Raw genomic sequence first — 70,977 nt, 5'->3', positions numbered from 1 at the left:
TGGCAGGGGGAGCCTGGGGCGAGCAGTCCCGCACTTTGGAGTTGCTGCCTCATCTTGGTGCTGGGTTCAGAGAGTAGGGGATGGAGCCAACTGGAGGCCAAACCGATGGGTCCCAGGCAGGTGGCAGTGGTGGCAGAGTGGGGACTCGGAGGGCAAAGGGCCTTAGCTCATGCCTCTGCTGCTGACCAGCTGTGTGACCTTGGGCAAGTCACTCCCATTCTCTGGGCTTGAGTATCCACATTTGTGCAATGAGGTAATTGCTCCCAGGTTCCTTCCCGCTCACACACGGTCCGAAGTCCTGGCTAAGTCTATGGTATCAGATGCTACCGAAGACTGAAACACTATGGGAAACTCTGCCACCAGGCCTGCCTCCCAGCTCGTCCTGGGAAACCAGCAGGCCCACGGCCCTGTGGACAGAAGGAGTAAGCATGAGGTGTCTGGATAAGGGACTTGGAAAAAGCCCAGAGTAGAAGGGGCATCAGAGAGCTTCTTCCATTCCGGTGGGCCCGTCTGCTCCAGGGAGCCCAGCGCCAGCCGGAGACGGAATTCTGGTTCTCCGCTCTGCGCAGGCCTGGATCTGCAGGCGAGGACAGGAGACGTGTCCACCTGGGGGGCCTGCGATCGTGGGGAGAAAAGGGATAATAAGCGTTTCTGGCCTTCCTGATTCACAGGGTTATCCCAGCACCGCTGCAAGCCCGTTGCAAAGCCAACATGCCTGTTTCTGCCCAGGCACAGTCCCGGCGGGCAGTGGGTGCAGCCTGTCCTTACATGGGCTGCAGGGGCCCAGCCACCCAGTGACTCACTCGCTCACCCCGCTGGCTGAACCCAGCTTCCGCCCCTCCTTCTCCTGCCGCCCACGGAGCCCCTTAGAGAGCTCTTGACTCTGGTCACCTTGAGAAGAAGGTAGAGAAGGGCATTTCCAAAGGTTCAGGGATGACAATACGGAAATAAACAGATGGCCATGTGATCCCTCCATTACCCAACTCTGGAACCACCTACATCTGGGCTTCCTGGTGTGTGATTTCATTAACCCCTCGTTTTTTAAGTTGCTTGGATTCAGCATTTTATTCTTTCAGGATTCTTGCAGCCCAAAGCACAGGAACCTGACATGCTACTCTTCCCTCAGACAGTCTGCCAGGAGGCCCCTGAGGGTCTGTGAGGACCAGGGGAAGTGTGATTGGAATGAATGCGCTACCCTGATGACGGTGGTGACGTTTAGGACTACAGGACGGGTGTAGGGAGATGCTCATCAGGAACTTTGGGGCCAGCTTCCAGCTTTTAGGGGTTGAAGGCCCCACACAGTGAAGAATCGAGGGCCCCAGAGCAGGGCTCTTTCCAGTTGTGAGACATGAAATCAATGTAGTGGACTGCACCCAGATTTATTTATTTATTTTTTTAAGGAACAGAATGGAAATTAAGTGTAAGTTACAGCTGGCAAAAAAGAATGATACCTTTGTAAAATGTGTGTTTTCATACATGTAAACAATCATCTGAGTACTGGGCTGAGATAAATGTATTTCTTACTGCGGGTCATGGTTTTAAAGTTTGAAAACCACTGCTCTGGGAAACAACAGAGTGAAGCCCTTTGTGTATAAACAGGACAGGGGTCTCTGTCCTAACATGTTTTTATTTACTTATTTATTTATTTATTTTGTTAATCCCCATCCAAGAATATTTTTTTCCATTGATTTTTAGAGAGGGAGGGAGAGAGAGAAACATAATGTGAGAGAGACACATGGATTTGTTGCCTCCCACACTTGCCCCAACCAGGGCTGGGAATTGAACCTACAACCCAGCTACATGCCCTTGACCTGGAATCAAACCCATGACCCTTTGGTGCGTGGAACAGTGCTCTAACCACTTAGCAACACCAGCCAGGGCTGTCCTAACATTTGATTCCACTGTCTAAAGGCGGTGGAGGGGAGAGCTAGGGGGCACCCTCACTTTCCTAAGCACAGAATGAGCCAATCCAGTGAGGCCACGATGTGCTCCAACCCCTTTGCTGCTTCCTTTAGCTTTCACCCGGATGCCCCATCCCCAGGATGCTGGGGCCGTAGCTGAAGATTTTCCATGCAAGGTCATATCTGAGGCTTTTCCACGTGTCGGTCTCCACTGTCCCCATCCCCAAGCCTAAGAACGCGCGGAGAGCAAAGGCCAGCCGAGGAAGACAGGAAGGTAGGCCTGGCCTCTGGAGAAGCCTTTTCTCAGAGGCCTTCCCCGGCCATTTCCATTCTCTGGCAGCATCTTGACTGCCGTGGGGGCGGGACAGAGAAAAAACTAGAAAGCTCCAGTTCTGCCACCGGGGCCGGAAGCCCCACCGTGGCCCCAGCCCGTGGTTAGCCAGTTTGTCATTTTGCAAATCTGGTCTACCCACCTCCGGTGAAAACTCCCAGCATCACCCCAGGGGGCGATGACTCATTACAAAACACATTTTCTCTCTCTTTTCACTCGCCCCCACCTCTCCTATCCGCACCCCCGCGCTAGACGGCCTCACTAGACCGGCTTGAATGAACTCTTGGCCCGGCCCCTCCTCCCCACGCTGCACCCTCAGGGTTCTTTCCTCCCCGCGCTTTACTTTCACTTTCTAGTCACTCTCACTTCTCTCAGCCTCTCCGCCTGGAGCTCAGAGCCCCGGCCCTTTCTCAAGGTTGGGGCCCTCGGTGAAGCCTGTCTGCCTGATCTTGAGTCAACAGGAATTGACAAATATTTGCGCGAGGCCTTCTGTTTCAGGCCCGCAAGGAGAGCACGGGGCAGGGTTCCTGCACACGCAGTTCTAGAAGCCTGACTGACACAGAGATGGACTAGAGTGGTTGGAAACAGGGGGCCCCGGCTCTGCAGCTACGGGCGTTCGGACGAGGTGCAGGGGGAGGGCACGTGAAATAGATGTCTGCACAGCTGGCCTGGGACGATGTTCCTGATGGAACATCGAAATGGGCAAGGGCGAGACTGTAGAAGAGACTGTGGGCTACTGGGTTTCCGGGACAAGCCACTCCCTCCCTCTCCTGTAAAGCTACAGGGAACACTCTCCCTTGCCTTGGATGGTAAGAATTGAGGATGGTCCCTGCCTGGCAATGTGCTGGCACAGAAACCGCTTCATGCCCCCTCCTGTCACTGCACCCCCTCCCAGGACCATCTCAGGGGTGGCAGCCCCAGGCTGCATCTTCCTCCCATGTTGCCATGTTGTTGATGGAATCCCCACCCTTTTCCCTTCACACTGTCCAACCTGCATTTTTTTAAAATATATTTTATTGATTTTTCACAGAGAGGAAAGGAGAGGGAATAGAGAGTTAGAAACATCGATGAGAGAGAAACATCGATCAGCTGTCTCCTGCACACCCCCTACTTGGGATGTGTCCGAAACCAAGGTACATGCCCTTGACCAGAATTGAACCCGGGACCCTTCAGTCCTCAGGCTGACGCTCTATCCACTGAGCCAAACCGGTTAGGGCTTCACCGCATTTTTAATCTCACCTGGGAAAGAGGGAACTGGAGGCTGCGGAGGCCCCACACACTGCATTTCCTTTAAGCTCTGTTTACCTGCCCCATTTACATTGGGGCACAGGGGACCGGACCTAGCAAAGGATTCCTGATACTGAGTGTGATGAGGTTATGAGGAAGAGGGTGGCACTGGTGGGACTGCAACACTTTTTTTGGAGGGAGGGGGCTGGATAAATCTATCCCATTTAGGAGTGCACATACTCTTAGAACTACTTATTCCACTTTTAGGAAAGGATCCTAAGTATAATACATGAGCGAGGATGCTGACGGCGGCCTTCTCAGGATTCTGACAGGCGACGGGATCTCTGGCAGCTGTCAGAGGAATAACAGCCCTGACTTACCAACAGGCACAGATGTGTCTGTTTAAAAAGCAGGTTTCAAAATAGTACGTGGAGTAAATTCAAGATTTTTTAAAATATTAAAAACAACATTTTATAAGGATATTTTAGTTTTATAATTAAACTGGTTTTTTGTCATTGGAGAGGAGGGAGAGGGAGAGAGAGAGAAACATAGATTAGTTGCTTCCTATTCTGGCAACTAGGTATGTTCCCTGATCAGGAACCCTTCGGTGTAAGGGACAACGCTCCAATCAATTGAGCCACAGGCTCAGGGCTGTAATTAAACTTTAAAAAAAAATTAGTAATTAATAAATGAAGTTCTCATGGCTCAAGCATCAGCTTGCCAATTGCCCCTCTCCGCCCGCACCCCCTCCCTTCCACACCATCTTGTCTGCTCCTTCTACCATTTGCTGTCTTTGGACCTCAGACTCCTGAGCTGTCTGTATGTCTCCAGAGCCCCTCTGAACAACGCTCACCAATCCCTCCCTAATCCTGGCTCCCCAGCAGCTCAGACCAGCAGCTGTCTGCTCCTACGGGAGGTGAACAGGAGTCCCCTTGGTTTATACCCATCGTAAAAAGAGAAGCAGCTGTGGCTCCGTGGATGCTCAGAGCTCCAGGACGTGTCTGCCTCTAAAGGGGGGGGGGGGGGGGGGGCTGGCCTCTCCCGAGAAAGCGTGGCTCTTCCTCTCCTTCCTGGACACATCCTTTGCACTCAGAGCGTTTCCAAAGAATTGGGTGGGACCCCACAGAGGGTGTGTCCATTGGTCTCCTTTGCAGGTGAGAACAATGCATCCAGGCCAAGCCTTTCCACCTGCTTCTTTGCAAGTGCGGTCTCAGCAACAGCAAAAGCTGAGCGCTCCTCTGTGAACTGTGCGATGAAGAAATCCCATTTTGCAAGCTGAGGCCTCTATCAGTGTTTCTCCGAGTGAGGGCCGTTTGGAGTCACCTGCGGAAACTTGCAAACTACTGACATCTGGGTCCTACCCCAGACATTCTTTTCCATTCTTTTTTATTTTTTTTTTTAGTATCAATTTATTTATTTTTATTTTTTAAAGTATATTTTTATTGATTTCAGAGAGGAAGAGAGAGATAGAAACATCAATGATGAGTGAGAATCATTGATTGGCTGCCTCCTGCACGCCCCCTACTGGGGATTGAGACTGCAACCCCAGGCATGTGCCCTTGGCCAGAATTGAACCTGGGACCCTTTGGTCCACAGGCTGACACTATCCACTGAGCCAAACCAGCTAGGGCCCAGACATTCTTTTTCATTTTAACTGGGGAGGGGGCATCCTGAGCACTGGGATTTTGTATTCCCTACCTCTTCCCGAGATATACCCCTGGTTAAGAACCACTAGATGTGATATGATGGAATGTGTGTGTAGACATGCTCTGTGCATATGTAACCCATGCATGGAAGCCTATGCGAGCACGTGCCCGTGCACGCGCGCGCGCACACACACACACACACACACACACACAACATGCAAAGCTGGATTTCTCAATAGACAAAGTAACACTCACTGCTAAGGTCACCAGCAAGCCAGACACACACAAAAAAAAGTGAGAAAACCATTTTTTTAGAATGTGATATTTAAAAAATGAAAAGGTTATCAAGGGGAAGATCAGAATCTTTATTGGGCTGCCCTACTTATTTTTGTGTTTTTGTGTGTTTTTTCTCATATTGCATGTGGGGAGAAGAAGCTCTACAAACCTTTAAGGCTGGGCCCTAATCTGGCCCTGACATCCGTAAAGAGAGCTTTTCGCCCTGACTCATGCTATAGGTTTCCTGGATGAAGCATCTAGTCCCTTGGGATGGGACGAATTGTCACCTGGTTCCCCTGGCTGAAAGCCCTCAGCAGTGAGAGTCCTGGCACTGGGCTGGGGGTAACAGGGGCCCAAGTCATCCAGGAGCTCCAAGCCCTGCCACTCCCTGCACCCCCATTCCGTAAGAATGCTGTGACCAAAGGAACTGTGCTCCTTTATCTGCAGGCGGCTCAAACAGTTGGGGCTCTGTCCCCTGGGCAAGGTAAGCCCAGGTATGAGATGTACATGTGGGCTTGCCTGAAGTAGAGGAGATTTGGCCAATTTCAAGGTCGTTTCTAAATCTAAGTTTGATAATTCGAGTAGACAAAGTGAAACCAAAGGAAATCCTTATGGAAATCTGTGGGACTGATTGGTCGGTTTTCATCTGGGCAATCGTGAAAGGCTTCCTGGAGGGGGTATCATTTAAACTGTGCCTTGAAAGATGAGCAGAATTTACGAAGGAAAAGAGAGAAAGTATAGAGAGCTGCCCGGTTTTTTTACTCTTCCGCATTCTCATCCTTGACCTCAGCAAACTTGGCTCTGTCCCAGGAAGGAGCCTTCTGGAGCCTTCCGGGTTGTGCCTCTTACTGCCCTCCCAGAGTGAATATCAGCCCCACATCTGAAGGCCCACCTCTGGATCTGCTGGGCTCAGTCCTGTGTTGGCTGACCTGGCTTTGAGGTGCCCAGTCTTCTTCAGAGCCTCTAGGCCCACTGCTCAGTGCTTCACAGCTCCAAGTGAAAAGGGGGGGATGTGAGGAGGGTGCCCTTAGGCCTTCCCGGTTGGACAGTGGAGCCAAGATCTTAACCTGGAATTGCCTCAGAAAGCCCTGGGCAGCTTTAAACTATCCAGAGGCCAGTACCTCTCCACCATACCTTCAGCATCTGACTATCCCAGCTGGGAGGTCCAGCCAGGACGGAGACCAGGGCCAGTGGGGGAGAGAGAAAGGAAGACAAGACAGAGAGAAGGGGGCTCCTGGAGACAGCTGCCCAGAAAAAAAAGCCCAGAGTTCAACTATCCCAGAGGAGGCCCTGGAACAGGTGGAGGACAAGGCCCAGCCTCAAAGGGGCTCCACAGAGAACAAATGTTCACGGAGCAGCATTAAACCCCGTCTCTGTTCCCCCGGCTCCTGGGGTGGGGCCAGGGACAACTGTTCACCATCAACGGAGGGAGAAAGACACAGAGGCCCCCAAGGAGGGCCTCCTGCTTTCCATAGTCAGTGCCTCCCTGAGCTCAAAGTCTTAGTCTCATTTGTTCACTGCCGTCTCCCCGGCGCCTGGCACATAGTAGGTGCTCAATAAAATACCTGTTGAGTGAACTTTGTTAGGCCTTTTCCTCCATCAGGACTGAATTTCTGAGCCTGTGGGATTCTTGTACATAGGGGTTAACGTGGCTGTGCCAAGAAGAACTTTGGGAAAGGAGGGGAGAAGGATGTTTAGCTTGGGTTCCCTCCCTGTTCTCCACTGACAACATTTCCTCGGGATTTCGGAATTGGATGTAAGAGAAGGGGTGCAGTTAGCTGTACACAGCTCTCCTTCCAAATCAGGAGGTTGGAGGAGGGAGGAGAAGAGGAAGAGGAGGAGGGAGTGGGGTGGCAGGCAAACCAGCAGAGAAGAGAGGAGTGTGCTGGGGACACAAAGCGGGTGCCAGTCCCAGCTGACAGGAAGGTGCTGGGTCTGTCCAGAGAGAAAGGGGCGAGGCTGGTGAAAGCCCCCACGTGCTCACCGAGCTCCCCAGGGGTCAGATTCCCGCAGCCACACTCCCTACCCAGTGACTTTCCGAATGGGGTGAGGTATGGGTGGAGAGGAAGCGGGGAAGGAAAGGAAAGCCTCACTCTCCATTTGAATAGCAAGCATCAGGCAATTTCCCTTCCCCGTGGTAGGGTCTCCTCTGCTTTAGAAAGCTGGGCGGGCGTGGGGCTCCTCTCTGTGCATGAGTGTGCATGCCAGGCAGATGTGAGCCTGGCTTGGGTGTGCTTCCAGAGCTGACACAGCCTCTGGAGAACGCGTGGTACCTGCAGGCACCGGCCCGGAAGCAGATATCTTGGGCCGCAGGTGAGTGTGTGTGTCAGCTCTGTGTAAGCTGTATTTGTGTGTCCTAAGCCGGGAGCACAACGTGCCGGCCCCCTGGTCAGGAGTCCATTTTAAAGCCACCTTCAATGGGGCACATTTGCCTCTCCATTCAGATTAAGCCCCTGACCTAGACGTTGGTGTGGCCCTCCCAGGAGGGGACAGGAAGTCCAGGCCTGACCCAATGGGGATATGGCAAAGGAAGAGAGGAGTGTGTGTGGCCCCTGGAGGCCAGTTCTGCAGCAGTGGCCCCTGTCGTGTGCCCTCTCTTGAATCATATTTGTGCTGCCCTAATTTCTAAGAATTTAGACATGCCTTCTGGGACCAAGCTCCTCATGGGAATAAAAGTCAATTCAATTCTCCACTAAAACCATTTGCCCATTGAAACACTTGGCACAGGTGTTGAATTCTAACAAATCCAGGTTTGAATCTCCATTTCACCACCTACTGGGAGAACAACATTGAACAAACCTTGGAACCTCAGCTTCTCCATCTGTAAAGTAGGGAGAGTCATCTCTGCTTTGCAGCCTGTTGGAAAGACTAAATTAACTCAACCATCCTTTCCACGAGCTTTTACTGAGCACCTACGACGTGCCAGGCAGTGATGACACAGCTATGAATGCCAGAGCGGCAGCTATGAATATGCTAGCGGGGGCCTTCGGACAGATATTAACCAACAGTGACTCCAATGTCTGCTGTTGAGTGTTATGTGTTATGTGTTGAGTGTTATGTAGGAAAAAGGCTCATGAGGAGGTCCTGTGAGCTGTGTTTTGAAGGATAACTTGGTGTGATCTGTTCCAGTGACTCTAAAACACTATTGATTGCCAACACTATTGTTTTAGGTCACACCTGAGAAAGAAAAACTCCCCCAAGACTCAGAGCCTTCTTACCCTTGGAGGTGTTACTTTGTGCTCACTGAAAGAGCTCTTTTAAACATTCCTTCCACCCCAGAGGAGTTTCCTATCTCCTGCCCAATTTAAAACAAAGAAAGGTCTGTAACGGCAGAGATTGGAATAGGGTGAAACCCAAGAGAAATCCACCTTACCCTGCAGCAAGCTTGCCTGGTGTGAAACCCTGGGCGGGTAGCAGATAGTCTCCAGGCTCTGGCTCCGTGGAAAGGGGAGACAGGACAAGTAGGTCATGTGGACAGGGCAGAGAGGAGGGCAAGAATGGTGAAGAAGGGGTCCTGGCCAAGTGCCCAGTGGGGGGCTCTGATTCTGGTTGAATGGAAGAGTGGCCAGGAGGAAAAGAGTCAGACACCAAACGAGGGAGCTGTTTGACACCATAGTGTGTACAGTGCATCCTGTAGACAAAGATGTCAAAGACGGGTCTTACCCAGAAGCACAGAGCACCCTCATTTCTAGATCTTGGTTTTTAAATACCATTCTTCGCTAAAAGGAACCTGGGCACTTTGGGAAAATGGTCCATGCCAGGGCTGCCTCAGGAAAGTACAAATGAGCCCGGAACAGTTTATTGTGCCAGAAAGTGACAATGGGCTAAAAAAAATATATAAATAAATAACAGGGAGTTGTCAATAGGGATGAGAGCCAGATTCAACGGGTTTCTACTACTGGGCAATTTTGCATAACTTGAGCCCTGAAATAATGAGAGTCATAGATTATAACCCAAAGGATAAAAGAATGATCTATGAGTCCATCTGACAGAAATAAAAACACAAATAATCAAATGAAAGGGGGAAAAAGAACACTCGTCCTTAAGGAAGGAATGCTAAGGAAAAATGTAGGAACAAAGGATGGAATTGGAAACCCATCATCTGCCAATCACTGCACTATCGTTTTAGGAATCATAAGTAGGTGCTACGAGTGGGTGATAAGAAACAAGATACTTACATAGGACACTGAGCAGAAAATTCTTTTGCTACTAAAAGGCATTTCTAGTAGAACAACTGGAGATGGCTCCAGTACCTGGTACACCGGTACCAAAGTAGACATAGTAAAAGGCTAACATTTGGAAAACCTGAGTGACGCGAGTATGGGAATTACTGGTGCTGTTGTTTACAACATCTATGTAGTCTGAGATTATTCCAGAGTAAAAAGTTGGTTTTTTAAAATGTGTATCTTAAAACTGATAAAATACAATAAGTGATCTTGGGGAAAATGTACATGAGCCTACTAGGTAGAAACACCTGTGCAGGCGAAAGCCCTGAGGCTGGCCAATCATGTGTTTTTTTGTGTTTTTTTTGAAAACCAAAACCATAGAAAGCCTGAGTGCTGGGGGCAGAGTGGCTGGGAGCACTGTGAGTCAGCTGAGAGGTGGGCAGGGGCCAGGCCAGGCCGTACTGAGGGTTTGGGTCCTGTGATGACAGCAGGGAGGAGCCATCAGCAGGCTTTAAGCAGCGGGTGTGGGGAACGCAGCCTTATTTGTGTTTATCACTCTGGCCCCTGGCTGACCCTCAATAAACAGTGGCCATTAATAATGCCTTGTCTGCTGACCCTCCGCTGTCACCTCCCCTAGGGACCTTTTTGCTCAATGGAGTTGACAGCGGGTGGCCTCAGACCCACAGGCTGCCAGGTTGACCTCTAGCCCATCCAAGCCCGGTCCCATCTTCTCCTCACCCTGCTGAGCCTGGATCTCTGTGCACACCTTCTCCACCAGCTTCCTCCTGTCTGGCTTGGTTTCTATTCTGGGAGCCCCAGAGCTCAAAGGAGGCTGGAGAGGTTTGAGTACAAGGCGAACAAATGGGCTGTTTGAGGGATCTCCCGGGGCAACTCCAGGCTCGGTACAGTTTGAGTGGCTGCGGGCTTCCTTTTTTCCAGATGAATCACTGTTCTGTGTGTGTGTGTGACCGTGTGTGCCCTCCCCCTGACGCGCTTGGGGCCCTGCGGTGAGAGAGGACTGGCTGTGTGCGCCAAGCAACTCCTCCTGTAACCAGCACTCCCTGCCTCACACTCTGAGCCAAGTACCTGCTGGTGTTGCTGCGATTCCTCAGCCAACCCTTACAACAACCCCGCGGGGGGATCACACCACTGTCCATTTTGCAGAAGAGCAAACTGAGGCTTGAAAGGTTTGCTGGTGAGTTCAAACTCACCCAACCGGCCCAAAGATTCAACCCAGGCCCTCCGACCCCGGAAGCTTACACGTCTGCCCCCAGAGCCACCCTGCCACTTCTGATGGCCCATGGACATCGGCGTCATGGGAATCCAGAACACGTGGCTGGGTGAGCCAAGTGTAACCGGGGACCCAGGAAGGGGTTAATTGGGGTGCCCTTAGCAAGCTCTGGTTTGGGGAGGCTGGTTGCCATGGCAACAACAGGGTTTGAGGAGAGGGAGGCCAGTGCAACAGGATCTTCTGAATCACTGGACATGTAGCCCATATGTTTATTCTGCAGCGAACTCCTTCCAGCATCCTCAGGGACTGCGCATGGCCACCGGGAGTGACTGTGCAGGACAAGGGTGAGGGCAAGGGTTCCCTGTGTGCATGCGTGCGCGCCATGTCAGGAGGTCCTGGCCCTGCTGCAAAGCCTGACCGGGCGCTCTTCCTGGCACTGCCCTGGGAGCCCTGCCCACCAGGCACACCCAGAGGCTCTCCTTTCAGCTCCCAGATCCCCAGGCTAGGTAGAAACCAGGAAAGAACCAGAAATTCATCAATCATTTATTTATTCATTCTTTACTAGATATGTATTGCTTGCCCATGTTGCACCAGTCACTGCGCTAGGTGCTGTGTCCTGGGGTTATAGCCGGAAGCCAGCAGGCTCTGCACTCATGCAGCTGCCCTTCCAGTGGCAGGAAGTCCCCACCAAGCGCTTTCTGTGTCACCACGGGCAAGTCCCTTTGCCTCTCTGAGCTCATCTGCAGAATGGGGCCCATAAAGCCCACGTTGCTGGGATGCTGTGTGGATGAGATGATATACTTGAAGCATATACTGTATGCACAGCACATCGTAGGGCTAAATGTACAGTTGACATAAATGCCTGTAGGCTGCTCACCTTTCCCTCCAACTTTGGAAGGAGTCAGGTGATGATAATAGTCACAAATGAGGAGTCCTGGGCTCTGGGTCCTGGGGGCACTGTGAGGCACAATCTCAATGCTGACCCAGTTAGAGAGACAGGCTCCTCCATCACCAGCCAATGACCTTGGCTTCAGTTTGCCCATTTATAATGGGGGGTCGGAGCAATCCTCCAATACGTAGAGGAGGGAATGTACCCGAGCTGAGGAGCAGCACCACAGTGGACACTTGACCATTCCATTCTACTGCCTGACCCACCCCTAGGACAGAAGAGCCCAGGACTACTTCCCCAGGCAGAATAAGACTCCAGCCTAACCAGTTTTTTGCCTAAACATGGACCACAGCAGCTACCTGTTGATTTGACTCGTTTGATTTAGTTAAGTGGGGCTACCTTAGCCAGGGAAAATGCCCCCTCCCAGTGCCTAGCTAAGACTTGGCCCTCTTAGCTTCCTACTTATCCCCCGTCAGCCCCAAGCTAGTATACTTGGGCAGTACAAAGCAAGAACCTGACTGTGTGACCCTCCCCACCAAGGAAGAACCCCTGAGGCCCTCAAGGTCGGCCCTGGGACCAACCTCTGTAGCCTCAGCACGGGGCAGTCCTGGCCAGCACCGCAGCTGAGCTGGGCTGCGTACAGATGAAAGCAACATGCAGATCCAACCCACACTTAGGGAACCAGCAGAGGAGGAGGGAAAAAATGTGAGAATTTCATAGCTGATATTTCAAAAAATACAAAACTTCAAAGTAGTCACCCTGGGGTGGGGGGGATGGGAAATATACTGAAGGACTTCCTCACTTTTACTTTGTGAATTAGTATTGATCTTATTGTACAGCTCACGGGGGTGGAGACGGCCTCACCTTTTCAGAGCTCAGTGCCTCTAAAAGTCTTAATCAAGGCCTGGGAAATGGAAGTGGGTTGCACACGCTGTGGGCTCCCCTCACGCCCGTCCCTGGAGGATAGAGAGGGGAGGTGTTTTCCTCTAGCTTCAGTCTGACACCAAAGGAGGCCAGCTTGAGCTTGGTTGGAGGTGGTGCTAATGAGTTTTCCAGGATTCTCTTCTCCTCTATCCGATCTCGAATTGCCTTCGCCTCGGCTGGCTGTCAGGGTACATATTTATACCAGGACACGGCTTACAGAGCAGATCCTGGCTGTCAGCTGTTGCTGACATTCTTTGTAGAAGGTCAGTGAGCTGGGAGGAGGCTGGGGTGGGGGCCTGCGAGTTCGGCTGAGAGGAAGACGCTCCCAGCCAGGCTGGCCCCTGAGCTGGAAAACCTTTAACAAAGGATCCAGCAAAAGGACAGGCAGACGGACATGCTTCGCAAACACATCCCCCTGTGAGGAAGCAGAAGACACCTGGATGGCAGAAGGAAAGCGTGCAGATGGGAAGAGAAGAGGAAGAAGCCGAATGAGAATGACGATCTCTTTTCTTTCTTGGTTTCCTTTTTAATAGGCGTCACTTTTTTAGGTCGTTTTCAGGGTCACAGCAAAACTGAACAGGAAATGCACAGGTTTCCTACATACTGCTTCCCCCACCCACGCACAGCCTCCCCCACCGTCAATAGCCCCACCAGGGTGCTGCGTTTGTAACACTGACACATCATTATCACCCAAAGTCTATAGTTTACCTTACAGTTCACTCTTAGTGTTGTATATTCACTGTATTTGAACAAATGTACAATGACATATAGCCACCACTGTCATATCACAGAATAGTTTTGCCTTTTCTACAATGCCATATAGTTAGACTTTTATAGCATGTAGCCTTTTCAGATTGGCTTCTTTCACCTAGTAATATGCATTTAAGATGCATATTATGGCTTGATAGCTCATTTGTTTTTGTTTTATATATTTTTATTTATTTCAGAGAGGAAGGGAGAGGGAGAGAGATAGAAACATCAATGATAAGAGAGAATCTTTGACCAGCTACTTCCTGCATGTCCCCACTGGGGATCGAACCCATAACTGAGGCACGTGCCCTTTATCAGAATCAAACCCAGGTCCCTTCAGTCCGCAGGCCGATGCTCTATCCACTGAGCAAAACCAGCTAGGGCAGCAGCTCATCTCTTTTTAGTGCTGCATGGTATTCAATTGTCTGGACATATCAAAGTTTGTTTATCCATTCACCTACTGAAAGACAGCTTTCAAGTTCTGGCAATTATGAATAAAGCTCTTATGAACATCCGCATGCAGGTTTTTGTGTGGCCATAAGTTTCAGCTCCTTTGGGTAAAGACCAAGGAGTGTGATGGCTGGATCTTTGGGAAGGATGTGTCTGTATCATTTTGCATCCCCACTAACAATGAATAAGAGTTCGTTGCTTCATATCCTCATCAGCATTTGGTGTTGTCTGTTCCCAAATCTGGCCCTTCTAATGGGTATACAGTAGTATCTCATTTTTATTTTAATTTGCAATTCCCTGATGACATATGATCTGGAGAATCTTTTCATATGCTTGCTTGCCATCTGTGAATCTTCTTTGGTGAGGTGTCTCTTCAGGTCTTTTGCCCATTACTTTTAACTAGCGGCCTGGTGCACAAAATTTGTGCAATGTGGGGGGGAGGGGGAACTGATCCCTCAGCCTGGCCTGTGCCTTCTCGCAGTCCTGGAGTCCTGCAATTGATAGCCTCACAGAGGCCCTGCCCACCAACTGCAGCACCACCACCAAGTAGCCTGGACCACCCTCTTTGGGGTGACTGATCACAGGGCTCTGTGATCAGTATCCCCAAAGAGGCAGACCCCACCCATCCTCCACAGACCACCAGTCAGTGCCCTGGCTCTCCCTCCTTGGGGAGATTGCAGAGCACCCCTAATTGATCACTCTGCTGTCAGTGGCCTGGATCTCCCTCTTGGGGTGATCATTGGGTGATGGTACACTGCCCACACCTCTCCATCCCCCTTCCTCCCTCACCAATCACATCACACCCACCGTGGCTGTCCTGGTCTCAGTGGGTGTGATGTGATGTGATAGCATGTTCGTCTGGACAGTCGTTCCGCTGTTCGACAGTTTCGCCTATTTGCATGTTTTATTTTATTATTATAGACTGGGTTGCCCATTTTCTTATTGTTGAGTTTTGAGAGCTTTTTTATGTTTTGGATAACAGTCCTTTATCAGATGTACCTTTTGCAAATATTTTCTATCAGTCCGTGGCTTGTTTTCTTATTCTCCTGAACCTCAGCTCTTAAGTTGATGATTCCAGCCCTTGGTGGAGCTAGATGTGGTACAGGGTCCAGCCATTTCCACCCAATTGAGAACTCCTGTGATGGGCAGTCTTTGCTCCGGGCACCCCAACGGAATGGCAGAGAACTTATGAGATCTGCCCTGTGGTTTGATGGCCCCACCCGCCCCACCCAACCCACATACTCCATTTTTCTTCTCAAGGGCTGCTCCCTGCTAACCCCAGTGCACACCTAATTCTGTCTCAGTATCTGCTTCTGATCTAATTGATCTAGCACTGAGGACAGGGGGATGGGGGATGCCAATTAAAAATGCGAGGTCAGAGAAGACTTTACTGATAATACATGTTGGGCTGAAACCTGGGGCCAGGACAGCACTGAGTTTCAAAGGGGTCCAGGAGAGGAAACATTGGGTGCAAAGGCTCTAGCCTATGTAGCTAAGGCAGGGGGTGCCCGAGGAGCGGGAGGAAATAAGACCACACGCTTCAAAGACTAGAGTGGGGACACATTGTGTAGGCCATAGTCAGAAAGTTGGATTTATTCCATTTGCAGTGGGAAGCCACTGGAGGGTTTTCAGTTTAAAAGTGACGTGATTTGATTTGCATTTTTAGAAGCTCAAACTGGCTGCGAGGTGGAGAATGGATTACAAGAGCACAAGAAGGGAAAGCAGGGAGACAGCTCAGCATTTCATTGCGTGGTTAATACAAATTCTCAGCTCAACAACTTCTCTCCTGCAAAGACAATCATGGTGGCCAGGTGCATAGAACCCATGCATACTGCAAACACACCTCACAGTCCCCTACTCTCTTAACTACCCACAGACTCTTCTGGACACTGGTTTACATGCATGCATCCATGTTCCCCAACATAAACAGAGGCATATAGTCTCATGCACATATCCTCCCATACATGGCACCAGCAAAGATGTTTTCATGCATATGCAAGCACACACTCCCATTTATTCACTTCCTCACACATTTATGAGATATGTTCATGCACAGGCACACACCTATAGCTACACATATTTCTACAGAGCTACACAGGCGCACCATTTCCCATTTTCCAAAAAGACGCAGGTCTGAGCAGGGGAGGTGGCTGGAAAAAAAGTTGTTAGGGGCATTATAAGAGGAGACAATTGCAAGTCTACTTAATCACTGGAGAAAGAAAATGCCCAAGCGAATGCCTGATTGTTCCACCATGCCTCTCTTTACCATAAATTGCACCTGATGGTTGGGTTGGCCAGTTATCAGCGAGGCTGAGTTAAAGCCTTCATTCATCAGGCTTCTCTCCCCACCAATCCCACTCCGCAGCTCCTGTCCACCCACCTCTAGCATTAACCAGCTCTCACTACACTCCAATGACTCACAGGGCATAGGGGCAAGGGTTGTGTGCACTTTGGGCAAATCTGGACTCCTTAGCAAATCTGGCTCCTCTGCAGCACTTCCTCCCTTCCAGCTGAGCCCCAGCCACAGTGACCTGCCAGCAACAGGCAGCTCTTCACACCACACACACCTTCAGGGTTTTGCATCTGATGCTTCCACTGCCATCTGGGAGAGCTTTCTTATCCTTCCCGCCCCTGCTTAGGAAAGTCTTCCCTGATTGTCCCACCATGCCTCTCCAATTAGAGTCCCTGCTGTGCTCATCTCTATCTCAGCACGACTGCACTGCCCAGCACCCACTCGGTTATGCTTATCTGTCTCCCCCTCAAGGCAGAGAACATATCTGTTTTGTGTGCTGCTGCCTGGCACATAGTAGGTGCTCAATGAATATTTGTTGTAATCAAACAAATGAAGGTTGTTCCTATGTACCAATGAAACTAGAGATTGTTTTTGAAAGGGATTCCTTGTTCCCTCTACCTTCTTGTTACTCCAGAGATGACTTGGTGATAACTGAGGCTCCAGCTTGCATCATAGGATGCCTGTGGCCAGTATGCCTCTGATACCTTTCCTATCTTTAACCAGGTCTGGTATGCGATGCTGGGATAATGTTGTGGCCCTAAGTTGGGGCAGGAGATAATGGGGAAGATTTGGAAAATGGAGAGCCAGGGACAGGGGTGGAGAAATTCAAGTCAACATATATTACTTCCATAACTTCCTAGGGGAAAAAGATGGTGAACATGGGAAAGAGAGAGAGAATTGTATCTGTTGGCAGGGAGGATCAGGTCGGGCATTTGAGGATTGAAAAGAGCAAGAGGCGGTCCCAGGAGAAAGACCTTGAACATCCTAGACGGGGCAAAGCTGTTTGCTGATTAAAGAAAAGAGGCCGCAGTGCTGACATGTCTGCGGTGTGCCAGGAGAGGTGGTGCAATGACTCAGGCCGTGGACAGAGCTGCTGGGAATGGACACGGTCAAACAGGATCCGGGCCTTTCTGATCCCAGCAGAATTCTACTTCCCTTCCTAAGGAGCAAAAAGTAGGAAAACTAATAAGTACCATTAAGTGAGTGCTACTATGGAGAAGGCAAGGACAACCTACTACCCTTCCCTGGTGGCACAATGTGACAGACATCATCAATCAATCCTGAGAAAACCCATCACCTCCAGGTCAGGATGAGATGTCAGAATTATTCTCAACACAGAAAACCAAAGACCCTTTTCTGACCCATTGGGGCTGGCACATAAAATGAATCCTTTTTGCCGTCACTGGTCTCCTAAACACAAAGTGCTTAATAAATCTCTCATTCAATTCTCACAAATCCATGAGATAAAGATTAACTTTTATTTTCCAGATGAAGAGCAAAGTAGGGTCAGCATGGTGAAGGAACTTGACCAAGTTCACATGGGCAGTAAGAGTTGGGCTGAGGCCCTAACTGGTTTGGCTCAGTGGATAGAGTGTTGGCCTATGGACTGAAAGGTCCCAGGTTCGATTCCGGTCAAGGGCATCTACCTTGGTTGCAGGCACATCCCCAGTATGAGGTGTGCAGGAGGCAGCTGGTCCATGTTTCGCTCTCACTGATGTTTCTAGCTCTCTATCCTTCTCCCTCCCTCTCTGTTAAAAAAAAAAATCAATAAAATATATATATTAAAAAAAAAAAAGAGTTGGACTGAGAATTCAGACTCTAGTTGGTCTTTCTCTAAGGTCCACACACACTCTGGCCATTTTACCATGCTGTGCATTTGTATTATTGTGTTGTGGGCATTCATTGGGGCTCTGCTGCCTCTCAGTCTCCAAACTTACTGTATTATTTGGGGTCCCCACAGGAAACAGGTGTTATTCTCCAACCGGGCAAGTGAGGAGCTTTTCAAAAAGGGACTATTTGCCAAGGATGGCCAGGGTTAAGGGGAACCAAAAGGAATGGTGAAGACTGATGGGACAGGAAAGGAGGTGACTGGAAGCTGGAGAGAGCCATAGCTGCAAAGGGGAGAAGCAAGGGGAACAAATCCCCCAACTTCTCTCCCCCTGCCCTGCAGTCTCCTCTTCCTATTAGAGAAACCCAACCAGAAGTCAGTGGCCTGGAAGTTCAGCTGATGCAGCCCACAGAGGCCAGCCTCCTGTTCTGCAGAGTTAAGGGGAGGGGGTGTGGAGAGAGATGGAAAGACAGAGGCATCTTTCTGTGAGCTTTAGAGGAGAAACTGAGACCATCCGGAGTGCTCCTTTCCCGTCTGGGGGTTGAATTTTCCTTTCTGAGGAGTATATATGGGCCAACATGTAAGTTTCTGTCTGAATCCAAAGGCCGGAGGATGAGGAAAGCCAATGGTGTAAGTCCCAGTCCAAGGGCAGGAGAAGACCAATGTCCCTGCTCAGCAGTCAGGCAGAGAGAAAATTCCCCCTTCCTCTGATTTTTGTTCTGTTCAGGCCTTCAACTGATTAAGTGAGGCTCACCCACACTGGGAAGGGCAATCTGCTTTACTCAGTCTATACACTCAAATGTGAATCTTATCTAGAAACACACTCATAGACATACTCAGAATGATGTTGGATCAAATAACTGGACACCTTGTGGCCTAGACAAGTTGACACATAAAATGAACCATCATTACACCATGGATGGCAGGGGGCTAGTGACAGCAAAGGCATTCTAAGCAAACTGCCCTGTGGTGTGACCTTGGCAATGATGCTGACTGCCCAGCATCTATTGGATCTTGCTCATCTTCCAAGCTGTGTCTCTAGACTTCTGCTGCTGCTGTGAGCATCCTCAAATCCTTCCAACAGCCCTAGCCAGTTTGGCTCAGTGGACAGATCATCAGCCAGGGGACTGAAGGGTCCTGGGTTTGATTCTGGTCACAGGCACATGCCTGGGTTGCAAGCTCGGTCCCCAGTATAGGGCGTGCAGGAGGCAGCCGATCAACGATTCTCTCTCATCATTGATGTTTCTATCTCTCTCTCCCCCTTCTTCTCTGAAATCAATAAAAAATATATTTTTAAAAAGCAATAAAAATTTATTTTAAAAAATCCTTTCAACACATCTTTTCTCTGCTTAAGCGTTTCAGAATCCATTCTGCTGTTTGTAATAAAAAAAAAAAAAAAAAAAAAAAAAAAAAACTTGACTGGTACAACCACCCAGAACACATGGATGATGCATATTGTGGTGGGTGGTCCCCTGGCAGGTGCACCAGCAGTGCATCGGGAGGATGCATCTGAGCTGCCCATCAGGGAGCCCATCAGAGTTGGTTCCCCTTCTGGATGTGGGGTTCCTGCCATGCATGAAATTAGGCAAGCTTGCTCTGAGGTCATTTGTGTTTGCAGCTGAGCTGCCTCTGAGTCACTCCAGGGGATTGAATCCTACTACGTGTGCTCCACTGCCAGGCATGGTTTCCCTTGGAGGCTGAAATAGGACAGACTGCCCTGGCCCCAGAAAAGACACGGCCCATGTGTTACTGTTCTGGAAGTCCACAGTCATACAACAGACACCCCTCCTGGAGGAACCCTCTGAGGGAAGGGGCCCCTACACGCCCCCGGGGGGCACCCCGCCCCCTTAGTAGCCTCCCTCTGCCAGAAACCTGCAGCTGACGTGTGTTTGTCTTGCCGGAGCTGCCTCACGGGGAGTAGCCAGCTGTATCACCACCTCCATCCCCGCCCAATGTCCAGGATTCAGGATTCAGATGTTTCTCTAGATGTTCAATATTTGCTCAGCGAATTGGAAGAAAAGAAAAGCGGAAACCACTAAGGTGACAGGCTAATGCCTAAGGTTTACACCAGCCTGGGGACAGGAGGGGCAGGGGTGCACCCTCTGCCAAGACGATGGCCCAGTCCCCACTAAGTCTTGCACCAAGCACAGCTTAGTGGTTTTTGCTGATGAGAAGGGGAACAAGGCGCCCCACCCCATAGGGAAGAACAGGAATGTGTGTGTGTGGGGTGGGCATTGCCCCACACTTCAGGGACCTCCTCCCCAGGCCTGAGCCCTTCCATGACTGGGCCACGTCAGCCCCACCGGGCACAAGAGGCCTGCCCCTGTCGGAGGCAGCTGAGCACAGTGGCTCCCACTCAGATCCCAGCTCCTGCCGTGACAGCCAGGACCAGGGGGGTCTGTGCATGTGTGAGCTGCTCTCCCCACTCCACACCCCCACCCCGCTCCCTCTGGGCTCTGTGGGTCAGGAGAGAGGGACTGGGTGGGTTAGAGCCCGCTGGGGCTGGGGACCAAGGGCAGGGGAGTCAGCCTTTCATCTTGGCTTTGTAAGGATCTCCCCCCACCCCCAGCCTAGCCCGAAGCTGGCTGGCATTGCACCATAAACCTCTAGGATGCTGCAGCTGTGACTGGATTATTTATAGCTCCGGTCTTCTCTTCTCACACGGAAACATCACACAAAGGGAAAGGTAATGAAATCTCACCTCTCCTGCGTGTCCCTCACTCCAAACTGCAGGGCTTTCCAGAAGCCCTAGTGGCTGAAGGAATGGGGAGGGAGGAGGAGGGGGGAAGAGGCTCACTGCTCTCCCTCCTCCACCGCCTCCCTCTCCCTCCCTCACTGTCAGTCACAGGCACACATTCTCCTCTCCTCACATCGCTTTCTCTCTCACGCGTCCATTTCCTCACAGAGGCAGGCAATTCTGCACTCGCTCTCGCTCTCTCGCTCTCTCTCTCTCTCTCCTCTCTCTCGCAGCTCTGCCTGCCTGCACCCTTCGCGTCACCTGGACACGCTCCGCACATCTCGCCCTTTCTCTCCCATCACTGCTGTCCCCCCTGGGACTCACTACCTTCCTTGGATGTTTGCTTTTTGCTTTGTCAATGGAGAAGCTGGCACATTAATTACCAGCCCGGGCCTCTGAGAGGCAGGCCACCCTCTTGTCAATAGCGGGTGGAGGTGTCCTCTTGCTCTGCCTTTGAACTCCCCTGGACACTGTCTCTGCGGGGGGGACCCCATACTGTGGCATGTGGCAGGGAGGACACACGTCCCGGGCTTGACATACATGGACACACAGAAAACAGGCCACAGAACACGCCTCTCCCTCCACAGGAGGGAGCATCTAAGGATGTGCTCTGCCAATCAGACGCCAGGCTGCGTAGGGATTCACGGCGCCGAGGACGAGCCGTTCTTCCTGCGTCCTGGTTACTGTCTTGGCGGCGTTACACCATCGCACAGGCACAAGCCAGACACGCTGAACCCTGTGCAGGCTTCTGTGCAGAGCCAAGGCTCAGCCCCCTGCCCGCCTGGCCCCCTCAGCCCCTCTGGCCCAGGCCCACAGAAGAATACTCAGAAATCAGTCCCTCCCACGGCCACACAGCCTGACATTGACCCAGACTCACTTCCACCCAGACAGTCCCAGTAAATGGGGACTCTGTATGCTGGGATTCAGGGAAGTCACAGACCATGACAGCTCACCCTGGCCTAAAGACAGAAACCCTGCAACCCACCGTCACATCACCATGGCATTTCCTGAAAATCTCTCCCTTTTTCAATCTTAAGAATCCATCTGGTCCTAGCCAGTTTGGCTCAGTGGACAGAGCGTTGGCCTACAGACTAAAGGGCCCCAGGTTTGATTCTGGCCAAGGGCACATGCTTGGATTTTGGGCTAGACACTCCCTCCCACCCCTGCCCTAGTAGGGGGCATGCAGGAGGCAGCCAATCAATGATTCTTTCTCATCATTGATGTTTCTATCTTTCTATCTCTTTCCCTTCCTTTCTGAAATCAATTATATATATATATTCATCTGTCTTTTAGTGTTATTCACTATAACATGTCTGTTTCATCACAGTATAAAAATGTCTTGCCCAGCCAGTGTGGCTCAGTGGTTAAGCATCGACCCACAAACCAAAAGGTCACAGATTCAATTCCAGGTCATGGCACATGCCCAGGTTACAGGCTCGATACCCAGTAGGGGTCATGCAGAAAGCATCCAATCAATGTTTCTCTCTTATTGATGTTTCTAACTCTCTATCCCTATCCCTTCCTTTCTCTAAAATCAATAAAAGCATATATATTTTTAATGTCTTAAATTACCTATAATGAAATATTTATTTTTTTCTGAAATCTTTACTTAATACTGACCTTCCTGGACTCACAAACCCTCTGGCTTATCCTGAGACTCTGAGGGCGCAGACACTGCAGTAGAAGATCTATGGCACCAGTCTGTGGGGTAAGGATCTGGGTATGAATCCATAGGGTGAGGATAAGAACAAGACTTTGGGTTTACATCCTGGCTTTGCCAATTGTTAGCTGTGTGATCTTTGCTAAACCACTTACCCTCTCTGGGCTTCAGAACCTTGGCCATAAAATGGGCACATCGGGCTTTTATGAGGATTAAAGGCATTCATGTATATAAAGTGCTTAGAACAACAGCTGGCACAAGATAGGTGTTTATAATTATTTTTCTGTGGAAGACAACACAGTCACCAAATCAACCACAGGGACTGAAATTGGAGCTCATTCCTGCCTCCCTCCTAGGACCTGCTTCTGTCCCCAGGGCCCGGCCCGCGCCCTGCCTCCCACTGCAGACTCTGATCACGCATTTCATCTGCAAGACAGTCAACAACTGCCCTCCTGTTCCAGGCATTATGCTGGGCTAAGGGTCAGTGTCTCAAAAGATCTTCTAGAGGGGGAGGCAGAAATATACAAACTACATTTTGACCATATTCCAAATCGAAGACCCGAAGATGAGTAAATGTCATTCAAAGAGTTCCTGCCTCGAGGCAGGGAGCGAAAAAGGCAGACAGATTAAAGAGGTGAGAGCAGCACAGTGCGATTCTGATGATATTGTCCAGCTGCCTGGAATACGCTGCCTCGTGTACACATCAGGTCTCTCTCCTCATGTCACCTCACCTGCAAGGCCTTCCGGAACCACCTGTATGTATAAAATAACAACACTCTCCCCCTCCTGTCACTCCTGACTTACCTTATCCGTCTTCTTAGCTCTTACCACCACCTGACATATTTAGATATGTCTTTAAAATATAAATATAAATACACACACACACACACACACACACACACACACACACACTTAGTGGCCAGATTATGATCTCTGAATGCATAATAATCTGGCCTCTCTCTCTCTCTCTCTTTCTCTCTCTCTCTCTCTTTCTCTCTCTCTTAGTACATGTCTGGCCAGCCTGGCCAGGGGGAGGGGACATGGGCAGTTGGCCAGCCTGCCTGCTGGTCGAACTCCTGGTTGAGGGGACAATTTACATATTAGCCTTTGATTTTATAGGATATACACTGAGTGGCCAGATTATTATGCCTTCAGAGATCATAATAATCTGGCCACTCATTGTATATACATATGTAAATTGATTTCAGAGAGAGAGGGAGAGGGAGAGAGAAATATCAATGTTGAAAGAGAATAATTAATCGGCTGCCTCCTGCACGCTTCCTACTGTGGATCGAGCCCACAACTCGGGCATGTGCCCTGACCAGGAATCCATCTGTGACCTCCTGGTTCATAGGTCAGTGTTCAACCACTGAGCCAACCAGCTGGGCTAGATATATGTCTTTATTGGTGGTTTGCCCTACCGGCATGTAAGCTTCCTGGGTGCAGTACCTTAGCTCTGCTTCCCCCTGAATCCCCTGTGCCTGGAGTAACCATCGGAAAGTAGTAACTGGCCCATGTTAAACTGTGGGCAAAGCACTCTTCGGTGTCTTGACTTTCCCTTTGATGAAACTGGTGAGGACACCTCACTCTCACTTCCCCCACTGGGAAACTTGAAAAGAGGTCATACATGATCATCAGACATGCTTTTGACTCATCCGTAGATAGATGCACATACATTCAGCTGTGAGCAAACCCACACACGGCTCTGCAGGCCCTGCTGTGTCGCAATAAGGAGGGGCTGTGCTCAGAAGCCGACCAGATGTGCCCACTCCTCCGGCTCTGCTCCGAAGTTGGTCCATCTAGTCCTGGAAATGGTGTCCACGGGCTCCTCCGTGCTCAAGTGCAGGTAAGACCTAGGACTTCCTCTTCCCTACGCAGTGAAAGCCTACCGACTTGTCAAAACACAAGCCACGTTGCCCAAGCTTAAGCTGTTGCCTCTCTATTACCAAGTTATGGGTTTCTGGAACTTTCCCCCACTAGACTGTGAGCACATCAATAACAAGGACTTTTGAATGGTGAAGGAATGAGCATGGACCAGATGACCAGGCAAAGCAAGGACAATCCCTGTTTCCTGGCTCCGAGAGCCTGCTTACAGCTCTCATTCCTGCCACATAACTCAGACGTCAGCTTGGCTGAGGGGGCTGGACGTTCCTGTTTGGCAGGGACAGTTCCTGGCTTCAACCAGATTGGTATCTATTCCAAGTTCTTTTTGTTTATATTCTGGGGGCTGTGGGTGAGGGAAATGATTACATAAGCCTGGGGGGGGGGGGGGGGGGGCGGGTTGTGTCATTCTGTGGCCACCCCCTCCTCCTAAGGCCATGGGTCTCTGGCAAAGGTTGCTCACCTCTTCCCCCACCTCCAGTTTCCCCACAGCCCCAGGCGGATTGGAAACAAGAATCCCCACAGGTGTGGCCTGTCAGCTTTCCAGATAGTCCGAAGCCCCTCCTCTTTAGGGGTGGAATCAGCTGGAAAGGGACTGTCACTCCCTCTGTGGACTAACAGGCCCTGGCGGCACTCTTGGCAGGGCGCTGGGTGAATTCTACCCTGAGGTCATGTGAGCACCTGCTCCTCCCTCAGCAGCCTGGCAGAGCCAGTTTCTCAACTCTCTCCCCAGGGCACAGGTAAAGCAAACACCCAACCCACCTGCGGCCTCTCCACCTCTCAGGAGCGTCAGGGCTCTGGAACAAAATTCACTTCACCAGCAACCTACGTCATTCTACAACTGCCTCTACTAACCCTGAAAGCTGAGAGATGGGGAGATAACAGCCTCAGTGTGTCATAACCAGCTACCATAGATGGCTTCAGTTTGCAATCCTTGTCGCATTCGATCCCCTTTGTCATGCTGAGCAGGGCTATGGAGGCCAGGACATGGTGGCCACTCCTCCTTCATAGAGTCGCAGGGAGATGGAGCCGATTCAAGGGCATGTAACCCTCACAATGCTGAGAAGGAGGCACTATTCTTTCTGCTGGACAGAAAAAAAGTGAAAGCTCTGAGATCACTAGTACAGAAAAGATTTGAACCCCCTTCTGTCCCATCCCTGAGCCTGAAAGAACTCATTCCAAATACCCCATCTCTGATTTTACAGCCTTGGCTAGGGGAGCACTTGCTGAGGAAGTAAACATAACCTTAATCCCCCAGGGGACGATGCTAACCTCTCCCCCAAAGGGCTAGAGAGCGACTCCTCTCTCAGCCTCTGAGTCTACAACCAGAGCTGGGTGGAGGGATTGTGGTGCTGTAGGAGGGAGGGAGACGGGTTCCCGCCCGAGCTCAGCTGATGGAAGAAGACCTGGAACGCGAGCTCAGCTGATGGAAGAAGACCTGGAATGAGAGTCTTCAGCTGCCTGGCTCCTGGGCTCGTCTCTAGGATGGGAGCGCCCACAATGCTTTGCAGGGCTATTCCAAGGCTTGGAAGTCACGCAGGGAAAATGCCTGGCACTTGTGAAGGGCTCAGAATCCACTCATTCCTTTCCTTCTCTCCCCTGGAATGTGACATTTCCTTCAGAAAACATCTCATCTCCAGCTTTGGTTTATTACCAGGAGGAAATCAGGGCTTCAGATGCTCTGTGCCAGGCACTCAGAGAATGTCTGTTCCTTGGAGAGGTGAGAGGGAGGCCGCCTGGACGGGCACTGGGGGCGGGGAGGCGGAGCTGAGCAGAGAGTGGACAGGGGTGGAAGGGTGGAGATGTGGAGGCACCCTCTGACTCTCAGCCAGTGCTCAGGGGAGGCGCAGATGGGAGGCGGAGGGTGGTCCTCATGTCTCATTCAGAGAAATGGGAGGAGTGAGCGAGGCTGAGAAGGTTCTGTTCTACCTGCCACTTGTTTGCTGGTGGCCCTCTGGAAATGGCCTGCTCTTCCCTTTCTTTTTACTCACCTTTTTGTTAATCCTCACATGAGGATATATATTGTCCATTGCTTTTCAGAGAGAAAGGGAGGGAGGGAGAGAGGAAGGAAGGGAGAGAGGGAAGGAAAGAGGAGAGAGAGAGAGAGAGAGAGAGAGAGAGAGAGAGAGAGAGAACACCAACACTGGCTAAAGCTTCTCTTCTCCTTCTAGGCCTGATTTCTCTGCGAAGTGAAGTGCTCTGCAAGCTCCCTCCCACCTGGAAGTTTCTAGCATGCTGCAATCGGCCTTTCTCCTGGGCAGGTCCTGACAGTGCTGAGGCCTGGTCTTCCTGCTCAGCGGTAGCCTTCTGCCTGCCTCCTTAGTCTCTCGCCACCACAGCACCCTCCTGCCCTCTCCTCAGACATGTGGGGTTTATTTTTAACCAGAGTTTGTAAGCAAGATCTGGAAAAGCCAGTCTGCAGAAGTTCCAGAAGTTCCTTCAGTGTGTGTGTGTGTGTGTGTTGCGGGGGGGGGGGGGGGGGGGGGGGATCCTTTGGGGCAAGGAGATCTGCCCACAGGTGTGGCGTGAAGGGCAATAGACCTGGGGACTAACACAGCTGGGCCTTCCTTAACCAGCTGGAGGACTGGAAGGGGGCCCTGGCTGGCCCTGGCTGCACAGATGGGAAGGAGATGGAGTAGTGTGTGTGTGTGTGTGGGGGGGGGGGGGGGATAGGGGGAAGGCAGTGGAACCTTTGGGCTTCCTGATGTCACCTCCCCAGCAGGGTCTGATTGGCTCAGGGCTTCTGTCTCCCCCAGGGAGTCTCTGGGCAGAGTGGCCCGATGCCCTGTTACTGCAGGCCAGGCCTTTGTCCTGCTCTGGCACAGGGGACGGGGCAGGCAAGGCCAAGTTACCCAATAGGCAGACTGAGCATGTGTTTAGGGCACTGTCAGTAAAAGGGCATCAACAAAGTGTTTGGTTTGGCTTGTTTGTTTTTTAAGGTCTGCTTCTCAGTACTTTAAAATAGTAAGGAAGGAGTCATCCGGGGGAAAATCAGAACTTGGTGGCACTTCCTCAGACAGATTATAAGGTTTAGGGTGGCTTTTATTTTGAATTTTATGTGGTGGTGGCGGGGGGGTTACACCTTAGCCTCTCAGTTCTCAGGGCTGCTAAAGGTCTTAATCCAGCTCAGGGATAGGCAGGTATTGAGAGGGAGGAAGCCTGTGACCTCAGCCCATAGCTGTCTCCCCTGGAGGGGGAGGCCTCTGGACAGAGGGGGACTGCACCATGAGAGGGAAAGCTGGGGGAGGTGTGAGGCCTGCCTTAGAGTTTACAGATTTTGGGAAACTAAGGTGTGAATAGTGGTGGGAGTGAGGGGCCCTGGAGCAAAGCCCAGCAGCCTGAAATGCCCACCCCTAGACCAGACCTGGAATGTGTCTTCCTCTGCTCACTCTGGAAATGGCACAGCTCTGGCCCAGAAGTGGCCAAAGGCAGGGGAGCTGGCAGCCCATTTCCTGGACCATGGTTCCACGGATGGCACCTCTGGAGGGCACAGCAGGGACTCCTGAGCTGCAGAGTAGGAGCAACTGCCTTTCTGGCCCGGCCGGGCACTCGGCAGCACCCATTTGCTAAGCACCTACTGTGAACCAGGCCCTTTCCCTGTGTCACCTCCCTCAGCCTCATACCGCCTGTGCTGGGGTCACTGTATTCCATTCTGCAGATGGGGAAACAGGCTCAGAGATGTCCAGCGCCTACCGCCTAGCTCGTGGCGGGGTAAGGACGCGGACCCCGCTGTCTGAGTTCGTCCAGCATGCTTGCTTCAGTACCCTGGTCTCACCCCCGCCCCCGGCCTCTGCAGGGACAAAGGTGCAGCTACCTCCCTCACCCCTCTCTGACCCCACCGCACACCTCTCAGCTCCTACCAGGCCAGGCACAGACGTGCTCCCTCCCATGTGGGCCAGGAGACAAGCAAGCTTTTCAGGCCCCAGAACCAGGACGGGCTACATAAGGCCCAAAGCGAAATGAAAATGTGGGCCCTTGTTCCGAAGGCTTAAGAATTTCAAGATGGCAACAGCAGACAGTTAAGTTGCCCTCGAAAATGGGGCCTGGTGTGACTGCATGGGTCACATCCATGATGCCAATCCTGCCCAGAACCCACACTATCCCCAAAACAAACTCCTCCCTCACCTGGGAAATGAGCCAGGTCAGGCAGGAGGAGCTCCAGGGCCCCAAGGGTACTGGTCTTGGGAAGCAAATGGTGGGTGCCCTGGCCCAGAGGCCCCACCCACTGCCTCAGGTGCTGGGGACCCAACACTCTCCTCTTCCAGGTCACATCTGCAAGGAACTAGGGATCTGCCCGCCTGTAGCCTCTAGAGTGCTGTCTTAGCTGTAGGTATCTAATGGCATAGGTTCGTAGTCGGCAAACTGTGGCTTGAGAGCCACATGCGGCTCTTTGGCCCCTTGAGTGGGGCTCTTCCACAAAATACCACGGCCTGGGCCAGTCTGTTTTGAAGAAGTGGCTTTAGAAGAAGTTTAAGTTTAAAAAGTTTGGCTCTCAAAAGAAATTTCAATTGTTGTGCTCTTGATATTTGGCTCTGTTGACTAATGAGTTTGCCGACCACTGGTCTAGACTCTTGATTCCAATAATTACAGGCTGTTGTTGTTCCTTGTGATGAAGCCCCTTTACCAGTGGTAGGCAAACTCATTAGGCAACAGAGCGGCAAACCACGGCTCGAGAGCCGCAGTTTGCCGACCACTGGCATAAGTTATAGAGCAAACTAACTAATCCCAGCACCTCCCCCTTCACCTGCTGCTTAATCCTTGCTGGAGACACCCTCTTTCCTCATTGGATCAACAGTTAGTGAGCATCTAGGTCCTCTGCGGTGGATTTAAGAGTAATACTGATGATTTCACTCCAGCACAGTACCTGCCCCTGCCCTGTGGATGTTCCCAGGAGTGGAAGAGGCAGCATCTGTATAATGTCATCTGGGTGTCAGACATTGTCCTGAGAGGACCTACTCACACACGTGGTCTCATTTCCTCCTCCCCACAGCCCGGCAGGTGGGCATCGTGCTCCCTTTGGCCTGGGAGGAGGCTCAGGGTCTGCGAGTAACGCAGGAAGTCCCATAGCAACGACTCGAGTGAAGAGACTGGAATCTGAGCCCAAGGGTTTCTTCAATTCTGGCACAAACTGCTTCCAAACCTGCCTGCAAGGAGCCCTGGCTGACCCAGGAGAGGGCCCACAAGTAGATGAATGCTGTACAAAAGGCCCTCTGCCAGCCCCAGGCCGAACTCTCCCCTCCCCCACCCCCACCCCCGCCAGCCCCAGTGTAAGAGGCACCCCATTCTGTCCTGGGTGAGCCCTCGCCCCCTGTGTGTTCTATGTACCGAGCCCTTCTCTGAGTGTCTTTTGGACATCTACACACTTAATCCACCCATAGCACCACGAAGTAGGTACAATTCTCATGCCCATCTTCCCGGTGGAGAAACTAAGAGACAGAAGACGAAACAAATAAATGGCAGAGCTGGAGGTCCGACCCAGGCTCCATGGCCGCAGAATCCATCCCTCGACTTCTGCACACAGCTGGAAGCACCCTTCTCAAGTTCAAGTTCTGGCCCGCCAGCAGCACCACCTGAGCTGTGTGACCTTCAGCAAGCTACCCGTTCTGTGTCTGCATCCTTCATCTGTAAAATGCGGATAATAGCGCCCACTGCGTAGGGTTGTTGTCTGGGCTGATGGGTTAGGGAAAAACACTTAAAAAAAAAACATTTTAATAATGTACTATCGTGTTTAACCTGAAGTCACAACTTCTGGGTATGGGTAATGCCTTAGCCCAGTGGTCAGCAAACTGCGGCTCGCGAGCCACCTGAGGCTCTTTGGCCCCTTGAGTGTGGCTCTTCCACAAAATACCACGGCCTAGGCGAGTCTGGAAGAAGTGGTGTTAGAAGATGTTTAAGTTTAAAAAATTTGGCTCTCCATGCTCAGTGGATAGAGCGTCGGCCTGTGGACCGAAGGGTCCCAGGTTTGATTCCGGTCACGGGCAAGTGCCTTGATTGCGGCCACATCCACAGTGGGAGGCGCTCAGGAGGCAGCTGATGGATGTTTCTCTCCCATCAATGTTTCTAACTCTCTATCTCTCTCCCTTCCTCTCTGTAAAAAAATCAATAAAATATATATTTTTTAAAAATTTGGCTCTCCAAAGAAATTTCAATCGTTGTACTGTTGGTATTTGCCTCTGTTGACTAATGAGTTTGCCGACCACTGGCCTAGCCTATGTGGAGCGCTTAGAACAGTGCCCGGCACCTCGTAAGCTCGGAATGAATGGTGGCCGTGAGTGAGATGACTGCTCACTGTACTGCCTCTCCTGGTGTCTCCTCCCTCTGCAGGGCTGCCTCTCATTAATACTGTCCCCATTCTGGTATATTCAACCTCTCCTCCTCACCTGGCCCTTTCCCTATAAACATGTTGTCTTTCAACTGCCATCAGAAAACCACCCCACCTGCCCCCTGGCTGCCAGTTTCCCTTCAGATACAAGACCCAGGGACAAGCTAGGCCTTCTGCTGTCCCCACATTTTACCCGCTGTCACCTCACAGCACCCCGCATTCTAGCTTCTACCCCCACCATCTTTCACACGCCACTCTGGCCAGGGTCTCCAGGGGCCACCCTGCTGCCAAAGGGAAGGGACACCCCTCAGGCCTTATCTCCATCTTGTGGCATTTTCTTTTTGGCAGACAGGACACTACTTCCTGTTATTGCCCCTCCCACCTCTCTCCTACTCATTCTCTGCCCCAGGCCCCTCCCCCTCCAGCCCTGGCAGGGGAGCCCCTCCCAGCATTCCATGCTTTCTCATTCTGCCCACTTTCCCTCAGGGACCTCATCCAAATGCTTACCTCCGCCACCTCCCACAAGAAGACAACACCTCTCCGCTCCTGCTCGGGCCTGTCTGCGGAGCCCGATGGGCATGTCCACCTGCTTGCCTGGCATTTCTCCTCCCCGCCTCCCCTCCACCCGGCACTGGCCCAGGGCACCGCAGGCCAGTGTCCAACATTAACCTTCCCTCCTCCCCTAAACCTGCTCCAGCGCTGCCTTCCCCCGGGCACTGAGCTGAGGGCTAGCCTGACTCCTCCTGCCTCTGCCTCTGCCTCTGCCTCAGGGACCTGGGCACCGGGCCTGCCATCTCTCCTCCTAACAGCTGTCAGACCCTCCCCGAAATGCAGCCCCCCTCCCCCCACACACACACACACCTAAACTTAGTTTCATCACCTTCTGCCTGGATCACTGCAATTGCGTCGCCGCTGGTTTCCCAACCTTGGTTCTCTTTCCCCACTAACCTAGTCCTCATGCTGCCAGAGGATCTTTTCTAAGGAAAAGATCAGAGTGTGTGTCTCTGGAACCGCAGCCTTCCCTGGCCATTCACGATTAATCCCAGGCCACTCTGCTTAGCCCAGGCGGTCCTGCCTCACCTCTCCCCACGCTCCAGCCAAACCAAATTGCCTCCTTGTCCTTCTCTGACAGAATCATGCTCTCCTGCCTCCCACCCCCTTCTTCCCTCTCTCTCCTTCCTTTGCAGGCCCCACCTTCTGGAAGGGGTCTTTCCCCAGTGCCCCACCTGTGCTCCTGTGGCCACAGCACTTAAAGATCCCCTTCCCTTCCCAGCATGGGGAGGTGGGGGGTGCGGGGAGGGCGTAGAAAGGGGAGGGCACCAGAGCCAAGCAAGAGTAGAGTGACAATAGCCAGCATTCACTATGAGCCAAAGAGCCAAGCTGAGCCGGTGCTGACACTGACCCACACTAGGTGTTTGAATTCTCCCCACAACCTCGTGAGGGGTATCCCATTTCACGGAGGACAGTGAGGCCCGGAGAGACCAATGAGCTTCCCCAAAGGTAACAGCAGAGCCAGGATTCCAACCCAAAGACCCGTCAGCTAGTTTGTTGGGTGAATCCAAGCCTTTTACCGAAGCCTGGGCCTTTGATGAGACCGAAGAAGCAGGGGGTGACAGAGGACGGAGGGGAGGGGAGCGGCCTTGTGGACAGAAGCGGCAGCCTGCTCTGGGCTTCTCCAGCCACCTCTGCCATCCTCTGCCATCCCGAGGGAGCAGGAGCCCTGCTGCGGGCACTTCACCTGGGAGGGCGGGGGGAGGGGAGAGAGGCCTGGGAAGAAGCCACCGGCAGGTGGGACAGCAGATGAAGGGATAAGAGGGCCAGGCTCTGACTCAGCTGGTTCCCAGGAGGAGGACTTGACCTGGACCATGTGGGATTAAAAAAAAAGGAGGTGCGGCTGTCAGAGGCCCTCCCTGTTCCCAGGGTGCAGGAGGCAGCCACTGCGGCTGGCTGACCCCTGCTGACCCCTCCTGTCTCGGTGGGGGCGGGGCAGGCTGGGGACAGGTGGGGGTCAGTTACAAGGCTGTGCCTGGGCGGAGGAAGAGTGGTGGCTGCTGCCCTGCCTCTCCCAGCTCCAGTGGGTCTCCCTACTCACGGAGGCGGCAGGGAGGCCCGTCGGGGGCAGGACCAGCCTGAAGCCTGAGAAGCTGCCTCCGGGCAGATGGCTTGGAGGGGCAGTATAATCCCAGGTTAGGGGGAGGACCCCACAGCAGTCCAGCTTCCCCCCTTTTTGTCCTACCCTGGGAAGCTCCCAATTGCCTCTCTTTCTGTCCCCTACAACGGTCCTAATTCCAGAGAGCTGCCTCTCTCCCACGCTGGCATGCTGGCAACTCCCCGAGTCAGGAATTGGTTGCCTGGTCTCAGCCGGACTGAGCCTTGTAGGCCTAAGGCTCCTAGCAGACGAGGGGGAGGGTGGAGTTTGTAGGAGGTGGTCACATGACTGTCTGGGCTGAGACCCAGGGGCGCAAAGTTAATTCCTTCCTGGTCACGTGGCCCAGCATTCCAGAGCTGCCTCTCCTGGGGTGCTGGCCGCCAGCGTTGCCCCAGGCACCCCCAGTGACCTAAACCTGTTCTCAGAGCAGCCCAGCCTGCGGGCTGTGGCTCCTGAATCACCACTTTCAGGTTCCAGATTTCAGATGCTCATTCCTCCTGGCAACGCAAACCCAGGCCCCGCCCGCCCGCCCGCCCGAAGGGTTTGCACTGGGGGACAGTGTGGTGGAGGGGGGTTGGCTCTGGGGGACAGTGTGGTGGAGGGGGGTTTGCACTGGGGGACAGTGCGGTGGAGGGTGGGGGTTTGCACTGGGGGACAGTGCGGTGGAGGGGGGTTGGCACTGGGGGACAGTGCGGTGGAGGGGGGTTGGCTCTGGGGGACAGTGCGGTGGAGGGTGGGCTAGGGCGCGCATGTATGACCTTCCAGGCCAGAGGAGTGCCGCCAGGCAGGGGTGAGTTATTTCCTGCTCCGTGCCTTGGAGCCTTGTCTGTGAAATGGAGGTAACAGCAGTGCCTACTATGGGTATTTTCCTGTCAAAGGAGCCAGTGACCTTAAGCGTTTGCCACGATAAAGGAGAAACAGTATATGATAATGCCTAGCCCACTGTCAGGACCAAAGGCTACTCTCAAAAAAAGTGATGTTTCTCCCTCCTTTTTTTCTTTTAGCCACAGTTCCCTAAGAAAGCAACTCTGCAGCTTCTCGAAGCCGCCATGGGCAAGGGGGGAGGGGGGAGAAGACTGCAGCTATCGGTGAGGAAGGCATTGCACACTGCCAGGGACACCCGGCCTCCTCGGCCACCACCCCACCCCACTCCTTCCAGACAACCCCCCAGACAGCCACACAAGGGCTCCCTTAAGTAGCCCAAGGAACCAAAGCAGTGAAGGTACGGGCCAAAGACACACACACACACACACACACACACACACACACACACACACACGTAGCTCAGGAGTCTCTGAAGAGCAATAGCTAATCTCTGACTGAGGGTAGGGGACACCCCAGACCCAGATTGGGGCTGTGACCCAAGTCCAGCTCCTTGCTTTGGACCTTGCTTCTTGTCCGTGGCTTGTCCCCAGGAGATGTATATTATAAATCTAAGCTTCTTTGGGCACCAAATACACAAAGTAACTGCCAACAGCGCTTTCCCTGGCGGAGGGCCGCTGAAGTCCTGGACGGGGAAGAACACTGACTTTGGACTGAGTATCGTTTCATGCTGTTTGAATTTTTAAAAAAACCATGTATATGTAATACCTTTTTAAAAATTAAAATCCTCTCCCTCTGGGGTGGAGAAATGGTGGAGGGCTTTGCTTGCTGTGCTAAGAAATTTGGACTTTCTCCCGTAGGCAATGGGGAGCCAAGGAAGGCTTCCAGGCAAGGACGGGACACGCTCAGTGTGGGAGAGGATGGGCTGCCACGGAGCCATGGCCCCGGTGGGCAGAGACTGAGCCAGCGAGGGCCCAGAGGAGGTGAGGACACTTCCTTTTCCTTAAGTCCAGCCTGAATGGAGGATCCATCGATTGTGGGTCCACAGGATGGTACCCACGGAGAAGGAAGTGACCCCAAAAGAGATGGGACAACCAAGGCAGGCCCAGGAGTTAATTGTCGCTTCTTTTTCCGTAAAACAAGCTCGGAGTGGCAGTATTCCCTATAGAGATTAGAACCCCGCCTGCTTCCTGCCCACCTCTCTGTTCAGCCAGAGCTGGGACAGTGATGGGCTCATTCTTTCATTGAATTTGAGGGCAGCAGGCAGCCGAGAGCGACTGCAGAACAGGTTTGCTCCAGACCCCTGTTGGACTTACTGCTTCGACAGCACCACCAGGCGTCCCCAGAACCAAGCCTGGGAAATGCCCTCTCTTTGGGGCTTCCCAGTGCCCCTTCGGTGAACAGCTTGCTCACTGGTGCTGGCCAGGCTCACACCGAGACCTGGACCCTGCGGGTCAGGGGTCAGAGGCCCTGTACAGAGAGCAGCTTAGGAGAGTCCAGGCTCCAGGCTGCCTGGGCCTGACAAGGCATATCAAGAATAGCCTTGGGTATTTGACCTCTCTGAGCCCAGTTGGCACATCCGTAAAATGGAAATTATCACACCTTCTGCACAGGCTGGACTAGAGCTTGGCGGGCACAGTGTGCTTCTCCCAGCACTTGGCAGGCTGCTGTCGCCTTCACGTCCCCCTTCAGTGCCCTCTTCAGCGGTGGGGAGAGAGTGCCAGGCAGGGGTGGTGACAACTCGAGGGAAGGCAGGAGGAGCCCTGGTCCACCCTCCTTTCTCTCTCCCTACGTACTTCCATGCCCAGATCGCTGCCTACCTGGCTGTCTTGAAACCTTCAGACGTTTCCAATCAGCAAAGGGAAAGTTGATGAAGGTCCATAGCTCAACGGTTAAAAAAAAGACTCCACTCGTTGAGGCCCACCTGGTATTTACGGTCAGAAACCTAGAAACTTCTCTACACATTCCCTTCCCCAGAAGGTCTGGCTGCAAGAGCCCAAAGAGCAAAATGCTTGTTAGTAAAAACACTGATCCCCACACCACAAGGTACTCCTTCTCCTTTGGCTCCATCTCATCATCACCCTTTCTCAAATACAGCCCTCGTTAAGCTGCATGTCCTTGTGTGTGTGTGTATGTGTGTGTGTGTGTGTGTGTGTGTGTGTGTGTGTTTTAATGTCTATTTGAACTGTTCCCTAAGAGGGATCCAGCCCAGGCTCTGCTGCTGTGTGACCTTAGGCAAGTTATTTCACCTCTCTGGCCCTCATCTCTATGAGGTGGATGGAGGAGACCTAAGTTCTAAACTCAGGTTAGATGGGCTTTCGATGTGCATGAACCCCTTTATAAAACCAGGGAACGCTGCATGTATCCCAGAAGGACACTGAATGGCAGAGGAGCCAGTCGTAGAAAGGAGACCTTATAGTAGTTCTGTATTCCCCCTTACATCTTTTGAATTTTAAACCAAAGGAATGTATTATCTACTCAAAAATAAATACATAACATTGATATTGAAAAAGGAAAGAAAATGTATGCAAATCCATTTGAGTGGGCGTACCTGTAGGTTCTAGGAAAGAACCCATCATGTTTATCAGGTTTTTCTAAGGTGTCCCTAAGCTCAGAAAGGTCTAGAAAGCATTTCACTAGATGACCTGATGACTCATCCCCAGTTCCAGTGTCCTTAATTGGATCAAGTATGAGAGAAAGCAAAGTGAATTCTGGTACGCGTTACACAACAGCCTGGGCAAGATGTACTTGAATCTTACATTTAATTACGTAGGCTTGCAGGCCCATGTGGGCTGAGCGGGTTGACATGTGAATGCCGGACTTAACATTTTGGATCTCCTATAGTGCAGCCTTCAGAGATCAAGGCAAAAAGAAGGACCCCAATCAACCTATTAAAACCTTCTTCACTCTCTCCCTGGATTACACCGCTGCCCCCACTACCAGTGACACATCCAGCCTGGGTCAGCGGCTCAGACAACGCATATAAATAAATACAATGTGGATATGAATTTTTAAGTGCTGGCCACTATGCCTCTCACGAGGAAGGGAGTGAGAAGGATGGACAATGGAGGAGCGGGGAGATCAGAGTGACCTGGAGGCGAAGGAAGCCCAGGCTCACCCAGAGACCTCCGTCTGAATCTCTGAAACCCTCCCGAAGGCCCAGGTACAGAAGAGGAAAAAGCTTCCGGGGTCTGCCATGTGGAAGGCTTCTGAGGAGGAGCAATCTCGCAGAGGGATCAAAGCAAGACTGGTTACAGCAGCCAGACTAGCAGCTGAATTGGTCAGAGCAAAGAGAAAGGTCACATGGTTCCAAAAAAGGAGAAGGGAGTGAAGCCCTTTAACAAATGGCCCCCGGCTATGGTAAACTTTAATTAACTGCGCCATTCTAATTCACTTCCAGTCTGGAGTCCCACCCCAGCCCACTTTCTCCCTCCCACTCCCTTCCTCCTCTCCCCCAGGTCTCATCAGGGCAGGTTTCCTTAGTGAAACCCACAGGCTGCCTTCGCTGGGTGCCTCGTTATCATAGCTACCGCCTCTCCTGCTCATAACGCACCCAGAAACAGACCGAAATGGGCGGAAGAAGGGGGGCAAGCTACACTGTTCTCAGCTCTAATGACAGGCCCCTTCCCCACCTCTGTGCACGAAATCAAAGGCCTTGCAATCCTAAAGGCTCCGGAAGGTAACACTACAGCAATGAAGAGACAGGGGCGGGTGAGCAGGCGCAGATGTGCACACAGGGGCAGAGAGCAGGGCTTGCTTCCACGGGAGTCACCAGGCAGCGCTCGCAGGGCCCACGCCCAGACAGGTAATCCACACACATCGCGTACAGTTCCATGCTGCGGCCGCACCCACCACTCCTTCTTTCATCCGCGGTTCACTTACACCAGCGACACTCTATCCTTATCCCCAGGCGGCTGAGCTTTCCCCATGTTAAGAGTGTGTGCGCGCGCGCTGAGAGTGGGGGTTGGGAGCACCTCAGCGGATCTTCCAGGCGAAGCATGCTTGGTTTTTATTAATGAGCTTATGAGAAAAGCCAACCCAGACCTTTAAGTGAAATGTGTGATTGGTAGCCAGGCAAGGATGGGTTTTAGAATTAACTCTTCCTACAGTCTGCCATGCATTATCACCCCCAAGCTAATTACCCCTGAGGATGAAAATAGGTTTCATGACTCACAAGCACCAATACAACACTTGGCAGCCGATGAAAATGCAAGGACACATTCGCAGTGAGCTGACACACATATCTATTTATATGTGGGGAGATTCTTAAAGAGGTGAGCCAGGCACCTCCCATGCACCAAGACTAAGAGGCTGCAGCAGATCCATCAACTGCCAAGTACACACACACACACACACACACACACACACACACACTCACACACAGTCACACACACACACACTCACACACACACTCACACACACAGTCACACACACACACACTCACTCACACACACAGTCACACACACACACAGTCATGGTTTCCACTACTTCAGTGAGGGTGGTGGCAAGGCAGGAACAGAAACTGAAAGGCTGTTATTAACAGCAAGCCCCAACACCAACCCAACCACCACACCTCCACACGGGTGATGTTTCTGGGCTAACCCGTGATTTGTTTTTCCCCAAACGAGCCGGCACCCATACCATCTCCCTACCCTCCTGCTCCCTCTTTGTCAGGAGGGGGCATGCCAAAAGTCTTCCTTTATTGCTTATTTCTCCGTGGGAACTGTCCTGGCTTAGCTTGCCCCCCACCAGGAATGGGGTGTGGCCAGGAATGGATTTCAGATCAGCTGCTGGTTGTTTTGCTTCCTCCCTCCCGTTCTCTACTCTTGTTCCACGTGCCTCCCAGGGAAGGACAAGGTTCACCCCGGGCTTGTTTGCCTTCCCCAGCTCTGGGAGAGCTCCAGCCTGGACACTGCCAAGGGGGCTCACAGCTCCAAAGGACATTCCTGTTCCCCAGCCCCCTTCCCCACCCCTGTGTACCTCACAAATGCCGCCAGAACGATGATTAGGAGAATTGTATTTCTTCACCAGGGGAATGGGTTTCATTGGATAGCGTAAGTGACCTTTATTCAGGAACTGGGTTTGGGTGTGTGTTTTTTTCTTCCTCTCACCCCACAACTTTCTTCTAACCAGCTAAATGTCTTTAGAAATACTTGTCAAAAAGGGAGGGAAGAAAAACGTGTAATGAATGAGGTGAAATTGTTTTCCCAATGCATCATCAGCTGGAAGCTTAATAGTACACTCATTTGTTTCCAATTGCCCACACCTCTCCTGCCTCCATTGATGGCTCTCAGCTCTGTGGCAATTTTGCTTTAAATGTGCAAATACAGTGATTTCTATCACATCTGAGGCAAAGCACCATAGATGCTCCCCTCTCCCCCACACTCACCCCCCCCCATACCTTGCACAAATCATAGTGCATTGGGTATCAGTGTATACTCATGGCCACAAGGCAAGGCACCAAAAAGCATTCCTAACTGCCATTTGTAGCTGAGGCAGGGTGCATCCGGGACAAAATAGAAATGCTGAAGAGTAAACAGAAACTGCTTAGTCAGCAACTGTCCCTGCCCCAGAGGTGAATGTAAATAGCCTGGTACTGAGAAGGGGAGGGGCAGCCAGCCAGCACAGGGCCCTCTACAGATGCCAGCTCGGGAGCTTTCAAAGGCACCAGCATTTGTGTTCTAGTTGGAGGTGGGGAGTGTCCCCTCTGTTGGAACTGTGTGGCCTACCCCTAGAAAAACACACTTGCAGACGCAGGGCAGAATTAATATCAATTGAATTTATTACAAGTTACTAAGCTCCAAGGCACATTACAGTGTTCTGTTAACTACAGAAATGTATAAAGGACAAACAGAGCAAATTCTCCATGTCTAGCATTTCGCTCTACTGTTCAAAAGCATCCGTGCATCAAGAAAGCAAAAACAAAACAACACGTGAAGATCCAACACATTCAGGTCAGTAGAAACAAACCCAAACATTTTCCCTCACAAACTTGCAACAAAAAACGCCCCGCCCCCCCACCCCACCATCCCCTTTTACCATTTTTTTTGCAAACAAAACAGAAAAACAAAAAACAAAACAGAACAACTTAAAGTGAAGACTTCAACACTTGGGGCTGTTTAGAAAGAAGCTGTCACCATTTTATAGCTTTTTTTTTTTTTTTTTTTTTTTTTTTAGGCAGCAACACTGGCCTTGGCAAAAAAAAAAAAAATCATTTTCTTCTGTTTTGTTTTTTTTTTTTTTTCCTTTTAGAGAGTGCGTGTAACATTTACAAAAATACACACCAGCAGCAGTGTTGCTAAGGGCTATGAATTCTGTACCTAGGCAAACACCCTGCCACCAAATAAATGCTAACAAGTATGATGCATGTGACCCAACCAATATTATACTGCTCAACACAAACCAGCTTATCCTTCAAATGAAGAAGTTACATACCTTAGTTTCAAAATATAGAAACATACGACGAAAATAATGTCTATACATAAGACTAACTTTTTGCAGTTTTGTTATATTCACAATTCTACATCTTGGGGGGGGGGTGAGGGAAGAGAGGATAGATGTGGAGGGGAGGGGCCCTCTGGCTTGGAGAGAGGATCTGGTCTAGGTCAAAGGAGGTGGCCGTCTTGTGGGTTCAAGGGTCTCTCTCCTTTTTCACTTTGACATCCCCCGCTAAGATCGTTGCGATTTCGCCCTGCATGAAGGCCCAAGGTACATTCGACCCGACCAGGGGGCATTTCTCTCCACTGGGGCAGTACACCTCGCCGGTGGCCCCCTGGGCCTTGATACTCTCTCTGGAGCAAGGGAAGCAGAATTTGTGGCTGGGGACGGATGGGCACTGAACGAAATGCGTGTCCTCCAAACGTTCGTGGCAAATAGTACAGCAGAGGGGCCCGCTGTTGGCCATGGGGGAATCCGGAATGTTTTGGGGGTGCACTTGGTCCATGCCCGGGTGGGCGCTAGGCGGCGGGGGCGCCACCTGCAAGTTCAGGTCCCCGTTCCGTGAGGCCAGGCGGCGCTGCCCAGGCACGGAGGCCGGCGACACCGGGCTGCTGCTGTTGCGCCTCGCGGACGCGGTGGTGGAGTGCACGGAACTGCCATCCTTGGGCGAGTGCGCGGTGCCCAGAGTGTCTGCCACCGACATGAGGGCGGCCATGGGGGACGGGCCGTTCTGAGGGGCCGACTCCGGCGGGGTGGTCCGGTTGGAGTGGGGTCCCAGGGGCGGAGGCGGCGGGGGCGGGCCGCCGGCCGCATGCCCCGGCGCCCCAAAGCCCCCCGCCGACATGGTGAGCTTCAGCGCCTCGCTCTGGTTCGCCATCCACTGCTGCCTCTGCTGCTCCTCGCCCATCTTCAGGGAGCCCTCGGCGGCGGAGTCGGGAGGCTCGGGGGACGCCTTTCTCTTGCGCAGGCTGGAACCCGCACCCCGGCCAGTGGGGGTGGCGGGCGGCAGGGCCCCGGTCCCCGGGGGCGCGCTGGGGGCGCGGCTGAGACTCACCAGCGCGGTGGGCAGCATGGGGCAGCTGGCGTCCAGGTAGGGCTGGGGCAGCATGTCCGCGCCGGGCACGCCCTCCTTGAAGAAGCGCACGGCCTCGGGCAGGAGGTCCCCCAGCAGGCGCCAGTCCCCGGACCCGTGCTTCTTCTCGTACTCCAGGTACTTGAAGCCGGAGGACAGGCCCCGGCCGAAGTCCTTCATGCAGTCCTGGTACATCTGCTTGGCCACCCCGGACGCGCTGGAGTACACGTTGCCCGAGCCCGTGGGGTACTCGATGAACAGCTTCAGCTCGTAGTCCATGCCGGGCTTGGAGACGGCGTCGAAGGCGAAGACGCGGCCCAGCAGGGAGTGGTCCTTCTTGAAGCGCACCTCGTAGGGCGTGCAGCCGGCCAGCGTGAGCAGCGTGTCGCGGACCATCTTGGGCTTGCTGGCCCACTCCTCCGCGCGGTTGCGCAGGCTCTCGCTCAGCTCTGCCAGGGCCTCGGCGTTCCGCTGCTTCTCCTTCAGTTCCCGCTCCTGGTCCGTGCTGGACACAGAGCCGGGCCTCTTGCCGCCGGCACCCACGCCCACCTCGGCCACCGACACCGAGGTGGAAGACGGCGCGGAGGAGGAAGACGTGGCAGAGACGCCCGGCGCGCCCCCGAGACAAGCCGGGCCGCCGGGGGCCCCGGGGGGCGCGGGGGTCGGGGGCCCGCGGCTGCCCAGGCCGTGGGGCGGCGGTGGGGGCAGCACGGCGGCGCTGGCCGGACCGTTCAGCAGCGTCTGCGGCAGCAAGTTGGGGGGCACGGTGAGCTGCGGGCCTCCGCCGCCCCCGGCGCTGGGCAACCCCGACACCAGCCCGCTGTGCGTCCCACGCCGAGAGGCCACCGTCACCGAGGAAGACGAGTTGGGGCTCTGGCGATTCAGTTCCGGGGGTCCCTCATCCGAGGCGGGCTTGGGGAAGCCGTTGGGGCCCCCCAGGCCGTTGGGCAGCCGCGCGGCGTGGCTGCCGCTCCCCAGGCTCACCGGCGGCGGCGGGTACTCGAAGCGGCTGCGCTGCTCCACGGCGGCGGCGGCGGCGGCAGCGGCGGCGGCGCTCAGGCCGTAGCGCTCCAGGCCGGACGGGGCCGCCAGCACGGCGGGTTTGCCGGAACCGTCAACGTGGTTCAGCTGCGGCTGCGACTGCTGCTGCTGTGGCTGCTGCTGTGCAGCGGCCGCCGCCGCCGCCGCCGCTGCCGCCGCCTCCTTCGCCGACAGGGCCACCGTCTTGACCCCGACGGGCGGCGGCGGCCCCGGGGAGCGGCCGTCCTGGAAGCAGCCGTGCGCCCGCTTCAGCTGGCGCGCGGTCTCGATCACGAACTCGATGCGATCGGCGCCCTCGTAGTTGACGCAGCCGCGACATACAGGCTCCGAGAAGTCCCAGATCATGGCCCAGGGCATCCGAGGCAGGTCGCACAGGTAGCAAGACTGTCTCCGGGACGAGGACACCTGCGCCGCCGACATGATGCCGGCCCCGGGGAAGGTGGGCCCCCGCCCGGGCTGCCTCCGCGGAGCCTTCTTCTCCTCGGGGAGGACCGGCCGGCTGGGGAGGGAGTTCGACTGCAGGGGAGCGAGGGGGGGCGAGAAAGTTCTGCCCCTGTGGCTGGAGGGCGCGCGATTCTCCACCGCCGGCGGCGCAGTGCTTCTCCTCGGGGTCTCCGCCACCCCGGGCGGCGGACGACTTCAGCCCGCTCCTCGCCCCCACCTCCGACTGCGGCTGTCTGGTCCGGAGGGGAGCGCGGGCGCCTTCTTCCTGGTGCGGCGGACTCGAACTGGAAGCTCCAGGCCCGCCCGGGGGGAGGGGGCGAGGGTACCCGGTGCCGGCCGCCGTTGGCTCTTGGCCCCCTCCCCGGAGTGGCTGGTGAGTGGAAGCTCGGAAGGGGACTCTCTTCCTCTCCCTGGCGGGTTCCCCCCTACGAGCTGCGTCCTCTCCCCGCCAGACTCCCCGGGGCGAGGGCTAGAGGGTGCAGTGCCACCCGGTGCGCCCGGGTCCAATCTTGCTGAAGTCGCGGCTTTTCCTGGAGGGCCGGGGCAGGGAGGGGGTGAGGACCGAGAGAGGAGGCTCGCCCTCCGCGGCGTCGGCGGTTCCGCTGGCGGGCTGCTGGACTGGCACGGCCGCAGCTTCCAGGACGCACCGGAGCAGAGAGAGAGGAGCGCTCGCACGCAGGCTCCCGCCGCCCCCAGACCAGGCCGGCGCCCGGGCCGCCGCGGCCGGCGGCGCTCACGTTGGCTGCAGGGCACTCGCGCGGCGCCCGGGCCCGGGGCGCATCCCTTCCCGCCGCTTGCACTCGCCCGGAATGTGGGGTTGTGATTGTTACTCTACGTTCCGGAGGCGCGACTCGGCGCTCCCGCTCGCGCTGCGGCTCGCGCTGTCCCCGGCTTGGCCGCGCGGGATGCCGCCCGGGCGGAGCGCTGACGTCACCACCATGCTCTGCACCAGTTCTTCTCTTCCCCCCCCCCCCCCCTTTACACTTCCTCTGTCTGTGGAGCCCACTTGTTGCTCGAGCAAGGCGCATGCGCGGCAGGGCGCCCAGATTCCACCCCACCGGCCCCTCCTCCGCGCCTCCGCCCTCCCCTCCCCTCCCCCCTCGCCGCGGCGTGTGTACAACAGCTGAGGCTCGGCGCGAGCTAAGGCTGGAAGTCCAGGGCTGGGGGCGGGGGGGGGGTGGAAATTAAACAAGACGATGACCTTTCCTTTCCTCGCCTGGCTTTTCCCGAGTAAAAAACGCATTTAAAAACCGCAAGCTCATTTCCGATCTCGCTTCCCACCCAACAACCTCGGGCAGGGAATGTTAATGTCCTGTTTCAAATTTTTTCGCTGTGAATTGCATCTAGAGGTATTACCCGTTTCATCTGCGATCAAACCTCCCGCCCACCCCTGCCATCCCCCGCGGCATGGCTATTTACATTCATTGATAACAACTGGAACACCTGCAACATTCGCTGCTTTCCATTCTTCCAGAAACTGCCTTTTCGACTTGTTTTTGTGTACTAGTCTAGGAACCGAGCTTCAGCGACGGAGCTAAATGAATTCAGGGTGAGCTACCCCTCCCCCCCAAGCCGCAGTCTAAAATTTTTGGCTGAATGTCTAAAGAAGCTACGAGCACCCGGAGGCCTTAAGGAAAACAGTCAACTGGCTGCGCACAGCTGCGGTTGGGGGCTGGGAGGGAGAGCTGCCGGAGAGGCCAAACAGGTGAGTGGTGTTTACGGGTTTGATAAAAGAAGGTAGGGGCAGCACTTAATAATACTGATATCTCTTTGTAAAGCACAGCACAATTTACACAGTTATTTCTCACGTGCTGTGATTTCATTCCGTGGTGCCCAGAAGGCTGAGCAAGAACCGTGATTTCTTTTCTGCTACAGGATCACTGCTCCTCAGATTGCTTATTGCAGAACAGATTATGTTGCTCTTAGCTCTCATCACTGATTCTTTTAAGTATTGGGTCTGGGGTGTTTTTTGTTGTTGTTATTTTGCCTTTTTCCCATCATAAAAACTGAGATAATCCTGGGTAGGGATGGAGGCAATATAGGAAATTCAGGTTCTGGAGCCTGGCAGACCAGGATGGAATTCCCTCTTTATCACTTACAGTAAGACCTCACTTATCATCATCAATAGGTTCTATGACCTTAAGCAAAACCAAGTTTACCGTAGGCTAACTGTCATAAACGAGAATAAGGATCCTACAGCATTTCTTTGTCAACATCACTGTTATGAAGAAATGGCTTTGAAAGCAATGTCTTATTGGAGGACCTGCTGTACTGGCTCTGTGACCTTGAACTAGTTACTTATCTTCACCTAACCTCACATCTGCAAAATGGGATAATAGCTCCCAACATATTAAAACTCTTTGAAATTTCATTTTGTTTCTTATCTCAATAAGGAGGTAAGTCACTGAGACTAGCTGTGAGCCAGACGCCGGTAGGTGGTTTACTTCTATCATCATTAAACCCTCCATATTATCTACAGGTAGATTCTATTATTAACTCTGATTGATAGGCTCAGAAAGTTAAGAGGTTAAATAACTTGTGGAAGGTCACGTGGCCATTAGAGAGGGCGCTGAGAGCTGAATCCAGTAAATCTAATTTGAGAGGTGACTTTGACAAGCTTGGGTTCTCAGAGGTGATTTGGGATGCTCACAATTTCCATCAGCCCTCCTCCCTAATTCTTTATTACATGCAATCTCCTGTAAAGTACTGTGCAAATACGCCTTTATAGCCAAACTCCAATCCTCTCCTTCCAAAGAGACTGAGCCACGGAGTTCTTCCAAATACAGAAGTTGTGGGCCTGCCACTGCCACAGACCGTAACATAAATTACTATACAGTATGCAGAGCACAGTGCAAGGCTTATAGGAAGCTGTTGGTAAGTGTTGTGTATTATTCTTATTGATATTAATGTTAGTACAATTGCTAGTTAACAGGTTAAAGTACTTTGTAAATTACATAAACTGTAAAGAACATTGTTCCTATCATTACTACTAATTGTAATAAAGTTCAGTTGAAGCAGCGAGAAGTATTTATCTTTATTTTGACCTTCAGAGCCTATTTCCCCCATCCAGCACTCCCAGCACCCAATCTCCCACTAATTCTGGGCCCTAGGTGCGAAGGTAGAGGAGTTTTTAAGGATAGGGAGAAGGGGGAGAACAAGAGCCCTAGGGAGCCCCTCTTTCATCTCAAAGCAGCCAGATTTCTGTTTTTGCAAAAACAGTGAGCTCACTGTGCTCTCCCCAACAATAATAAACGTTCCCTGGCCTGCCTGGCTCTGGGCAGTGATTCCTCTTGCAAAGAGCAGCTCCAGGAACCTTGCCTCACCCTCCCAGACTTCAGCCCTCCCCACACCACAGCTACCCTGGAGTGAGTCAAAACATAGGGCTGGGAAATGGAGTGACAGCCCCATCAGCCCAAAACTCAAGGCTCTTTGCTTTGGCTAGCCTGGTCTCCCCATTTCTTTACATTAATATTTGTACAGCCCATCCCTTTATTAAACCAAAAATACTGAGGATTAGCAACTTAGCCCCAACCCTATCTAGCCAGGCTGCTGGAGAAAGCAAGTTGGATTCTCTCATAATGTTATGTTTGGTATGTGCATACACGTCTCCCGTCTTCCTTGTTACTAAAGGACACACACACACACACACACACACACACACACACACACACGAGGTATCTTTAGACACACCAAGTTAGAAATAAACATGCATTTAAACAAACTTCCATTAAGGACTCCTAACCCTTTAATTTAAAAAGCATAGCTCTCTTGGTACCCTTCCTGCCCTAAAAAAAAAAAAAAAAAAAAAAAAAAAAAAATCAGCATTATTTATGAAGACAATGCTTGTCTGAGATGGCCCTGTGTAGGGCTGTGCCAGGGATTGTGAGAGGGAAGAACATGGACGTTTTGGAGAGAGATTGTCCCTGAATCCCACATGACAATACTGTGTCCACAGCGGGAAGGAACGGGCCAGTGGGAGAACCAGAGAGGCTGCTCCACTTAAGACATCAGGTGGAGCGAGAGGGACTGTTCTGGCGCTGGGGTCTGAGAGGCCAGCAGAGCCAAGACCAGGAGCAAGAGGAAGGGCCTGCAGTCCTCCCGTAAGGTCTTTCCTATGGGGACTGTCTCCCCACCCCCAGCTTGCGATATGAGCTGGCACCCTCAGAGAACCCTGCTCCTAACTGGAACACAAGGTCAGCTCTCCACTTGGCCTTTCCGGAGGCCACAACCCGACATCAGGGGTGAGAAGGTCGCAGCGAAGCTCCCTGCAATCTCTCTCCTCCTCCCGCCCCCGCCCGTGTGTGGCCGAGAGATGGATCTGGCGGGGGCCTCGGGCCTGGCATCCCTGCAGCCAGCTGGCTGGCTCTTCGAGGCCCGGGCTGAACCTCGCATCACCCCCGCTGCAGCGCGCGCTGCCAAGCGCTCGGGCAAGAGAAGGCCCTTTTTTGGTAACACTCAGCCCTGCCCTAAGCGGGACCCGGCTCTTCTGCCCGCTGGAGCGAGGGCCGCCTCCCGCTGCAGCCGCCTCGGAGTGGAAGGAAACAAACGTCCGGGGTGGGCGCCCTCCGGCCTCTCCAAGGGCCCCCACCCCGGTGGCCAGGCGCGCCCGGGGCGGTGGGGGAGGGAACCGAGTCAGCCTGGTAATTTACACTCCCCTCCCCCCTCCCCGGGGGCAGGCTCCGGGGGGCGGAAGTATTTGCCGTTTCCTAAAGGATTAATCCTGGTATTAAAATTTTTTTTAAAAAAAAAGTATTAGCTTAGGCCAGTACGTAGGGTTACGCAAGAGCCACTCGACCGTGAAATCCCAGGAACAGCGTGATTCGCCCAGAACCTCCGGGGAGGGGAGGCCGCGCCGCCCGCTAAGACCTGCCCCGCCCCGGGCGCGCGGCCGCCGGCGCTCTCTTCCCGGTTGGGTGGAAGGAAAGGAGGACGCAGGGGTTAGTGCTGGCGCAGCGGCCCCGGCGAGATCTGATCTCCGACTGCTCTCTTCCTGAAGGGGCGGGCAGCTGAGCTGGGGAGTGCAGAGTCGCGGGGCGGGGGTGGGGGGAGGAGAATCGGGGGGTGGGGGGAGTCGCGTCTGGTTCCTGCTTCCTCCCCGCTTCCCTTCCTTGCCAACGTGCCGGGGCACGGGGGGAGCCCAGCGCTGTCCTCAGCAAAAGCTGATTTTTTTTTTTTTTTTTTTTTTTTTTTTTAAGATCCAAAAATAAAGAAGCCCTGGAATGAGCCTCCCAGGGATCAGGCTTAGAGGAAGCTCCAGACAAGGGTGCTATTCACTGACCCGGTTGGGTTAAAACAAACACCCACACTCCAAGAAAGGGGGGGGGGGGGGGAGTAGCTGGGAAGGAGAGCTTGGAGGGCCAGAGTGGGCGGGAAGCCTGGCAGGGACTGGCAAGGCCACAGGTGCACAGACCCGGGGACCCTCCCCCCCCACCCCGCAGGCTCGTGGGCCCTCGGCAGGGTGCAGGAGTGCCAGTGGGTTCCCAGCGGCCCGCACCAGAGTCGGGGATTTCCACCGTCCAGCTTCGGAGACCCGTCGCCGCCGGCGCTTTCCTGCTGGGGCTGCCAGAAGGCGGGGCCTCAGAACGGGAAGCCCTCCTCGCGGCCTCAGGGTCCCCCTGGTCGAGTCTGTTCCAGGCGGGCAGGGATGGCTGCAGTTCCTGGTTGGGGTGGATGGACCAGGACCTCCAACTGTTTTGACTTGCCTGAGCTAGGCAGTTCCACCAGAAACTCAGGAGGAAGGGAGGGAAGGAGGGCACTTAGGACTGAGTACATTGTTTACATTAACCTGGTTCAACTTGGAGTTGGCTGACCCTAAACAGCTGTCTGACCTTGAGCAATTGACTTTGAACTTTCGTTGGTTTCTTAGTCTGTAAAATGGGAATAATTACACTGCCCCTCTTGCCTGACTCATTGGTCTGTGTGGAAAAAAAAAATACAATATTATAATGTACTTAATCGAATGGAAGAGATTGTTACGAACAATGTAATGACCAACATTTGTCTAGAGCTCTGAAGTGCATTCCCAGACATTATCTCACCGATCCCCACAGCAGCCCTGTGAGGTAGGTGTTACTTTCATCACTCTCCAGCATAGGTGAGGAAAGCAGGTCCAGAGCTGGTCAACAATTACTGGAAGCCAGGTTCTCTGGCTCTAAACCCGGCATTCTGGCTCTTAAAGCCACATTCTTGCTGGCTTTTTTCTTTTTTTTTTTCCTTCTGGTGGTGATGGTGGTGATGGTGAGGGGAAAGATCCCAGATGCCTCTATGAAATGGCAAGAAAGTCAACTGCCTCTCTCTACAGGAGTATACAGGTTAGGAATGCCAGTGCTGTCCCAACAGATACAAGATTGTGCACAGACTAGCACCAGTTGTTTTGGAGTTAAAATCAGTTGCCATTTAGCTATGAGTAAAATTGTGTAGCCATGCTTTCCTGGCATCCCCTGAGAATTCTCTCTCCCCAGGTAGAAGTGATAGAGGAAAACCTGAAGCTCTAGAACACCCTGAAGCATGTAGGAACTTTAGTGAATTGCTCTTAGTGGGGATGGCTGCATCTTACTTTATTTTTTTGTTATATTTTTATTGATTTTTAGAGAGAGAGGAAGGGAGGAGAGAGAAACATTGATAGGCTGCCTCCTGCACACCCCCTACCGGGAATGGAGCTGGCAACCTATCAATGTTTGCATTGCATGTGCCCTTACTGGAACCAAACTGGCAACCTTTCCGTGCACAGGCGGGTGCCTAACCATCTGAGCCATACCTGCCAGGGCTGGGTGGCTGCTCCTAACGAGGACCCAGGGCCACATGATGAGGGGTAGGAGGAAAGTGGACAGGGTGCATTTATGATGGAAGGAACCTCTTCCCAGATCCAGAGGTCATATCACACAAGTGACAACCCTTTGTTCTCACCGAATTCAGGTCGTATCTACTGTGCACACACCCACCGGCCTGCACTTGAGCTGGCGACCAATTGGTGACTATGGCACGCTGATGCCCTCAAAGCATTTCTAGCCTAGGGGAGGCCTGTAACTCTGACAGTCAAACCTGGCCTACCTGGTCGCTCAGTTGGTTAGACTCCAACCGTTAGAGCATCATCTTGATATGCCAAGGCCACAGGTTAGATCGTGGTCAGGGCACCTACAAGAATAAACCAATGAATGCATAAATGAGTGGGACAACAAATCGATGTTTCTCTCCCCCCACCCCCTTATCTCTCTCAAATCAATAAATTAATTTTTTTAAAAAGCTGGCTCACCTATCATTAGAGCTAAAAGTCCAGGGAGCAGGTGACCCCCCAACCCTGACTCCTCTAGGCAGTGTTTCCCAAACTTTTGACATATGTGTACCCCTTCTATAATTTTCATAACGCTGAGTACCCCTCGTACTCATGAGAACGTAGAATTAGGTGCAGCTAAGCACGGTGCAGTGCATATCCCCACCAAACTCCGGTGCAACGCGTATCCCCACCAAACTCTTCCCGTACCCCGGGGGGTACGCATACCACACTTTGGGAAACACTGCTCTAGAGGGCCGCCATGCTTTAACCTGAATTTCCCTCTGGCCAGATCCAGAGGGTTTAAGTCTGATGTGTCCCGAGTGGGTGTAAAACTATTCTCATCACTTACATTTTGTTTCAGAGCTAAAACTTGGCTGCCAGATGGCCTGGTGGGTTCCCATTCCCAACTCCTTACCCTGGGCTTTTCCATTTGCCATCCATCCCATTATTAAAGTGAAGAGCACATTCTCAGTCCTGGGGATTTAACGATCAGCTAAGCCAAATTAGCTCCAGCCCCAAATCTAGAAGCTTCCATTTGCTTCTAGGTATCCTAGTTTCCCTGATGCAATAGCACAAAAGTCAATAGAGGCACTTATTCAATGTTCCCACCAGCCACATGACTGACTTAGAGCAATCTATTTATTCTCTCCGGGCCTCAACCTCTTTACCTGTCAAGTGTTGATATTAAAACCTATTCTTGCCGAAACCAGTTTGGCTCAGTGGATAGAGCTTCAGCCTGCGGACTGAAGGGTCCCGGGTTCGATTCCAGTCAAGGGCACGTACCTTGGTTGCATGCACGTCCCCAGTAGGGGATGTGCAAGAGGCAGCTGATCGATGTTTCTCTCTCATGTTTCTCTGTCATCGATGTTTCTACCTCTCTATCCCTCTCTCTTCCTCTCTGTAAAAAAATCAATAAAATATATTTTTTAAAAATTACAAAAATAAAACATATTCTCCTTACTTCAGGGGCTTACTATAAAAACTCTGTATGCTAATGCATAGGGCTTTAGTAAAGTGGCCATTGTCAAGAATCTCTTCCAGCACTAAGCTCTTCTAGTAAAAAAATTAAAAAATAAAAATAAAAAAATATCTGGAAAGGGAGGCTGATGCTCAGGCCTGTCCACACTCTTCATCTTGCTCTGGTGGGTTTCTTCCTGAGACAGCCAGCCCCGCATCTCTGTTCCTCTAGGCTGAAGGACAAAGGAGCAGTGACTACCTTATACCTACGCGCTAAGGAGAGACAATAGTGAGGCTAGGCTACCTCCTTCCCATCTCTCCTAGAGGGCCAGGCCCCTGGGTGCCCCCAAATCTCTGGTGGTGCTGACGATTGGAACAGTTGGATCTATTTGGGGCTTTTAACTTTTTTGTTTTGGTCCATTTAGGAAGAAAAGAGGCAATGACCTCTTCTTTAAAAAACAAAACCAGGCAGGAAGTGCGCTTCGCCTGAGTGGCAGGGACTAAGGGTGTAATTACAGGTTTTTTGTTCAGCATTTTCATGTAATTAAATCCAAAGGAAAGCGAGAGTCTGGACTAGGCTTCTTGCATGCAAGGTAGACAAGAGGGGCGTGTGTGTGTGTGTGTGTGTGTGTGTGTGTGTGTGTGTGTGTGTTTGCGCGCTGGGATGGGGAGAAGAGGCAGGAGGTGAGGAATGGATTTGCTTTTTGCTTTTCAGGCTGAGAAGAAGCGGGGTTCTCGCCTTTATTAATATCTTTACCTTCCTTTCCCAAAAGGTAGCCAATTATTCATCTTTTATTCGATGCCACTGCACTCTCCTCGGTGACATTTCTCAGTCGTGCGCACGCAGCCTCCTCGGCACCGATTCCCCTTCCACCGTTGCCTCTCCCCCCTCCCCACCTTCTCACTCCGCCGCTTTCTGCCTGGCTGCCCGCACAATAAACTCGCGGCAACATCCACAGCCGGCTTTCCTGCCTGCCTATAAGGTTCGGGTGCCGGGGACCTCCGCCGCAGCCGCAAAATAGTTCCTCCTTTTGTTTTGAACGTCTTCTGGCGTTCCCGGTTCCGCTTTCCACTGTTTCCACCCCGCCCCGCCTCCCCCGCGGCTGCCTCGGTTTCCCGGGGCACACAGGTCTCTGCGCGCAAGAGCCAGGGGTCTCCAGCGCCCTGAGCGTGGAAAACGGGTCCTGAACCGCGGGGGCGCCCGGGCTCCCCTCCCCAGCCCTGCCCTCCCCTCGCCTCGCCCTCCCCCAGCCCTCCTTGTCCCTCTGACGTTTCCTGGACGTTGGGAACTGGCAGCAAGAATGGCCCCACTGTCTGCTCACATTCTTAAGGGCAGGAAACCTGACCCACCCCAAACCACGCGCTCCAAAGGAGGGGCACTTGCATTTTCCGGGAGGGCGGGTCCCTGCTTAGGGTTAGCGGGGCTGGCCTCTGGCACCCCACTCCGTTTCCCCTCCCCCGCCAGGCCCACAGATCACCATCCTCCCGCCCTGACGCCCCCTTCACCTACTCTTCCCAAGAACAGATTGTTTATCAGAACGGGCAGCCAAGAAACCTACTCCTGTTTCTGGCCTCTGCCAGAGATTAATCACAGTTGGGAAAGGCACAAAACTTGCTGTGTTTGGGGCGGGCGGAGGAGGGCGGGTGGAAGGGGGGAGTTAAAAGGAAAGACCAATAATTCTGACATTTGACAAGCTGACCAAATTGGTGTTACCTTTCCCCTCCTTTCTTTTGGCAAGTCAGGCGGAGGGACTGAATTCTATTTCATTCCCACTCCCCGTGCCCCTGTAACCCCCACCCTCAACCTCCCCCTCTTCTCTCTCCAAGTCTTCATTTTGATGCTTTAACAGTACTGACTGGCTTTTAATTCTGATTAACATTCTCATTCTCAACGGAGGGGTGTGTGTGTGTGTGTGTGTGTGTGTGTATGTGTTGAGGACTAGAAAGACACATTCACAAACCTGACTGCCTGACAAATCCCCCCTTTTCATCCTTCCCTTTGAAATGACATCAAGATGGAAGGGGGGGAGAGAGCGGGGATGAAGAGAGGAGGCATGGAAAAAAGAGAGGGAGGGGGAAGCAATTTATGTGCTTTCCTAAGGCAGCTAGTAAAATTCCTAAGGGAGAACAAATGCCAAAATGGACTGTCTTGGTGTATTTTAGACCCGATCATCAGGGTGAATCATGTCAGGGCTTTGCATTGGACCCGCAGCCTGGAAGCTTAGGGACAGGCATACAAAACATCGCTGTGTCTGGGAGGTGCCCTTCGGAAGGCGGCAGGAGAGATAGGTATTGACTTTTGCCAGTTTCCTCTCCATCAGGATTTCCCCCCCCCCCCCTCAAATTCATTGCAAGATGCCTTTTAAAACATACACACACACACACACACACACACACACACACACACACACGGCTGATAAAGAAAAAACCAGGGATAAGAAAATGCCCCATAAAACATGGCCCCCAAAGGGAAGGTGCAAAACCCATTTGATCCGAGATATAGATATCTCCACCCTGGATTGTTTTTCCCCTTTGCTTTACAACTCTGCAGACATCAGGTTAGCAAAAGGTAATAAATAGTCCTCGCACAGCAGGGTCTGGACTAGTGAAAACAGTTTACTGAAATTAATGGGCCTCGCCTGAACCAAAACCTCCACTTTGGAATTAATGCCAGACATAGTTTTCCTGAACTCCATCCAACTGCCTAAGCGGCAGACAATTTTTGTTCTGTTTGTGCTGGAAAATAAAGCCCGGGCCCTTGATCTCAGTGTAGATTCTAATTTTTTTTTTTTCCCCTTTTACATTCAAGCACAGTGAACACTGCCAATTTCCAGTTTCTGCTCGTAGAAGCTCTTGTGCTCTGGGCTGTGCGTGACCGTGTGACAACCAGAAGTTTATCGGGTAAACTTTCCATTGAAAACCATCTTCAGACTCCCTCCCCATCTGTGGCCTCAGAGCTTTCCTCACCACGACAGGGAGAGAGTCTAGGAAGGAAAAAAAAAACAAAACAAAACAAAAAAAACAACTCCAGAAACGGGTTGGGTTCTCAGTAACCCTCTTTCCCAAGGCTCTTGGAAAGGCTGGATCTGCACCATGCTGCCTGCATGACCTCCATCCCCCCCACCCCCGCCCCGCCCCAAAAGGAAGCTCCCAAACACCCAACCCAGCTAGCTAGGCGGCGACCCTGGGACTCTGGGTGTCTACAAGGCAGAAGCTTTTCACTTTTATTTTTAAGGCTGCAAGACACACACACACACACACACACACACACACACACACACACACACACACACACGGGCTGTGACGCCCAGTGGTTATGGCTGGCCCAGCGGAGACCCGCCGCCCTGGCTGTCAGTGTCAAATCCCAGCCTGCACCCCCCGCCCCCCCGCACCCCACCTCCCCGCGGCCCCCCTATGAATAACCGCCCGGTCGCGGGCAGCCGACGTTCTGGTTTTCATTGTACAGTCTGCACTGGTGACACAGGACATGTGGAAATTTTTGAGAGCGCTGCGGTGAATGGCGTGGGGGGGGGGGGCGGCTAGCGTGCGCAGGGGGAGGGGGGAAGGAGGGGGAGGGAGGGGAGCGAGTTACTTTTTAGCTTCCGCTAAGTACTTGGCAGCTCGCCAGGCCCGGAGCATTCTGGGAAAGCGAGAGCCTCCCCAGTATAAACTGCCAGCTCTAAGCAGCCCTGACAGTTCTGCTCCTTCCAAACTTGGCAGCCGTTCAAAGTGCTCTTTCATTTGAAATGCTGGAAGCCTGCCATGTGCAATGCAGATTTGCTGTGCCTGCGCGCAGAAGGAACTGATAAATGCCATTGCAGTTGCCATGGGGACAGGAGGCTATCAGAATGGCCTTGTGATCCTCAGCCTCTCGGCGCGGCAGGCTCTCGCTCTCTCCCCCCTCCCTCCCTCCCTCCGCCCCTCCTCCTCCTCCTAGTCAGCGAGATGGTGAAATAAATGTTCTGGAAAGACGTTAACCCTCCTCTCCCTGGTTCTGCAGCCAAGTGCAGATTAACCTCTAGGCATTTTCCTGGGTCTTGAGTGCCAGCCACGACCTGCAGGACTGAGCACCCTCCTGGGCAGGTCACCACCCCCACCCCCACCCCCACCCCCACCCAAACAATCTCTCACACACACACACACACACACACACACACACACCCGCCCAGCTTCCTGCTCCCTGGGGGCCTTCACAAAGCTGTGTTTTTAATAGAGCTTTTCAGCAAGTCCAAGTGTAAGTCTTTGAGTCATCAAAACCCGGATGTAAACACAGCAGCCCTACATTCTGCGCAGTTTGCGTGTATTTTATCTTTTTAATAATATTTTGCTGGCAACTTGGAACTGCAGCGATGCCAGCTACGTGAGCCAGCCGCTTACCTCATGCAGCATCCATCTTAGGGGAGAGCGGCTGCCTGGCCTGGCCAGGTTCTCTCTCTCCAGTCCCTAGCCCAAGACCTCAGGAAATCTGAAGGCATCTTATTGCTGCAGAGGCAACCGAGTCCTTTAGAACCTCGGGCTTTAACATGAGCATGACATCACCCTGGGCAATGACAGCAGAGGGTATGTTTCTGTCCTAGACAAGACCCTGGGTGATGTGAGGTGAAACAGGTCTATCATTTATGCTGAGTGTGAGGGTGCACCAGTCTGGATGGCCAGGCCCCCACCCCCGCATCCCCCATTTTGCACAAGCTGCTATTTGAAACACAGACTGATTCAATGCACAGAAACAAAATAGCACATTCAGATTTGGTCCGTGTGCAGGTCTATAATGCCAACTCTCCGGGTGGCCTGTTTAATGGGGAAAAAATGAAATACTCCATTCCAGCCAAGGCGTAGGGAGGCCAAGGAGGTTTAGTGATTTATTTACATTGAGCAGTAGTCCTCCTCAACCCAACTCGCTATTTCCTGAAGGTTTCCTGAACCTAAACCTTTGTTAACATCCCAGGAAGAGAACATATTTTTCCTGCGGCTTTCGATATTTTCTGCTAAATATATTTCGGCGCACTGTTTATCTAGGGTTTCAGCTTTCAGACCTTTATGTACTTTTAACACCTTGAGGCTGTTCCACTGAAAAGAAATAAATGGTGTATGTTTATTAAAGAGGATTTTATGCGCTGGGCTCCGAGGCAGTGGGGAGTTTCTGTTTGGGTCTGTCTGGATAATGAGGGCCTCAGGATGAGATCCAAGCGAGAGGCCTGTTTGGTTTATGAACCCCCTTTGAGAAAGCAGGCCCTGCATGGCTCATACAAACCTTTGAATACCACAGAATGTTGAACCAAATGAGGTATTTCTTCATAAGTGGACGGCTGACATGGAAGGCCAGGCAGGAGAAAGATGGAAAATGTCCCAGGTTCCTGGGGCTTCGCTGCAATTTCTTTCAACCTGACACTGTCTGGTGTCTGCCTATGATTGTCACGGCAATTCTGGCCAGAGCCACGCACACTCTGTCTTGCTGGCATTTCCTGACTTCAAGCAGCCCCTTCCAAATAAATACATCTATCGATAAAAGCCATCTGTTTCACCTTGCCAGCAGGCACGGAGCTGGAAGGGGTGGTGTTCAACGTGATTTTTAGGATCAATTGGCCCATTAGATATTCGGGGGTGGGCTTGGCTTGGAATTAAAATAGGATGGAATTGGGGGTAGGAATCTGGTGATTCAGAGAGCCCTGCTTTCTCCCCATCCCTCCTCCCACCCCCTCGCCCGCCCCAACCCCCACCTTCTCCAGACAATCCCGGCAGCTGGGGTTTTGGCTCTGGAAGCTCCTCAGCTTTGGCAAGCCAAAGCACATTTCGTGGTGGTGATTCCTTCCCCAGGTTGACCGACAAGTTTCTGCACTGAGCAAGGGATGTTTCCTGAGTGCGGGCATGAATCAGAAGCTGTGTTTTTCATCCAGGGCTTCTGGTGACAGTGTTGAAGCTGGAAGAACAAAGCAGACGCTGAGGAACCCTTTATTCTCAGGGTCCAGAGCTCATCTATCCGCAGAGCTGGCTGCACACAGTGCGGATATATGATTTCCCCGTTTTAACCATGCCCAGAGCAGCCCGTCCCCCCAGAAGGCAATGCCAGCGTTCACATTCAGACACTACCCTTCCTCTCTCTCTCCCTCCCTCCCTCCCTCCCTCCCTCTCTCTCCATGTCCTTGTGGTATTTGCTTATTTGTTGGCTTCAAAAGTTCTTCCTTTTTTGTTTTTTGTTTTTTTGTTTCCGCCTTCCTCTTCCAAATGGGAAGATTTGCAAAAGCCATTTTGGGACTCTTGAGTGCCTTCCCAGATGGAGGCGAGCCCCGAGATTTCAAACAGCATTGGCACTGCCCATGTCCTGCCCCTGTCCAGCGGGTGGGCAACAAAGGGGCGATGGTGGGGCGGCTCCTCGGCACCGGGGCCCGAGGAGGCAGGGTCCCCAAAGCCCAGGATTAGTGAGGTCTGCCGGGGCTGCTTCAGGAGCAGCAGCGGAACAACTCCCTTTTGTTTTGCTGTCTAGCATGTGACCAGAATGCTGCCAGCTAATTTTAACCCCACCGAAGTATGGCTGAGAAACACACACACACACACACAAAACAAAACAAAAAATATATATAAATTGCATCTGGAGAGAGAAGTGCTGTGGGCGGGATAAAAGCCTTTTCAGCTGGTGTTCCTTCCTGTTTCAGTTTCCAAACTGGCATTATCGGTAACCTGAAAAATGATGAGTTTCACCCAATTCCTGGATGTTACACAAGAAGACAATGGGTCTATTTCGGGTGCTGTGAGTGTGCCTGGCACAGACCCTGGAAGTCGTTGTGTTTGGGGAGGGATAATGCTTTTGGGCTTTCCTGGTACTTTCCTTCTAGGGTCTCAAAACCCCAAAAGATAGGGGATGGGAGAAGACACTGGCACTCTCCATGGCAACCCTGCTCTGAAAGGACCTGAGTGAGAAGTGGGCTGTTGATTCAGTGGTGGTGGCGGTGGTGGCGGCGTTGGGGGGGTTGACGGTGGCAGAGTGGCCTGGGAGGTGTTAAAAGGTGGACCGAGGGGAGTGTTTGAAGTGGGACCGCAGGAGCAGGAAGAAGTGGGGAGAGGAAAGCTCTCACAATAGCTGAGTGAGTGGCCCCCTGGGACGGAGGCCACCAGCTTTCCTACTAAATTTCCATATCCGCTTTCAGCAGGGGGTGGGGGTGAGTGGAGGGCTCCGTGGCGTGCCTCCCCTGGACACTGGCCTCTCAAAGCGTTCCCGTGGTGGTTCATTGCTGCTGTCTGGCTTGGTGGCCCGTGATGCCCCGGGGAAAAGATATAGAATCTCAAGACCCGGGACATTAAGCGGCTTGGATAAGCCAGCGTGTAGCCAGGCAGCTGCTGCCAGCTGGTCTCAAATCAGGTAGTGAGATGGGCTATCATTAGCCTGAGGTCTGCCGTGCAGTCCCAGAAGGTCATACGATGGTGGAGAGACTGGGGGAGAGGCCCGGGAATGCTGCAGCACTCCGCAGTCCAGAGGGCTCGGGGCAGTTGTCTGACAGCTGCTGAGGACGCCAACTGCCTAAAAGGCAGTTTGTGTGGGCCTGCCCTGTCTGGCCAGCCTCTGTGTGTTCAAGGACTTGGGTTGGTCTCTGAGGTCCCCTCTCCACCTGAATCCGCAGGGGAAGGCACCACCTGTGGAAGGGATGGGAACCTCCCAAGAGACCCTCCTGCCCTCTGCTGTCACCTGCTTACAGAGTCTGTTTACTGATTGTTCCAAGGGCTTATTTTGAGCAAGTTGGTGCCTTTAATTAAAAAGATGGGAGCCATCCGAAACCGGTTTGGCTCAGTGGATAGAGCGTTGGCCTGTGTCGGCCTGTGGACTGAAAGGTCCCAGGTTCAATTCCAGTCAAGGGCATGTACCTTGGTTTCGGGCACATCCCCAGTAGGGGGTGTGCAAGAGGCAGCTGATTGATGATTCTCTCTCATCGGTGTTTCTAACTCTCTATCCCTCTCTCTTCCTCTCTGTAAAAAAATCAATAAAATATATATATAAAAAAAAAAAAGATGGGAGCTGCCCTGGTCCGGTAGCTCAGTTGGTGGAGCAATGCCAGGGTTGTGGGTTTGATCCCCGGTCAGGACACATATGGGAATCAACCAATGAGTGCATATCTAGGTGGAACAACAAATCTCTCTCTCTCTCTCCCTCTCTCTCTCTCTCTCTCTCTCTCTCTCTCTCTCTCAACTCAATCAATCAATAAAAATTTAAAACAAAAGATGAAAGCTCATGAGTAGGTGAAAATATGTTTGATTCTTCACAAACACGTTTCAGTTTCTTTTCTTGCATTTCACAGGAAGGGGGTTCAGGCTGGTCAGCACATTTATGTGTAAGGTCACTTCGAGAGTTTTCCGCTAACAGCTGCCGGGCTCTGCGGCACAGAATGATAAAAGGAACCCTAAGTCAAGAACTTGTTCCTTGTGCTTCTCTGCAGACTAGGGGTGTCGAACTCAATCAGAGAAGGGGCCAAAATCTAAAATCCAGCCTAAATCACGGGCCGAATGGTTTACTGAACAGTCATAAACTGACAATGTCATAAACTGACAGCGGAGTGCAGTGATGACAGCGCGGTGCGGGCCACATTGCAAGGCCTGGCGGGCTGGATTTGGCCCGCGGGCCTTGTGTTTGACACATGTGCTGCAGACAGATTTTTTTTTGCCGGCATCCAGGTGTCCTTAGGACACATTCCTCCCTTACCTTTCCTGCCAGGGGATTCCTGACTGTTTCACAATAGCGCCACAGCTGGAATGCAGCTGCTTCGGGGTGGAGCAAAAATAACTCCTTACGGTCCGCAGGGTGAGGGAGGGCAGGGAATCTTGGAGGGTTGGGAAAGTCCTTTCTAAAACCGGTTTGGCTCAATGGATAGAGTGTCGGCTTGGGGACTGAAGGGTCCCGGGTTCGATTCCGGTCAAGGGCATGTACCTTGGTTGCGGGCATATCCCCAGTAGGGGGTGTGCAAGAGGCAGCTGATCGATGACTCTCTCTCATCGATGTTTCTAACTCTCTATCTCTCTCCCTTCCTCTCTGTACAAAATCAATAAAATATATTTAAAAAAAAAATAAAAAATAAAAGCCAGAAGGGAGTGGAGCCTCTGGTGTGAAAACCTTGCAGGTGGGGGAAGGAAGGGTAAGTTTTTGCCTTCCGCAAAACTTCACTCCAGGGGGGAGGCCAGCTATTTTGAAATTGCCTTGAAAACAAACAGCACAAATGTTTAAACTGACCCGGGAAACCCTTGCTTTTTCCTTTCCCTACAATCCAAGTCTGTTCCCTTGAACATTAACCAACAGGAGAGTTTGTCCAAGCTTCTCTCATCCCCCATCGCTTTCCTCTCTCTCTCTCTCTCTCTCTCTCTCTCTCTCTCTCTCTCTCTCCTTTCTCTCTCTTCTTTCTCTCTCTTTCTCTCTCTCTCTCTCTCTCTCTCTCTCTCTCTCTCTCTCTCTCTCTCTCGTTATCGTTGCTTCAGCAGAACTTTTGGAAGCTTTCCCGGGCTGGAGCTATAGAATGTTTCCAGGAAAATGCATAAGGAGTGTCTGTGTTTTGAGTTTTCCTTTGGAAGGGGCTGGACATGTTTTTCAGAGACACTGAGCTAAGGCCAGCCAGGGCTTGTGCAAGAGTCCAGCCAAGCAAAAGGGCAGACGCTGCTGGAAAGATCTGTGTGTGTCCCAAAAAGCGCTGAAATGAAGGTGTGGCTTCCCTGGCCCGCCTGTTCTCCACCCCTTTCAGCCTTGTATTCGGGCGGTGGTCACCTCAATGGCGGTCTGAGTGGAAGCGCCCCCACGCCCTCCCAGAGATACACGGAGAACAGCTGGGGCCAGCGTCTGACCTTTGTTCTCCGGCTAGCCGTGCTTGTAATTTCTGCCGAAGGAACACTCTCTGATTTAGATGAAGTGCAGAGAGTCAATACTCACACAGCCGGAAGGCGCCCCGCCCAGGCGTGGAATGTAATGGGGAAAAGGTGTCCCGGAGATGGGGCTGCCAAGGGTGCTGCCAACCCCCGACCCCTGCCAGCACTGCTCCGTCGGGCCCAGAATCGCACACACAGCTGCGTGCACACATGTATCAGGAACATCTGGACACACAACCAGAAAGCGCATCCGTGAGACCTGAGGGCAGGGGGACTCGCAGGACCCCTCCCCGACAGAAGTGGCTCTCTCTCCCAAGCAAAGGCAGCTGGGAGTATCTGGAAATAGCCTCTTCTTAGGCTGGTTCGTGGGAAAAGGGTCAGACAGAGCTCCTAGGAAGGCCGCCCTGAGTGAGAGCAGAGCGGCTCCAGCCACTCTTCAGGGGGATACCTGCTTCCTCCTGGGCCAACCCCTGCGGAATGCGGTAAGCACCTGGTAGATGCTAACGCTTACGAGTCCTCCTCTGAGTCAGTGTGTTTGTTCCATATCTTGAGCACCCGAGACCTCCAGAGAGGAAGGGGCCTGCAGTTCTGGAAACCAGAGGATACCGCTCCTGGCTCTCCTCCCGCCCGTGCGTGACTCTGAAGACTATTTACCAGTAACCCTGGAACGGTCCTGTGAGATCTCTTTCCTTTCCGTCCAGGGAACACATTGACTCCAGGAGGCGCCTCCCCACAGCAGGCTGGGAAGTTGCTTAACAGCCCAGGCTTTGGGATAGTGATGCAAGGATGACAAGCACAGCTAACATTCATCAGACACCTCTCCCGCATCTGGCAATGTGCTGTGTTTTCATGCGGCCTCTCCCCTAATCCATGCCTGATGAAAGGGGTCCAGTTATTATCCCCATTTTATGGGTGAAGAAACGAAGCTCAGAGAGGTGAAGAAGCTTGTCCCAGCCCTAACCGCTTTGGCACAGTGGATAGAGCGTCAGCCTGTGGACTGAAGGGTCCCAGGTTCAAGGGCATGTACCCAGGTTGTGGGCACATCCCCAGTAGGGAGTATACAGGAGGCAGCTGATTGGTGTTTCTCTCTCATCGATGTTTCTAACTCTCTATCCCTCTCCCTTCCTCTCTGTAAAACAAACAAACAAACAAACAAACAAAACAAAAAAAAAAAGAAAGAAAAAAGAAAAACAAATTTGTCCCAGGATACACAGCTAGTAAGTGATGGCTGAAATTAGAACTCAGGGTTGCCATACTCTCGAGTCCTTATCGGGCAGGCCTGGGTTTGAATTCCAAGTCAGCTTTGTGTGACTGTGTGACCCTGGCCAATCTCCAGGCTTCTTGATCTGTTTTCCTACGTTAAATACACCACATATTGGCCATTTCATACGACTCAGCCTACATCTTACACAAGATGTTGTTAGACTGACGTAAGATAATGCATGCAGAGTACTTCGCTGAGTGTTCATAATGTAGTGAGCACCCAGTAGATGCTAGCTTTTCATCATCATCTCAGCATCGGTGTGTTTGTTTGGAATCAATAATCATTATTCATAGTCTCTGTGAGTCTTCCTGAACCCTGAAAGGCCTCTCTCCTCCCCGTATGAGCATATCCGCCCCAAGTTGGTCACATTGCCGATGCCGGGGGAAATAACGTCTAATCCTTTCTTGGTGACTCAATGTGTGCCGGAATCTACACATCTGGAGCACACATCTGTATCCGAGCCGCCAACTCCTCCCTTTTGCATTGCCCACTCCCATTCACTCGGGCTCATTCGGGGTTCCACGTTTTCAAAGTCATTCCCATCTGATCCCTGCCTAAAAAGCCTGCCAGACGCCTCCCAGAATCCAAACAAACTCCTTCACGGGGACATGAGACCCTTGGGAAACTGCCTCCAGCCCCTCTCTCTGCCTCTTCCTGCCCCTCGGTTCCTCGGTTCCTCGCTGACCACATGAAACCCCTCTTTGTTCCAGGAACGCCACATACACCTTCAGGCCCAGGCCTCTGCCGGCCTTTCCTCCGCCCAGGAGGGAGGTTTCCCCTCTTCCCCTCTGAGCAAACCTGTATACATCCTTCAAAACCCAACGCAGCCTTCACCTTTCCTGTGAAACTGGCCTCCAGCATGTCTGTCTCCATCCTCCACAGCAGTCTGCAGGTGTCACAGAGAGTGGTGACTACACACCTTCCCTACTGGCGACATGATATAGTTCACGGCCAGGGCTTCCTTCCTATCCCCCACGTCACCAAGAAGGCCTTCAGTACATGTTAGTCAAAAGAAGGTATAGATTTATATAATGTATTTTTTTTCGGCAGTAAAATAGTATGTGAGTCTGTCTGTATATTATTTCTACCTTCCCTGTTCCAGCAAGAATTGGAGGTAGATGTGATTATAAAAATCTTTCTTACTCATAAGCAGATAGAGAATAGTGCTTGTATATTATACATCCCATAGTAGAAAGAGCCAGGGCTTTCCAGTCAAAGAGTTCTGGGTTCACATCCTAATTTGGCATCTGACTGTGACTTGAAGGCATAACTTCACTTCTCTTAGCCTCTGTTTTCCCATCTGCAAAACGGAGATAAGAATAATTAGCTCAGTGGAAGATACTGTTGATTGCTATTCAGTTGTCACTACTGCTCTCTTCCTTAGTGCTCTGAATTATTTTTTCATAAGTCCATGTGCCTGGAGTGGGGTGGGAGAAATCCTGATTCGTGTGAACTTATCTTGGTAAGTTTCCCTTGCTGGTGATTCATTCTGGCATAGATCTGTGACTCCATTCTGGTCAGTGAGATGCAGAGAGGGTTGTTTATGGCGTGTGTGTGTGTGTGTGTGTGTGTGTGTGTAAAGAGAGTTGCTCTAGGAAATAGTCTCCTGCTTTTAAAACATGAGAGAAACAGTTATCCTTTGGCAGCTGGATGTGATGTCTGAAGTGATGGCAGGGGCCACAGCAGCCATTTTGCTGTGATGAGGACAACTACTCAGAGAATCAAGCCAACAGAGATGATAGAATGGAAACATGGCAAGTGCCTGGGTCCAGGTAGTTCACTTCAGCAGCTGGATTACCCTGCTTTGGAGCCACCCACTTCTGGACTATTTCCTGAGATCACCAATTCCTTCCTTGCTCAGTGAGGGACCACTGGCTCCATCCAACAGAGCTGAGGTTGCTGTTGTTACTTGCAGCCAAAAGCATCCTGACAGATGACCATCACAGGGTGGTTGTGAGGACTAAATAAAACAAAGTTTGCCAAGTCCCTAACAGTGCCTGGGACACAGCAGGCTCTTAAAGATTAAAGACTTTCCTGCTGAGACAATCTGAGGTGAATTCGTGACTAACTCTGATGAGTGACCCAAAGAATGTGGCAGAGAGTAATAAAGTCAGATTTAGAGCCGTTCTCGGAGGTGGGCGGGGGCTGGAATGACAACAAAGATGACGATGACAATAAAACTCAAACGCTGCCTTAATAAGTGTCTGATGGAACTTCTTGAGGCCGTAACAACGGTTCTCCTTTGTTCTCCTCGGGCCTCTTCTTACCCGGGGTCAGAGTGAAACGCTGCGAGACACAGGCTTTTCCAATTGTGGTCAGCCACACTTGCACAATCGGGGTGGTCCCTGATTTCCCTGGGGCATGGAAGCCCTGCTCGGGGATGAAGGCTAGCGCGTAATTTGTAGCTCCAGGAGGAGCCAAGGTCTGGAAGTAGAACTAACATACAAAGCGAAACGGCCTGCAACTGGCGCAAAAGCACAAAGCCTGTCCCTTCCCAGGCCAGCCCGGCGGACATCTACCACTTGGGAAGGCCTGCATTGGGGGCCCCCGGACCCTGGCGGGGCCCAGGACACAGAGCTCCCTCCATGACAGCCCCGCGGCCCTTCTGACCCTGTTCCAGGAGCGCTCAGCCACACCAGCGGCTGCCAGACTCACGTCCGCCCAGCGCGTGGGCGGCCCTGGCAGCAGGGGATGGAACAGGGTTTGTGCGAGGACATCGTGGCCCCCGCGGCAGGGTGGTGAGAGGGGCGGCCTCACTTCCGGACAAGCCGGGAGGGACGCTGGAGGAGGTGAGGAGCGGGAACTGCAGGCTCCAGGCAGCCTCAGCCCCGTGTCCAAGGCCCTCTTCACGCTGGAAGGCTGCTCCCGGCCGTGTGCTTCCTGTAGGCTGCACCCCTGCCCAGCCCGGCCAGGTCCAACACCCACATTCAGTTCTGTCCACCAGATATTTATTGGGAATACTCCATGCAAGGTGCCATAGCCCTGCCAGCGACCAGGAATGAGAGAGATACGAAGAAAAAAACACGATGAGAGCAGAAAGGACCTCAAAATGGTTTTCAAATTTCTTTCAGCCTCTATCCCTACTCCCCAACCCCACCGCAAGGCCCAAGTATTTAAGAAATAAACAAAAACGTGAATCCAGGGCAGGGGCAGGGCTCTGTCTCCTCGGGCCAGAGACAGCCTCCATGGACAGAATCTGAAAAGCCCTGGTCTAGACCAGAGGAGAAACTGAGGCCCAGAGAAGTGAAGTGACCTCTGCGAGGCACACCCCAGCCAGGTTCAAATTCAGGTGTCCGAGCCCCTGGCCCAGCGCCCTGTCCATTGCAGGGCCTGCCCCGGGCACGGTGTCAGAGATCAGCAGGGGAGCTGAGGGAAGTGAACCAGGAATAGAATCCATGTGCTACAGACTGGTTACAGCGAGCCAACGGTCTGACGCAGGAGAGAAACATCCATCTGTGGAAGAGGCACAGGGCTGGGTGGGGGACAGGATGGGCACGATTTGACACGGTGCACGGCCAGGGAATGCTGGGGGTTGGAGGGGGGGGGAGGAGGAGGAGGTAATGCAGGCCCTGGAGAAAATGACCTACTAAAGTTCAGCCAGCATGGCTCAATGATTGAATGTTGACCTCTGAACCAGGAGGTCACTGTTCGATTCCCAGTCAGGTTGCAATAGGGGGTGCACAGAAAGCAGCCAATCAATGATTATCTCATCTTTGATGTTTCTATCCCTCACTCCCTCTCTTCCTCTCTCTGAAACCAATAAAAAAGTATTTTTTAAAAAAGGATCTGCTAAAGACTGAGGAAAGACTGTCAGCTCAGAGTCCTGGGTTCTAGCCCTGGCTCTGCCATCTCAAGAAGTGACCTTGGGCCAGTGGTCTCCCTGTGTGGGTTTGTGTCCTTACCCATAAAATGGCAGAGGGGTGAGCTAGAATGTTCTACGTGGGCTGTAATGTTCTTCTATGATGCCTTCTCCCTCCAATGGGGGGTGGGGGGTGGGAGTCCCTGGCGTAGTACAAAGCTGGCAGCTCAAGGGGCCTGCCCAGAGTTTGGGGAGCAGTGACAGAGCATGAGGAGGCAGGAACCCGGCCAGAACTGGGGCAGGAGCCATTCCTCTTCTCAGAAGGGTTCCTTCCAGTCCAGCCTCAGCCAGTTATGCTCTACCCAGGCCCACCAAGAGGGGGCAAAGCGGGGAGGTCTTGAGGGTGGGGGTGACAAGCCACTTAATAGTCCCAAACCTCAGCACTCTCATTTTCAAAATGAGGTAAAAACAGTACCTTGGTGTTCTCCGTTGTGAAATGGATGATTTTAGTATCTCAGATGATGAGATGAGATAATGCTTGTCAGGTGCCTAGCACGTGCCTGGTGTAGAACCGCTCAGTACAATTGAGATCACATGCATTGCCAGAGGGCTGCCTGCTGGGGAAGACCGCACAATTTGAAGGCTCCTGACATTAAACAGGCTGGTTTGAGTAGGGCCCAACGCAGGCTCTATCACAGGAGGGGAGAACCGTGAAACGGGGCTGGGGAGGTTGGTGAGAAGGCGACTAGGAAAATGTGTGCGCGCCCCCTGCTGACTGGGAGAAAAGGTGCAGGCCTGCCGGCTGAGGAGCCTGGGGCATCCTTATTAGCTCAACCTGCTTCGGCCTGACAGCTTGACCCAATATTCAACAGGTGTCACCCACTTAGCAACGTGCCAGGCTTCGGGAGGGATGCAAAATGAGTGCCAGGGAAGCTAGGTTTGGGGGCCAGTTCGCTTTAGTGTCAACTAGGCATTAATTCAAGCTCAGAGACCACCCCAGAAACCGTGTCGGTTACAGAAGCAAGCAAAGTTCCTTGCGTCTTGGACTTGTAGTGTGCGTGGAGTGACCTTGGACAGGCTACAGGGTGCCTCTGAGCTTCGGTTTTCTCATCTGTAATAGGCAAGTCTTCTCTACCTCAAACCAGAGGGTAGAAACCCTGGGTGTGGGGTCGCAAGGACTCTGTCACTTGGGAGGAGTTGAAAGTCACCACCAACAGTCATGTTGTTGCAAGGGAAACCTTATCACTTTGAAGCTGGGCTGTCACTTGGTTCCTTTGGAAGAGTCCCTGTCATGCTCCTGTGGTATGCCAGGCTCCCCAGTTCTCTTTCCCCACCCCCCTCCCGCCCCTACACACACCACACGCCCTGCAGACCCGGGCTCAGGCCTTCTGGCTCCTGAAGAAGGTGAGAAAGTGAGTCATTCAGTTCCCTGGTAGAAAGTGGGTTCCGGGCAGAGAAAATGCCAGGTGCCAGGGCCTCCGAGGCAGGAACATACCTGGTGACAGAGAGGCTGTCCTGGAGAAAACAAGGGAGAGGAACAGGACATGTTGTTAGAGAGGGCATGGGGCGGGGCAGGCGGTGTCGGGCCTCGGGCCATTGGGAGGACACTGGTGTTTGTTTATTCTGAGTGAGAACGGACACGGCAGGTTGTGAGCAGAGGAGTGATGTCATCTGTCCTGCCAGGTGTGCCAGGTGCTATGCCCAGAGCAGGCTCGTTCTGCTGGAGGGTAAGGGTTGGAGAGCAGGGGGTGGGGGGCAGGGCTATTGGAAGGACGCAGGCAAAGGGACCAGGGTGATGGTGGCAAAGTTAGTGAGAAGGGACCCACTTCTCAAGGTACTCTGCAGGGAGGGCAGCTGGGGTGAGCTGCAGGAGCAATCATTCATTTTGATTTCTGTAAATATTTCTTTTGCATATTTTGTTATGAGTCCCTAAGGTCCATAGGGAAAAGGACCCGTGTCCATACACCCAGGCAGGGTGCCCACTGCGAGGCCCCGTCCAACTCCTGAGTGATGACTCTCACCTCCACAGTGGGAATGGTGTGAGGACAACATGCAAACTCTGTGGACTAGATAAAAAGAAGCTACTTAAAAAAAAAAAAAAAATATATATATATATATATATATATATATATATATATATATATATATATATATATGTTTTTATTGATTTCAGAGAGGAAGGGAGAGGGAGAGAGAGATAGAAACATCAATGATGAGAGAGAATCAGTGATCGGCTGCCTCCTGCACGCCCCACACTGGGGATGGAGCCTGCAAACCCGAGCATGTGCCCTGACCGGGAGTCGAATTGTGACCTCCTGGTTCATAGGTTGATGTTCAACCACTGAGCCACGCCAGTTGGGCAAGAAGCTATTGTACTTTTATTTATGAAATATGGTCAAGGGTCCCCCCGCACCCTTTTTTTTTCAACCACAACAGGTCATTGTAACCTTCTTCTGAAAGTTCAGAAATTAGCACTTGTCTTGTAAACAGGACATGGCAAAGCTCTACTTAGAGAAACGTGGTGGGAAGGGTTAATCAGGGTGGGCTTCCTGGAGGAGGAGTTTGACTGACTTCCTCTCTTTTCAGGCGAAACCAAGGCTCGGTGGCATTAAATAACTTGCCTGAGGTCACAAAGCGAGAACCTGGCAGAGAGGCACTTGTGTCAATGCTGGTTTGGCTCGGAAGCGGCTGCTCTTGGCCAGGTGCTGCCATGGTGACCGGCCTTTCCCATTAGAGGAGAATGATGGCCATTCATGGGAGTGCCTGGGACACGGTGATCTGAATGGCCGTCACTCAGTCAGGGTGGAGCACGGGCACCGGAACCTTGGCACAGATCCTCAGTGTGGGGAGGCGAGGTGTGCCAGGCCCTGTGCCCAGAGGTTTAGATGCATAGTTTCATTTAACCTTCACTTTGCTGGTCAGGAGAATGGAGCCTGACAAGGTGACTCTTCTCACCTGTGAGTGTCAGAATGGAGACAAGAACCCAAGGGATCCAGTCATTTAATGTTGGATAATGATGAACTTGAAAAGTTAGTGGCCTACAACGACAATTTATTATTTCTTTTTTTAAATTTCTTTATTGATTATGGTATCACTTATTTGTCCTCATCCCTCCATTCCCATCCCAAACCCCTCCCCACGTATGCTAGGCTTATATGCATGCACACAAGTCCTTTGGTTGATCTCTTTATCTCCACCCTCCCCTACCTTCCCTCTGAGGTTTGACAGTCTGATTGGTGCTTCTCTATCTCTGGATGACAATTTATGATTTCCAACGATTCTGCGAGTCGGGAACTTGGGCAAGGCTCAGCGGGTTGGTTTCTCCGCTCCTTGTGGCATTAGCTGGGGTCACTTGCCTGGCTGCGCTGAGCTGGTGACTGGCTGCATTGGAAGGGAAGGGCCAAGAAGGCTCTACTCCCAGGCCTGGTGCCCCAGGGTCCCTCTGCAGGGCCTCCCGCGGCCAGCCTGGTGGCTTCGGGGGGCTGGGTTTCTTACCTGGCAGCTGGCTTCGGAAGGAACAAAAGTAGAGCGACCAGGCTCCTGCGGAGCTCGCCGTGAAGCTGGCACAGTGTCACGTCCACCAGATTCTACTAGTCAGGGAAGTCGTGTGCCGAGGAGGAGGAGGAGGAGGAGGAGGGGATGGATCTCTGCTTGGCGGGTGCTGCCGCTCTACTGTAAGGGGACCAGACGTCCCGCTTTTGGCGGGACAGTCCCTATTTTTAACAATTTGTCCCCTCGTCCTATGGCGTTTAAAAAAAAAAAGTCCCGATTTTTGGAAAGAATCTTCTTTCCAAAAATTGGGACTTTTTTAAATTGCCGCGGGACGCGGGACAAATTGTTAAAAATCGGGACTGTCCTGCCCAAAGCAGGACGTCTGGTCACCTTATACTGGGATGCGTGGTGCTTGTGGCCCCAGGGGGAGACTGACACCGGCCCTGCCTCCTGGCTGCCAGCCTCTCTCCCAGACCCTGGGCCCCATCCCAGGAAGCCCTCCCCTCCAGGGACGCACCAACGCTGCCGAGGCCCCACCTGAAGGGCTGTGCCTCCGCGTTGTCTTACCTGGTCCTCCCGCCCAAGGACGTCGTGCTCCGTGCCTGGCTTCCTGAGGATTTATCCTACCTGGTTTCTTCCAGGGCAGCACCAGTTTTCCTGACTTCCTGGCTGCAGCCCCTGAGTTAGCCTGACGTGTCTTGTCCTCAGGAACCTGGTACGTGGCTCATAGGTCGTCAGCCACTGGAACAAGACGGTATCGGATGCATCTTCGCAGGCCCAGCATCAGCACCGGGTCTTCTTAGAAGAAAAGCTCAGGACACAAGACTTTCTTGTAGAGGGCCTCCTGGGAAGGCACATGGACATTCTTTAAATTGTCAGCTGAGCCCGAGGCACTGGCAGAGTCGTGTCTGGGTTACACCCCTGCCCCCCCCCCCCCCCCCCCCCCCCCCCCCCCCCCGCAAGAAGGTGCGGGGTGTGGTCAGTTCTGACTTACCTTTGTCCAGGTATCAGCAGGGGTGGGTCTAGATATGTAAATCCAGTAATGCTAGGGCCTAGTTAAGAATGCAAATAAGCTGAAACCGGTTTGGCTCAGTGGTAGAGCATTGGTCTGTGGACTGAAAGGTCCCAGGTTCAATTCTGGTCAAGGGCATGTACCTGGGTTGCGGGCACATCCCCAGTGGGGGGTGTGCAAGATGCACCTGGTCGATGTTTCTCTCCCATCGACATTTCTAGCTCTCTATCTCTCTCCCTTCCTCTCTGTAAGAAATCAATAAAATATATTTTTAAAAAAGTAAAATCTTAAAAAAAAAAAAAAAAAAGAATGCAAATAAGCTCCTTTGACCCTATAAAATGAACCTGCTGTGTGACTCGGTCGCTTGCTGCCTCTCCATCAGAGAGATGGTGCCCACCTAGCTCCCAGCTTGATGAATCTATTTCTGCCTCCTGTTCTCTTTCTTTAATTTCTTAATCCCCAGCTCCTCCACTCAACAACCTGACTGTTTCCTTTTCCGTGACGGAGATGGACGCGGAAAAGAGAGAAACACCCCCTGCACTTTCTGGCACCAGGTTCACAGGCTCGGGCCTTGAACAAAGGAAGAGTCTCACTTCTCCAGGACCTGGGACTGTGGTGAGGAATACGGACTCTCTCCCTACGCATCCTGACCAGGGCCCAGGGCCCGGGATAGAGCCTGACACCAACGTATGTGCCCTTGACCGGAATCGAACCCAGGACCCTTCAGTCCTTGGGGGGATGATCTAGCCACCGAGTACACCGGCCAGGGCCAGAGTTTGTGTTTTCACAAACACTCAGGTGATCCTCATGCGGGACAACGGAGGTCCCCAAGGTGCAGAAACAGGAGCAGCTTGGAAGACAGGTGGCA

General features: G+C 52.5%; 1 protein-coding gene across 1 annotated transcript; it reads right to left on the bottom strand.

Annotated features, from left to right (window-relative positions):
* Positions 1-39,242: 39,242 nt before the first annotated feature.
* On the bottom strand, positions 39,243-42,591 carry IRF2BPL (interferon regulatory factor 2 binding protein like). The gene has a single exon (XM_084891576.1). The coding sequence runs from the start codon at positions 42,452-42,454 to the stop codon at positions 40,115-40,117; it is 2,340 nt and encodes a 779-aa protein (XP_084747702.1). The 5' UTR covers positions 42,455-42,591; the 3' UTR covers positions 39,243-40,114.
* Between the last annotated feature and the right edge of the window lie 28,386 nt (positions 42,592-70,977).

This window comes from Pipistrellus hanaki, assembly GCF_964339955.1.
Source record: "Pipistrellus hanaki genome assembly, chromosome: 1".
NCBI lineage: Eukaryota > Metazoa > Chordata > Mammalia > Chiroptera > Vespertilionidae > Pipistrellus > Pipistrellus hanaki.
Note: the sequence above shows the minus strand (reverse complement) of the source record. Positions and strands in the feature narration are given on the sequence as shown.

Coding starts and splice junctions, on each gene's coding strand:
- IRF2BPL (XM_084891576.1), bottom strand. CDS start 42,454: ATGTCGGCGGCGCAGGTGTCCTCGTCCCGGAGACAGTCTTGCTACCTG.